Genomic DNA, 72,089 nt, shown 5'->3' on the forward strand with positions numbered 1-72,089 from the left:
AAGCGACCGGAGATTGATCATTCGCTACTAACCACATAATATTGATGAAATGCCTAATGTTATCAGAAGAGCTACAGCCCCGAATAAAAAAAATAACTTTACATAATTGGTTATTCAAAATGTTTACATCTAGCTGGATCAGGGAAATTGGACTGTAAATTTATACTCGCTTGGATCTTTGTCCTTTTTAAGAATCATACTGATCCGGGCTTGTCATGTTCGACATAAGCTTTCTATTCTTTAATGATTCCGTATAAAATTCTAACAAAAGTGAAGTCAATTCTGTAGCATAAGATCTAAAAAATCAGCTGGCCCCTGAGACTTGACTGTAGGCTAGGCCTTAATAACCTTGTCAAGCTCCTCCAAGGTATTCTCAGAATCAAGAGAATTTATTTGCTCAGTTGTCAGTTTAAGGAGTTCTAATGGTTCCACAAATGTTCTAATGTCTTCATCAGTAGACAAAGACGTGGAACTATAAAGATCGAGATAGAATTCTTTAAAAGCATCATTAATATCAATTGCTGAGGTAAATATTTCACCACCAGTAGATTTCACTGAGGGAATGGTAGAAAAATCTGCTTTATACTGTATATCTAGCCAAAAGCTTCCCTGCTTTTTCCCCCGACTCAAAGTATGACAGTCTTGCCCTGAACAACCAAAACTCCAATTGCCGCTACAAAATAGTATTATATCTGTATTTCAATTGGGTCAATTCTCTGAGGCCATCAGATGACATTCGGCGCTTCAGCTCTGCCTCTGCATTTTTAATATTCCCTTCCAACTCCACGAGTTCACGTGCTTTGAATGAGGCATGCTGTTTGATCCGACCCCTAAGAACAGCCTAAAGTGCCTCCAAAGCCACACCCACAGAGGATACTGAGGACCAGTTGGTCTCCATATAAACATTGATTTCAATCTTTAACATTTGTTGGAAATCAGGATTTTGCAGAAAGGATATATTAAAATGCCAACTATATGATTTATTTTTCTCTGAAGCCTGGCTGCTTGAGAGCGGACGAATGGCCACCGACCGCGAAGGGAGAAGGGGCTCCAAACTGACAGCCTGGAGCGGTCAGGGCAGCTGCCAGGTGCGGAAGAGACCCCTACCAGCTGCTGAAACGTGGCAGGGTATTAGACCGCCGCCCGCAATTGGGGAGGGGCTCCTGGCTGACCGCCTGGAGTGAGAGAACCACTGCCAAGGGAGGGGGAGACCCCTTCTGTTTCCCGAGTAAGCGGCGGGGCGATCAGTCTGGGGAGGTGCGGCTGTTGTCCGCTGGAGTTTGGAGGAGTGGCCGAGGACCAAGCTACGGCGTATTGGAGAACCGGCGAGTAAGTGTTTATTTTCTCTCCCACAGCCACTCCGTGTTGGCCTTTCCCTCTCTTTTTTTAAATGTTTTTGTGAATTTGGCATGATCGCCTTTTCTCCCCTTGTCCCCTCCCTCATCCAGGTAGACGGGGATGACCTGCCGGCAGACAGGGCCCCTCCCCAGGGAAAGGGTATACGTCATGCCCAGCCTGAGAGAATGAGGGAGGTATGTGACAGGGCGGAGGGTGGGGCCAGGTCGTGAGCCTACATACCCGGCTCCTAATCAGGCTAATCAAGCCTCAGAAAGGGATAAAGGCCAACTGGAGACTGCAGTGACACAGAGAGAGAGATTTACATGCAGCTGTCTGACACCTTTGTGTGTTTGACTTTTTGTTTAAGTTCTTCATTAAAATATTATTTATATTTTCATGCCGTACTCAGCATATATACTATATATATACACTACTCGGTATATATATATATATATATATATATATATATATATATATATATATATATATATATATAAATCTATTCTAGAATTAATCTTATGAACTGATGAAAAAAATGTATAGTCCCTACTAGATGGGTTAAAAAGTCGCCAGATATCTGCACGACCAAGATTCTTACACATCCTGTGAAGCATCCATGTTGATCTAGCGGGCTTACACACTTTTGTTTCACTAAGATCAAGGACTGAATCCATCAAAAGATTAAAGTCTCCTCTCAATATTATATCATGAGGGGTGCCAGCTGCTTGCAACATCCCTTCAAGATCTATAAAATAGCCCTGATCATCAGCATTAGGCCTGACTTTGCCAATGAATTGCTCCTTAAAAAATAATGACCCTTCCTAATTTATCTTTACTCTGTTTAAGAGAGGGGTGCCCACACTTTTTTGTGTGATGATCTACTTTTAAATGACCAACTCAATAAGATATACCAACTAAAAAAACTGTTTCATTTAAAATAAGTAAATGCTTGTTGGGACTACTGCATGTATCCCTACATGGAATTCATCTTCTAATTAATAAAAAAAATATAATAATGTTCAATGTTGATATCATTTAGTTTTAAAACTAAACCCAAAACACCTACAGCACAATAGATTACAATAGCCAGGTAATTTACCTTATTCTGATGATGAGTAAATATTGACCAGGCAAGGTTTTGTTTATTCAGTTTATTATTATTATTATTATTATTATTATACTTTATTGTCCCATTCCTGGGAAATTTGTCTTGGACCGCATGACACGGCCAGTGCACAACATCAATCACACACAACACAATGCATACAACAACATACAATGATAAGCAATAACACATTTCTATAAATTATATATATATAAAAAAAAAAAAAAAAAAATAAATAAAAACTAGCTGTTTTTCAACTAGGTTTGCGCATACGCGGGCAGTAGCATTTGCAATTTCGCCCTCTGTTCTTAGAAGTCCTTGGAAAGCATGTATGCGCAAACCTAGTTGTCATGGCAACTGAATTAACAAAACCTTGGCCTGGTCAATATGTACTCGTCAAGTGCAAGTCACACAGAAACTAAAAGAAGGAAAGACATTATATTTATTTGTATAAAAATTTTACGAAAGTACATTTAAATTGTGTGCAATCTAATAGCATTGCCTTTGCGATCGAAGTATTGGGCACCCCAGGTTTAAGACATCTGAATTGTAGATATTTATTTATCAGTATAATGACTCCCTACACTTACTCGAGCCAGTACTAAAGAAAACATGCACACCCCATATCTTACCAAATTGGAAAGATGCGTTTCTTGAAGAAACACTATATCATATTTCTTACGCTCAAGAAAATATATGGGGTGCCCCAACCCATTCACACACCATGTGGAGTGAGACAACCTACTCAAATTAACATTTGACATACTGATATAATAAAAATGTATAAATTGTGTGTCAATAACAAGATTATATAAACCACATGCCCCACTAGTGCAACAATCATGCCACGAACTTCCCCCCGAACAAAAACAGAAAAAAGAAAAACGTGAAAATATGTTATTATGTTATTCCTTTGGTTCATATTTTCGAAATATTCCTGTTTTTCCAAAATGGGTTCCAAGTCTGTTTTGAACGTGGGCAGATAAGCGGAAAATTCCCATTCTGATGACTCCAGATAACTGATCCATTTCTCAACATCTGCCACTCTTGTGATGAACTCAGAGAATAATCTTTCCATCACCGTAATCGATCAACGTAAGCGTCACAGAGATGTTCGACAGTTGACGCTGAATTTCTTCTCCCAACATGCCTTCCAAATCGAGTCCCTGGTCCGCAGGGCTGCCAGAGGCCTCAGCTTGAAATTGTTTCTTTTAATGTCTCCAGAGTCTGAGGATTTTGACTTCTTTGACATGTTTACCTCAAAGAGCAATACGTAACTGGGTGTATCGAATCTCACCAGATTATAATATGAAAATAATTAAAAAAACTAGCAAAGTGCACAGAGCTCGTCTTTACACATCTGCTTCTCACTTGGTGCCACGTATACTCCTCCAAGAACACATTTTAACTTTTCGTAAAAAATATCTGCCTCCATAATTTAGTGCACCCTTGTGTTAATGTATGCCAGAGTGGTTTGATTTTGTTGCTTGTTTACCCAAGAGCTATAGCAATAATGGGATGATGGTGAAAAATGACTTGTGTAATGAAGTGTACAAGCGGGGTTTGGAGTAGGTGTTCGAAACCATCATACAAATCCTCTGCTAGAGAAAACATACATTAGTGCAATTAATTAGTGGACTTTTGACTCCATATCTTATTGTTGCGGAGATACAGCCCTTGTAAAAGGTCCCCATCTGATAACTGGATGCGGTTTTCCTTTTATACAGAACCATTATATTACAGCACAATATTAATATAGTAAAACCCAATGTTTTCTCTTTATGCATCCATGGACTTTTTGGAAATAATTGACAATGGTTGTGACTAACAACATCCTTGTTAAAGACTATTCAACCAAAGCGGTTTTATTGAGACCACAAACACAGTAAACTCCTGAGACATGATGTTGACCTGTTTGATTTATTTCAAGATGCAACCTTCACCTGTATATTCCTATTCCCAATAGCTTAAGAAATCAGACATCTTATTTACAGAACATAGTGCATAAACTCATCAGGAACATTGAACTTTATTAAAAATAAAACACTTCACTGTTAAACAAAAACAACAAAGATGTCTTGGAAAACAAGATGTGCAGAGAACTCACTTGAAGATCTTAAAAACAATCTAAAATGTTCCTTACCCTGCTTAAGATCTTCAGAGTTAAGTGACCATTATTTGTTATTAGTGATAACCAGTCAAGGCTGTATTGTGCAAAAACGTGTTGGGGGAAATTTTTCCAGAGTAAACAAAGGTGTGACATCTAAAGGAATTCAGGCCTTGTGGAACAAAACTGCTCTGAATTCTATTTCAAAATCTTAAACTAAAGGGATAGGTCACTTAAAAAAAGCTAATTCTGTCATAATTTCCTCACCCTTATGTTGTTCCAAATCCATATGACCTTCTTCTGTGGAACACAAAAGGAACTAATAGGCAGAATGACAGACAACATTCACTTTCATTGTATAGCAAAAATAATCTATGCAATGAAAGTGAATAGTGGCAGAGACTGCCGCTTAGAAACTTGTGTTCCATTGAAGCAAGTAAGTCATACTGTACTGGTTTTAAACAACATGAGGTTAAACAAATGACAACATTTTCATTTTTGGGTGAACTATCCTTTTAAGATCAGGGATGACAATAAGTGGTAAAAACAAGGAGCAAACTAAAAAAACAAGAACAGGACGACTGCCCTTATTGTGATTCCTGGAGCATATTGACAAAACCATTTGTATCAGACAAAAATCTGGCCACTCATCTGTATGTATTACCCTCTTGATTTCATTAATTTGCATATGCAAACCTTTGAAAAGAGCCACTCACTCAAGTTTCTATAACGGTAATTACATTTTTAGTGGCCTCATTGCCATAAAGCAACAAAATAAGTCAAGAAAATGCAAGCAATTCAAATCTAAGGCATCATGTGATCTAAAAATATATAAATGCAACTCAGAGAAAGTCACAGAGAAATCTTTCCCTTACTTTCAGACAGAAAGAAAACAATAAAGCATATCTCGAAAACCCTGGATAAATTAGCATACAAAGTTAGATATAAGATTCACAACAAAGAGCTAAGAAACACAAGAATACTGAAGTCATGATTAAAATGTTTGTCCTCACAATCACATACACTCACAAGTCCATTTTCGTTTGTTTGTTTAGGCTCAGTTTTTAAACTGGGCCTGTTATTGAATGGGATGTTGATCAGTGGAAGCTGATTTCATATATTGCATTTTCTTGTGAGGGCATATACACACAGATCGTCCTGTTTGTCCATAAACACAGGATCAACATGCAAGGCATATATAAGATAGACAGCTCCATTTAAATCAATACAACACACATTATATTATAACACTTTCTAAGGCAAACAATAAAAAAAAAAAAAAAAGAGCAACGTTCTGCAGCACTTGTTTTATTGGGGTTTGTTTTTGCTTTAGAGTTCAAATCAAGAGTAGCACAAAGTGTAAGCTATAAAATAAAAATATATAATTAAAAAGATAAAATTAGCTTTTGTATTCATGTAACGTAAAAGCCATTTTGCTTACACATTCTAAAAGGACCAACACCTAACTGAGGAGACATTCCAAAGGGGCCATGGGTTGAAGACCTCATATGTTCCTTTTTTTCTTCCCATATTTATGATCAAATAACCCCCCAAGCCCTTTGTTTCCCCCTTTCGAAATAAACTTTTGCCATCACACACTCTGGCGCTGGCTCATTTGGCAAACAGCAGCCGTTTACAACTGACTTGTAGACCTAACACAATATAGAGCATATTGAACTGTGTATGTATCAACAGTCAATCTGTTTTACACCCATAGAGCTTTAACTGTGACCCTGCTACTGCATATCCTGCTGTGACCTCACAGACATGTAATGCAGCATGCATGTGAGCAATTTGAATGGTCTTAGAACCATCTCAGAATGGTTTGCAGGGGCAGAAATGACCCACAGTCAACAGAACCATGGAGTACAGTTCATATGGTAGCCATCTTCAAAGGTATCATGGGTGCATATGGGCATTGGTGGCCAGGGTGGGGTGCTGTAACAATTAAAATAAGGGTTTTTCATGGCCTAACTACAGCTAAACCCCAATATTTGGATCGGGGAGAAAGAGAGAAAGGGAACTGTGATTGTAAAGTCAATCTGGCTCCGTTACGTGATGGGAGGGTGGGTTTTAAAAGGGTTCATGAGGTGCCCTGTCTCTTTTGCTGCTGTGATCGAATCAGCTCCAGTTGCTTCTTGCACTGGTGGTAGTAGGTGGACAGACTCTTGTTCTCCTCTAGGAGCTTCTTGTGCTCCTGAGCGAGACGACACGCTTTCTGCTGATTCTTCTCGTCCTGGTCCAGTTCTGCGATCAGCTCATTCCTATAGAGAGGTACGCCACACATTAGAGATGAAAGGAAAGAGGGAGAGAAACCCTGAACAAACAATACAGCGTTCATGTTAGTGTAACGGTTGCCAGCAGGTATGTGATAGCTGTGCAGTGTGTAAACCTCCCTCTCCTGGTCTTAAGAGATGCACTAGCTACCGATGCTATAGGTCATGGCTTTTCTAGCCTCCTTGCTAGCGCATCCGACTGCCATGCAGTGGATTGCCAGTTCGAATCTCGCTTGGGGCAGGTTGAGTAGGACTGGGGACATTGTTGCCATGACCCGGATGGGAGTGAGGTTTAGGGGGGTGAGTGAAATGTAGTTAGCTGGTACGTGGTAGCTGTCCAGTGTGTAAACCTCACTCTCCTGGCCATAAGAGACACATTAGCGACCGATGCTAGAGGCCAAGGCTTTTATAGCCTCCTTGATAGAGCGTCTGGGTCCCATGCCGAGGACCGCCAGTTCGAATCCTGCTTGGGGTGGGTCAAACAGGGAGGGTGACATTAGGTGATGCCAAAACTATTAGCAATTTGGTACATAAATAATATTAATACACAAATATTAATGTGCACCCAATAAGTAAATGACACCAAAAATAATTTTGGCAGAAAAAGCACTTTCTGGCCAGTGAGTCTTGTTAACATACGTTATCACTTTCTGTCTTTACCACACATTTACAAACAGCAAAAAACCAACAGTTTTAACAAAGACATTGTTATTCTTTATGAGCATAAATTCTTAATGATGATAGCCTAATAAATCCATGTGTCAAAGTCAAGTTTAAGTTTTTTATTTTATTTTTTATTTTAATGTAATACAATTTAAGTAATTAATTTTATTTTACAGTTGGTAACTTGTGTTTATATATATTTATTTGATACTGGTGATAGATGAAAAATGTGAAAAGTCTAGCACTATTTACTAATTAGTATCTTTGTTCTATTGCTTTACAGGCCAAAACCTGTACCAATGTGAACTTAATTGAAAATTGCACTGTTTTGGCCATTGTTTTATTTGAATATGTTAATACTTGTAGTAATATTTAACTTCTTAAAGAAGCGTGTTCATTAGCAAATTAATTTTGTACAAATTTGCAATCAAAATGGGTATATAAATTGTGAACTTTCACTAGTATTGGTAGCAAATACTGAAATGATGGTATTGTGACAACCTGAATTCATGTTGCACATTCAATATTTGATGATTTGAATAGGATTCCCCAGACTTACTTCCTTTGTATCAGAAGAGCGATTTCTGTTTGCACTTTCAGGTACTCCTGTGCCATCTTACAGTGCTGCTCAAATACAGCCATAGATTCTTTGGAGTTTGGACATGGGGCTAGAGGCTGAAAGCAAAAAACATACAAATTAATTAATGGCTAATTAATCTGTAATTAAAAAGGGTTAGAGTTATTCCAGTTATACCAGTCATGTTCTGAACTAAACAAAAATCAAACGGTCTCATATCCAATTTACTCCCATGTATTTATAACTGAATTACACCATATAAACAGCATAAAAAAAAAAAAAGAAGACTTGCAAAACTGTAACCCAGACTTGATTCTATTAGAGGGCTGTTTTAATATCTTCAGAATCTTTTGAGAGAGGATATATATTACAGCACATTGGAAACAAAACAATGTACAACAGATATAGACAATATGTTTCCATGCTTCACAATATTGGCATCCAATCATGTTTGCCATTTTCTATTAAACACCTTGACCTGTAAGTGTGTACCTGTAACTGATGGTCCAGGGTCAGGTAGGCCATAGGGATGGAATTATCTGAGCCATTGGTATCTATGGGAAGAGAAGTTTCAGTAAACATTAGAGAATCATAAATCGAGGACAGCAGCTTGGGTAGAATCTGTATTAATTAGTAAATTATATTATTCAGATATGAAAAGCGAACCAGCCCCTCACGCAATCTAGTTAAGCAGCTTTTTAGCTTGTTGTGTATTGCTGAATGTAAACAATGGTAATCCGCAGAAAGAGGGAGAGTGACACAGACTGAGAACTTGAACTCTGATGTCATACTGAGCGTGTTCATAAATATCACAATCTACTCTATTCTGCATATTATATTATTTTATATTATATTATAATATAATTATGGAAAAGCTAAAGAACAATACTTTTTAATATACAATATTTACTATAATATATACAGTATAAAATTAATACGATTCCATTTACTTTTTACATATTTGTGTGTCTGTGTTACACCTGTAAGGTTATCACAGGACCTCTGCATTTGATTTGTGTCAATGTGAGTGTGAGCATGAGTGTATGTTTACACCTGTATGATGGTCAGGAGAAAAACTGTAGGCTCTACCTGTCTTGTCTGGCGTTATCATCCTCACACTGGGGCTGGATGATCTGCTACTGTTCCGGCTCTCCTGTGATTGGCCAAACAATACGTCAATTATAAACATTGGCACATCAGGGAAAGGCAAAATAAAGCAGGGTTCTCAATTTATGACCAATGAATTACCTGGATAAGAATAATTAGTATTTTCACATAAATTGTTGGGATGAATTTCCATTTGTATGGCAGGTATTCAGGTACCAGTCTTTGCAACTAATAGTATTAGGTGATTATAATAATTATAGGACAAATATCTCCAATAAGTCACAATAAATATTCACTAACACTGAATGAGAATTTTGTTTTAATACAATAAATAAAAAAAAGAGAATAAATAAATAAATGGAGATTATTTAAGAAAATAAACTAATTTACACCAAAAAGCTCATGAAAATAACACGTCAAATAACAAAGGTGTCAAGGTCTCAATCAGATAGTCTAAACCAGCAATGATCCAAAGACTAAACTTTGGGTGAACTCTGCTGTTCTCCAAGAGCAATTAGGGCAAGTGTGAGAAAAGCTATCTATGTGATCTTAGGAGTCAGGTGTGCAGAAGCACATAGAGCCATTTGTTCAAAACGACAGACAGATATGGAAAAACACCATCTCCTTTTAAAAAACAGATCTCACTTTCTTTCTGTTCTTTATCTGATAAGCTATTGTGTCCTTCTAGTGCACAACCAGATGTGAGAGCTCTGATTCATGTTTATGATGAAATCATGTCTACGATGGATATGCATGCAGCACAAGATAGAGCTTTCCTTTCCTAGCTGTCTATGGCACGATTGTGATTTCTGTTTGTTGCTCCTAAACTGTTCCCAGATCTTTATAGACTGTACAACTAAATATCTGAAAGTGAAGCATCTTACCTGACTAGAATCTGTCCCAATGGCATGAAGATCCTGCACTGATCTGCGTCTATAAGGCTCACAGGTTACTGCGAAAAAAAGAGGGTTGGGACAGACAGAGAAAAGTAAGAGGAATCTGATAAGTCTTTTTGGTAGTGTACATGCTCTAGCTCCATGGCTGGAGCAAGAGGGATGTGACACTCAGACAACTGCGCTTATTTAATCCCCAAATCACAACTATGACAGCAGCTCCTCTAATGTGGCCTTCACGTGACCAAACCCCCTCACAAGGCTATCTTAGGAAAATACACACACATCTAATGCCAAAAACGGCAGACCACACCAACAGGATCACGCAATGGCAGACCACACCTACAGAATCACACAGACCTGCATTGATTGGACAGCTGCTATCACAGCATGATGATTGTTTTTGGGATGTGTGGATTAATTGTGAGTGTCTGTTTAAGGTAACTTGAGAGGAGCTGAGCTCTCAAAGATTATTACTATTAAAAGGTTTTCTAACACAACTGAAGAAGGCCTCTAATAAACGCACTTACACAAACATAGTAAAAGACAAGCTACAAGCTCAGGTAAAGGACCTAGAACAGAATCAGCAGAGGCGAAATGTAACCAATAACGATACACTGTGACAATAGGACTTCTGTGGTATTTTACTTCAATATTTGTGCAGAATTTACTTAAATATCTGTACACATTATGCAAGTGAATATTTCATATGGGATAAATACATTGTAAGCTATTGCGAAAACAACCGTGGCATGCTATCAATTACTAAAATCATGCTCACAGCGCAGAGAATAAACATCTAAAATATAAAACTATCAGTGTTTTCAAAGTAGAACTATAATACTTCACACAAATTAGCATGAGAGGTTTGACAGAATCATTAAATTCAATCTATCATCTCATGTCATGAGTTCTTTAACTAAATACATAACCTTTTTGCCAAGGGCTGGACGATATTAAATATTCATGATATAATTGCAATGTTTTTGCTGACAATTTAAAAGCAAGCAATAATGTGAATATCGCAATGACTTTAATGTGCTTTTTATTTGTCCATTAAGTTTCATAAAGAGCATCAGCAGACTAATTTCACAATCATTCAGGGTGGCACAATTAATCAAAATAACATGTGCATGCGAGGGGCTAATGTTCGTGTTTTTAGAGCTTTTATAGCAGATCACATACATTGTGAAAGAACAGTACTTGCAGGGTTACACATTCACGCATTTCCAAACATTAGTACCGCTATTATACAAATCTACAAACACATACTTAAAATTATATTCTATTATAATAAACTTGACTGGGTCGCACAGTAATAATTTCTTATTATGCAATTTTCAACTGGATTCCAAACAATAGGTGAAGTAGTTTTTGCACACCATGGTCATTCACAAAAATGTTTTAGTAAAAATATTTGAAGGTATATTATGCTTTTTAATAAGGTACTATGTATCATTGTATTTGGAATATAAATCTAAAAGTGCATATAAGTGAAAATCAATTCATTTAATCCTCCATTGTGTTCATATTGTGAAAAACATGCCTTTATTATTTTTAAATCGATTTTTATTCAATTCCTTTAAAATATTGAATCTACTTGTCCACGATGGCTGTTTGGATAAAGTTTGTTTCCTCTGATTTAAAAAAACAAACAAACACCTTTGAGCCATTTCTGAGCAAATACATACTGTAATTATCGTATATACTGAATAATGTCAATAGGCTAAAAAATATTGAGATATAATATTTATATCTCAATATTTATAAAGAAAAAAGGCCATAATAATAATGAACATGCTGTTTATTTTTATGATTATTAATTCCATGTCAAAATGAATATGAGCATGACAACAAATTATTGATAGGATAAGAGCATACATGCAGGAGGGCTACATTTGACAACCCAATTATATTTTCTCATAGTTAATAACGTCATCATGCAACTCCTGCTTTGAACTATTTTCCCCCACTATTGTTCACTGTCCCCATTTCCTTCACATTTAATAGGAATGATGATAATAATAGCAATGAACCTCAATGTGAAGGAGATTTATCAAATACCATATCCGATTTATTAATGAACGAGTGTGTATAAAGGGAAGAATGAAAAGCAGAGCATTTGGCGATATCCTTTCTGCAGGCGAGACAAGGATGAGCTAAAGGTGAGTGAATGACCACTGAGACAGAGAGAGACACCGGCTGATCCTCTTTCACCTGCTACAAAGCCAAGCAGGAACACAGAGGCCAGTAAGACTGCATATCAATCCATATCCACATTTACCAGGTGGACCAAGGAAATATGCTGGATTCAACTTAAAAATGGGGTGCAGGACACTGTTCCTAATTGATATGAGAGCAGTGCAGCCTAATTTATGAAAGTGAACTGCACTTGATGACATATAATTTGTTAGACTGTCATACAATCATAATTTCCAGATGAGTAAAATATTTAATTATAATTTTGGTTGTAGTCACACAAATAGCAGAACTCCCATTCTTTAAATTTTTTGCCACGCATCTGCTACAAATATACACAATGTCCAATCAATGTATGTACATTTTTGATTATAAAGCCAAAGACGAACATCATCTTCCATTTTTGGTGCCTTCTTGTTACCTAGATAGTGGCAAACAACAGACCATATTCAAAGACTGTGAGGATGCGTTTCCACATTATTTAGCAGCGTAAATCTCAATTTTTTTTTTTCACATTATAATTATTTTTAATATTGAGTGTAAATTATGCTTCGTGTTATATTACCCTGGACTTAGTCATTTACTAATGATGTAAATCAGGCGTGGGGAACGTCAGGCCTCAGGGCAGTATAAGGCCCAAGAGATCATATTACCTGGCCCCCGAGGCCATTCAAGAAATAATTTGAAAACTGTAAACTGTAAAATAGAAGATATACAATTTTAATAATTATTAAAATAATAATCATCAGTGTTTAGGCCAATTGTCTTAACTTTCTTTCATGAAAACTGTTAAAAGAAATGCTGATCAGCACCTAGTGGCCAGAGGAAAACATAAGGATTCATGGCATTCAGTTCACTACAATCGAAAAACAGAAAGAACAGAGAGAGAGAGGGGGAGAGAGAGAGAGAGAGAGAGAGAGAAGAAACTGGAATTGGTGTTACTACAGTATGATTATCCTCTGTCAAATCTGACAAGCAAAACAATTTCAACTAGCTGTATCTGAGGTAGAAATAATCGAGAGTGAGAAAAAAAAAAAAAGTGAACTGGTCTAATAAGGTTTCAAAAATTTGATGGCATGAATACATTGAATCAAACACTGATCTGTCAAATTAAGTGAATGTGAAGGATGAAAATGAAAACTTGAAATGAAAATTTGTCATAATTTATGCACCCTCATGTGTTCCAAACCAGTATGACTTTCGTTGGTCACCTATATGACCTGAAAAATTATTTTCGGGTGAACTATGCCTTTAATAGACCATCAGCACAATTTGCATGTGCCAAACACATGCGTATGTGTTTAGATGAAGACCATACGTTTTAGTTCTTTAACCTTTTTCTACTCTTAGAATGCTGTTGTCAGTCAGGCTAAAGGGGGTTACATGACATCCTGGAGTAACAGCCAATGTGGGCTCATGCATTACAGCGACACCCTACTCTAATTAGGAGCTGTTTGCTGGGAGCACCTGGACTCCAGGTACCTGTGACGATGATCTTAGGAATGTCCAGAATGGTGCCGTGTGTACCATTTTACGATGGCCTCGCTTATATTGTGGACATGCTGCAAAAACACACATACAGCATGTAGCGACGAACACAGGCATGCAGACTAAGTATACACTGAGACAGAAAGAAAGTGTGGTAGACATTGAGACAGAGAGGCAGACATCAAGGCAGACTAGGGTTAGGTGAATCTCTCAATTCCTGCATTAGCATATACATGCAACACACATTCAAACAAACATGCATATCCAGCACATACAGTACATCCATGCAGTGGGAGGCAGGAAGCCTGTTGAAACTTGAGACTGATTTAGCAGTACTGCAGAAGGACAGATCATGGAGATGCCATACTTTCAGCTTATCTGAACAGAGTCCATTAGCTATTTGTGTATGATGTATGTTTGAGTGCACTGGCTGAAGTCAGTGGTAAACTACATATATTACTGTTTTGGTCTCTACTGGAAAACATTATTCAAATGTTAAACAATTCTTACATTTGTTGATGTATGAAATGAAAATGGTTACTAGTAGTTTATCAAAACTACTTTTGATAATTTTTCTCAATTTAAGTAATTTGTAATGGATTTCTGGGTAGGTATGATACATCACGTCAAGCGTTGAATAAGCAAGCGTTACCTGCAGGAACAAAGGGCGATCTGTGGTCCAGTTCTGAGAGATCGGCACTCATTCGTTTGCTATCAGAGGACGCCAGAATATGTGGTCTACCAGAAAGACTCTCAACACTGCCCCCTCTGGAGAGAGGGAGACCACGCCTTAGAGGGTCACCCTGAAACACACACAAAGATAAGGATCCACTGAGGTTTCTGAAAGGACACTATTTTTAGGGGTTATGTAAACTGTTGATGTGCTACCTTTGGTTTGTATGGAAATTTTATGGTGTCATTGCTGCCAGGTGAGTTGGAGTGCTCCATGTTGATGTCATTCTTGTTGCTGGTACATGTGTAGTCTACAAATGAGCCTGAATTAGAGTGCAATTTCAAACTTGGAAGTACAACTTCAGTATATTTCCAAACATAATTTCCATAACATTTCCATCCAAGCTGGATGATTACATAAATGGAATTCATTAACCAATACAATTACTTAAATTAATATATATATATATATTTTTTTCTTTTCTTTTTTTTTTCATGGGATGTATGCGCTATACTTAAGTGATTTTAAATCTGACTTTCAATTTCTTTTTATAATTTCCATTTAAAGCACTTTGAATTACCACAGTGTATGAAATGTGCTATATAAATAAATGTGCCATACTTTGCCTAATTTTCAATGTTTGAACAAGGATGTTAAAAATTACAAACTTAACCAAAACTTCCAAACTAATCCAAACGATAACCATCACACAATCTGGCAGTAACTCTGTAACTGCTGATCTCCTGTTATTTTCACGCACAACAGTCTCTAGTGTGTAAACAGAATGGAGAGAATAACAAAAAACATCCAGCAAGTGACAGTTCTGTGGGCAAAAACGATGACAGAGGTCAATGGAGAATAGCCAGACTGTTCAAAGCTGACATGAAAGTGACATTAACCCAAATAAACACGCATTACAACAGTGCTATACAGAAAAACATTTCTGAACATACAAGTCAAACATTGAGGCGGATGGGCTACAGCAACAGAAGAGCCCTCTGGGTACCACTACTGTCAGCTAAGAACAGGAAACTAAGGCTGCAGAGGGCACAGGCTCACCAAAACTGGACAGCAGACGATTGGCAAAACATTGCCTGGTCTGAAAAATCTGCATATCGGCTGAGGTACACAAATGGTAATCCCAATGCAGCCTCAGTTTTCTGTTCTTGGCTGACAGAAGCAGAAGCCAACGTGGTCTTCTACTGTTATAGCCGATCCGCCTCAAGTTTTGACATGTTGTGCATTCTGAGATGCTATTCTGCTCAATGCAATTGTACAGAGGTGTTATCTGAGTTACTGTAGCCCTTATGTAATCTCTAACCAGTCTGACCACTCTAAGTTGACCTCTGTCATCAACAAGTCATTTTTGTCCAAAGAACTGCCGCTCAATGGTTGTTTTTTTTCTTGTTTTTAGCACCATTTTCTGTACACTCTAGAGAATGTTGCACGTGAAAATCCCAGGAGATCAGCAGTTACATAAATACTCACACCAGTCTGTCTAGCAGCAACAATCATGCCACAGTCTAAATCACTGAGACAATTTCCCCCATTCTGATGGTTGATGTGAACATTAACTGAAGCTCGTGACCAATATCGGCATAATTTTATACATTATACTGCTAACACACAATTGGCTGATTAGATAATCGAATGAATAAGTAGTAATAAAGCGGCCCGTGAATGTATGTAGCACATACACTATAAGAATGATTTCATTCATCCAAATTCAACAACATTACCATAATAATGTCTTGCAGAATATAATTTAAAGCATCTGGAAACTTGGTTGATCCATTTATTGCCATTTTAATGCATTTCTTGAGATTTAATTTCTTCACCAAGATGATTGAACATTTGTCTAATGGTGGGAACATAACCTGGCATTTAAACCTCCTTGTGCACTGTGACATCAGACGATCTTCATTCACATCATCAGAAAAGTAACATCCATAAAGATTGTGATTCATTCATGATCCAGATGCTTTTGACTAATTCTAAAATTCAATGAAAACCTCAAGGTCTACTTTGTTATTCTTTACCTGTGCTGGTGGCAGAGTTACTCTGGCCTTCATCTGAATACTGATAGGGGTACTGAAGAGGCTCTTCTGATCCTGGGAAATACTGGAGGTGGGAGAGATCAGAATGAAGAGGCCAAAAAAGACATTAGAAATCTTGCTGACAACCAGGAACACAGTGTATTTGGGACGAGTTGCCAGACAGTGTTGCGTTACCTTCATTAGGTGGGTCATAATCTTCACTATCTCCTCCATTGGAGGGCGCTGTGATGGGTCTTTGGACCAACAACGAGTCATCAGACTCTCTAAGGGCTTTGGTAGGTTTTTAATAAGAGGTGGACGAGTGCCTGCAGAAAGACAGATGACCATCAATATTATCACAAAGTGCTATAATTAAAACACTATCAACCACGATGGTCTTCATTTATCTGGAACAGGGGTTTCCAAAACTTTTAATGCCAGGACCCATATATCTCAAGACCCCCCCCCGTGTTCTATTTTAGTTCTTGTCAAGGTTGGTATTGTCATTGACAATAATTATAATATGATGATTATTTATAGGGATGCACCGATCCGATACCTGGATCAGTATCGGCTCCGATACTGATGTTTTTAAATGGATCGGGTATCGGTCCGACGAGCCCGATCCAAATCCGATTCTGTGTGTTAGTCATGTTCGTTACGGTCAAGCTCAAAAAATGACATAAAAGACTCATGCATTTTATTCAAAGCCACCTGAAGATGTGCAAAAGCTCTGTGATTCACAAAAGGCTGTGTTTTAGAAGTAAATATATAAAATGCACACGCAGCTCCAGCGTGTTATTTAATGGCACTGCTCTGTTGACACATATGCATGCCTATTTATATCCTTCACGTGGTGCACAATATTTGAGCGCTACTCATGTACAACATCTCAGATGTAGATGCTCAATAGTTTGGTTCACTTATAATATACATTTAGAATGGCACCAGAGGTGCATTTTCCCAGAATTTGAATAAGTGAATAAAACTACTGTGAACTTTCCTACAAATAGACAAATATAGGACTTCCTGGAGAGTTCAGAATGTCAAAATAAAAGCGCAAGGGTTTAAAAGTTAAAGGTTTCACGCAGGCAGAGATATGAACTCAGAAGCAGGGTTTATTGCAGAGATGATTGAAACAGTGATGTAAGCATTGTGAGTAAATCCAGTTGAGCAGAGTGGCAAACAGCAGGTGAGTAATATCCAGACAAGGTATAAACACGATGAATGGATAACTCACAACATTCTTATGATACTTGCAGGCAATAATGAAGACACAGGAATGTTTGACATAGTAGAAAGTTCTGGAGTCTCAGAGATACTATCGATGAGAACAGACAAAGTGTGTGTGTGTGTGTGTGTGTGAAAGCAGGGTATATATTCAGTCCTTGATAAGTCACTATGATATGCGGGTGAGTGTAATCAGAACTCAGGGGAGAGTGAGCACTCTGATGACAGTGAGGAAGAAAGAGAGACAAATGCTGCAAGACTGAGATATATTACTATTATAATATATTATTATAATTAGTTTACAAATTATAATAATATTTAAGTTGAATGGGTTCCAAAAAATAACTGTGTGAATGAAAAGTGAGCTGATGTCTTACAACTTAATTGAACAAAAAAGAGATCTGAATCCAGATACAAGTTGAAAACATTTTACAAAAAAAATTAAAAAAGGCTTCTTTTCTACTGATGACTTATACTGGAATTAATGTTAATTTTGCTGCTACATTATCCAGTATACTGGTTAATAATAAAGCTTTTATTAATAAACTATCCATTTATATAAATAATATATAAAATAATGTGTAGTTAGAGGTTTGTGTTTCTTTACATATTAAAGAGTACACCCAATTATTTCCACACAATAATGTAAAGATATTCTAAACTGATTATGCAAAAAAAAAAAAAACTGTTATCGGATCGGGATCAGCCAATTCTGAGAATTCCGATATCAGAAGAGAAAAAGTGGTATCGGTGCATCAATAATTATTTGTAGCACAACCTCAGATGTAATACATATTCTGTACCATGTGACGACATTGTGCATTACCATTATATAGATGTTACTTGAAAATATGTACCAGGAGACATTTCTACTAGGGATGCACCGATGTATCAGCTGCTGACATTTATCGACCAGTTATTTACCAAATTAAAGCATCGGCACATGGTTTATTTGAAATGAATTAGCAACACAATTTTTGTAAAAACTCTGTTAATTTGAATGAACAATCCAAAAATAATAATAGCCACAATATTTAGAATCCCAAAGAATAAGTAATATTGAATTTTTATTCTTTCTTGTTCTCACGTTAATGTGGAAAAACAGTAATAAGCGGACGTGACAGTAAAAGCGGCACTTAGCTACAGGCTGCATGATGAGAGAAACCATCCAAAACACTTTGAAACAAGCAGACTTTTGACTTCTGAGAGATCTGTATAATATCAATTAATGCTGCATGATTGATCAAATTAAGAAATTTCAATATTGCCTTGCGTGATTACTAAACCTTAAAAGGCTGCATTCAGCACTGTGTGAGCAAGCAGCACCCTCTAGCAGTCTGGACGGTATTCTCCATTATACCAATATAATACAGAATTTAAAAGGGGTTTTGTTTCTTTGGTCAAATCTTTTTATTTTTCCATGAGGTGATTGACATTTCTGTGAAATTGCCCAACATATGCATAGTATTAATATATCACATACAAATGTGTGTAAAATGTTATGTTATTTTAAATAGCAAAAACAGAAATTGCAAAAAAGTTTCATAACCTACAACGAAGTACAACATAACCTTTTATTTCTTATCAATCATCATGTTATCATATTTAGTTATTTTTGTTACTTTTTAAATGTTTATAGATGACATAAACACATTTTTTTTTTCACCTTTCATTATTGGCTCTCTTTACAATTTTGGCCAATGTGTTCAACTGATCCAATCTGTGTTCAATAGAATTAATTTATTGTTAAAACTTTATTTATTTAGCTATAAGTAATGTTTTTACTGTACTAAATCATAAAATGATCATTTGTCATAAGAGAATTAGGACACATGCTAAGTTGAAATACTGGCTTCTCCACTAACAATGCTACAGACAGTATATTCTACTTTGAAGTGTCCATTCCGGGCCGGAATGTTTTGTTCTGTGTGACCCCGACCACTGCCCACTCACCAATAGTATTTCGACACCGCTGGGTTGTCAGATTTTAACAAGTTTGCAGGTAAACAGCACTGAGTGCTGCAGCAATGGAAGCCAGCAAACGAATTGGACCAGAGATAACATATTACACCCAACCTAAAAGGCCTCACCATCCGTCTAAAACCAACCATGACCAGAGCCGTAGTAAAACAAGGATAAATATGCCTTTGGAAGATTTAGACAGCCTAAAGCCCAGAACTCCTATAAAACAGATGCCGAGTTGGCTAATTTGCTTCTCAACATTCTGGCAACCAGCATGAACTTCAAGTCTGGGCCGGGGCAGACTACCCTCCAATATTTTGAATTTCGACTGCAGTACACATTTCAAACGCTTGTAGTCAATCTTACATATAGCACATTAAAAAAAAAAAGTGTACATCTTTAAAGCATAATCCTAAAGTAAAATGTAATCTGATGACAAAATAAGGAGAGTGGAAAATATCAGTATAGGCCTATAGCTTTTTGTTAAAATCTGACAAAAATTTCACATCAATCGGATATGAAACAGAATATTAAACAAAACTGGAAATTTCAAAAATCATTTTCAATATGATTGCTGAGCCAATAACTTCAAAAACGCTGGAGCTGCAAACATGTAGACAGTAATCTCAGCAGATTCTTGCCATGACTTTAAGAAGAAGGAACAAGTAACCATACACAAAACTCACCACCGTGTACAGCCCACATGATGCGGAAAGCCGGGCCACCAATTTCATCGAAGGGCTTCTGGCGAGTGATCACCTCCCAGAGAATAATACCCCAACTGAACACGTCACACTTCTCACTGTAGTTACTGCCTGCAACACAGACACACATTAAGAGACATTAAACAGTGAGAACAGAGAAGCTGAAAGAAAAAGCAACCTTATCCTTTAACAGACTTTGCAAGAAATACTATACGGAAATTATATTTTAATAAAAAAAATTGTTGTTTTCTGTTTTCTCTGTAGTGAATGGCACACAATAAGCAGATATAGCTTGTTAAATGTTTATCATATCGCAATGTGTCTGAATTGAAATATTTAACCTGAAAGGGTTAATATTTGCATCTGAAAGGCAAATCTTTCTTTTCTGCTTTCTTTTATCGATTTTGTAATAAATCGTTTGAAGCAGTACTGATACATCATGGTAAAGAAATGTGCATCAGAGGTTTGTGATTCTTGCATTGATATCCATATGTGTTAAAATAAAGCATATATAATGGTCATGTCCATAACACAAAATTATGCTTGTTTAAAGTAAAGAGATGACATTGACATGAGTTAACTTTGTAAAGAAAGTTTAAATGTATGTTTGAATAATATTTGTGAGATATAAGTATGACCTCTGAAATGTCATGGATGTTACAAAATGTATCACAGTAACCATAAGACAACACAGTAAAACAAAGAAAGTGCAAATATTTCTCAAACATTGTATATTTGAAAAAAATGCTTTTGGATGAGAAAGTGAAAATATTTTGATTCCTCTTTTGAAATCGTGAAATATGGCTGGTTGCAAAATGCTGTTTTCGTATTGATGCACATCTCATGTTTGGTGGATAAAAAATGAAATTTTCTTTCCATTCCATCTCTTTCATTCTGAGTAAAAGAGGTGTAAATTATAAAAGATAGACCTAAATGGACTGTTTAAAATGGGCTTTTGTCTTTTAGTAAACAAATTATTTTTCCACGGCATGGTTGATATTTGCATGGAATTGAGTAAATATATTAAATTAGGAGGTAATAATGGCACCACACGAAGAACGTAAGCTATTTCCCATAAGCGCATTTTCCGCCGTCCAGTGTGGGGGATGCCTTTATCTTGTCGGCCCTTTTGAACAGACCAGCTAATTACATCTATTGCTGCCCTAGAGAGCCTTAATTGCTGCTCTTATTATTCTTAAATTAGAGCGTCTCACGCTAGTATATCTTTACACTGCCTCACTCTGGTCTTCTGATAATACTGTTGTCAGTACAGAAAATGAGGAGTGCTGTGTCTCCTCTGCTGGCAGTGCAAGTGGCAAGTGCCATGAGAATTCTGCTCCTTCCCAAACCAGCAAAATAACAACCTACACCTAATTGATATTTCCTCCGACCCCCTGACAGCGGAGTGCCCCTGAACATGATTGTGAATTTAACTTACTTCAAATTTCACTTACTCTGGTTTAGGGAAATATTTTTATGAGCAATAGTGAAGATCGAAGTGGCCTAAGAGAAGCAAATTAATGAGAAAGGAGAATGTTAAGTTGTGTGAATGGTGGAGAGTGCCTCAGTTTTGACCCCAAAGTCATATGAGACAGATTCATCCATAAACCAATCAGGGTTTCCACATCTTTTGACCAATGAATTTCCATGACCATTCTAGTTTGTGATTACTCAATAAGATACAAAAAAATTAAGTCCTCAAAAAGAGCAATTTCTAGGCTGTGAAATATTTTAGAGTTGAGCAATAGAAAAATATTTTTTTCTGTATATATATATATATATATATACACATTAATTTTTATGGATATAATGATTTTGGGCTGCTTTAGAACTCCTTGCAATTTCTAGAGTTTTACCTTCGAACACCTCTGGGGCCATCCAGGCTGCACTTCCCTTGATATTAGTCATGTGTGTCTGAATGTCACATGCAGTCCCAAAGTCACAGATCTTCAGTACAGTACCTCCAGCAACCAGGAGCAGACTAGGAGAAAAATACATAATTGGATCAAGCAAAAAACAAACAAACAAACAAAAAGATATTCCCAAGAGGAAAACATGTAGTAAGCCTATAGACTGGACCTTTAGGCATCATGTGTGTTACTTGTGAAACAGCTGTGTCAGATTTCGCTCCCTGTTATACCTAATTTTGGGCATAATTGGCAAAAATCATTGTGACTATTAGAAAATAGACTTGTGTGCCTAGCCAGCTTTATGTTAACATAAGAACTTATCCAAGGCGATTTACAAATGAGGAACATCAACATAGCAAGCAATTTGTCATACAAAGGTCAGCAATATCACACTGCCAAGTTCTCAAGAGTAGCTAGATTAGTATAGAAAAAGCGCACAAAAAAAGAGACAGACAATGAAGGTTTTTTTTATAACTATAAAACTATAAAATATATAGTTTCAGTAGTATGTGCCATGAGTGTTGACTAGTTAAAGGAATATTCCAGGTTTAATCCAAGTTAAACTCAATCAACTACATTTGCAGCATAACATTGATTACCAAAAAAAAAAAAAAAAAAAAAAAAATGCAATTTGTCCATCCCTCCTTTTCATTAAAAAAAGAAAAACTTGAGGTTACTGTGAGACACTTACAATGGAAGTGAATGGGGCCAATTTTGGGAGGTTTAAAGGCAGAAATGAAAGGCTTATAATATTAGTAAAGCACTTGCATTATTTCTTTTGTTATAAATTATTATTCATTATTATATATCCCTTGTGTATTTGAGATGTAAAATTGCTTAAATTGTTGTTTTTACAGACGTTTTAGTGTTTATGGGGTTACGTCGTCATAGCAACAAAGTTGTAAAATTGGATATAACTTTACTCAGAAAAGGTTAGTAAGTGATTTTATCAAACTAAATATCATGTTAACACACATATTGTTTACATCTTGAGGCTATACATTTCAAACAGTGAGTATTTTAACGTTTACAGATTTGTCCCATTCTCTTCCATTATAAGTGCCTCACTGGAACCCAGATTTTTGCCTTTTTTAACGAAAGGAAGAATGAGTCTAATTAAATTTTGTGGTAATCAACATTGAGCCACAAATGCTGTCAATTGACCTTAACTTGTATTAAACATGTAATATTCCTTTAAGTGCTCACAAATGAGATGCATTTTCCGCCTTTTCCTGAGTGTTGAGATGGTATCAGCAGATTGGGTGGAGATTGGAAGCTCGTTTCACCACAGAGGAACAGAGAAAGTGAATGATCGTGAAATGGACGTTGTGCCTCATTGTGATGGGACCACCAGGCGCCGCTCATGACCACAGAGAGCGACTAGGGACATAGACCTGGAGTAGTAAGTTGAAGAGGGTGCAGTTCCATTGGCTGTCGTAAATGCCTGAGTCAAAGCCTTGAATTTGATGGATGCAGCTTCTGGTTGCCAACAGATCAAGAGGGGGATGAGGTTACGGAGCCCTCTTTGGTTAATTGTTGACCAGATGCACTGCTGCATTCTGGACCATCTGCAGCAGCTTAATCACACTAGTTATCAGGCTGGCCTCATAACTGGGTTCTAGTGCATGTAGTGTTGTGAATAGTGAATAGTGTGAGCCTCAACACGAGCCAAGTCTCTGCAATAACATTCTCAGCAAGCCACGTGATATGATGCGCATGCTGACTGTCTTAGAAGCAGAGGAAACTGAGATCCATCCTACGCTGCCCGGATTGAGGAGAGTAACTGCACCACCATGAGGAAGTAGAGAGCATTGTGAATTGGGCATGCCAAATTGGTGTAAAAAAAAAACCTTTTAAAATATCTAATAAACAGACATGAAATGGTCTGGGTAGTGTATGTGTACAATTGTGTGATTGACAGGCATTAGAATTCTGTTGAAATGTGCAGAGCTTGCTTTTTGAAGAATCTTGCAGGTGCAGATTCTGTGCAGGCCTACTTATGAGGTTTCATTTTGACTAGAGAGCAAATCAGTTCATTAGATTAACACCACATATTTAGATTTTGAGACTACATATTTTTAAAGCACGAGGAACACAAAATAATTTACTGTAGCAATATTTTGAGCAGAAATAAAAGGTATACTGATGGCAATGAACAACCTACCCACCAATTGTGCTTTAGTGTGTCTAGGCCTAGACACAGTCTAGGCACTTGTGATCAGTTCATAAGGGTTAGATACCAGCTTTGGTGAGCGGTGTAATATTTCAAATGTTAGTTAGAACCCAGTTCTTCCCAAGAACTTCACTGTAGGTGTCTGGGAGAGAAGCCAGCTGGTCATTTCCATGGTGTGCTGCCAGGGACCTTTACAAACAGAGCCTCATAAATAACCAGCCCTGGCCTGGACAACGCTGTATGCTCCCATGATGTAGTGAAAGACTCCAGAACGTAGACCCTCTAAGACCTAAACTGGACCTTGTTTATCATCGATGGCCATCCACAACAGTCCAGCTACTTTTTCATCATCAGCACTCAGAAAACAGCACAGGTAAAGTAAAAAAAAAGAGAAAAAAAGTCCATTCTATAGGTATAACAAACAACAAATCTTGCATTAACTCTTTACATTAGGCAAAAAAAAAAAGAGAATGTTGAGCCATGGTGAAAATGTTGTTCCACTTTAGTACTAAAGATCAAATTTGTATTTGAATTAGGTTTAATTTTAAGAAGGAAAAAAGCATTAGCGATGCCCACATTTTTGGACTCAGAAACACATCAAAGTGCAGTAGCACTCATTTGCACAGGGTCTTAAATGTTTTGGATCCCAACAACTTACATCTTCAATCCAAGCTTATTTATAGGAGTTACTTTTTTGACCACCAGTGATTTTCATGCTACATAAAAGCACCTACCCCAACTAAACCACACATTTTAATACAGCCTGAACCTGAATTGAAAAAATAAAAACCCCACACAGAAAAAACTGCCAAAACTCTGCTGTAGATGGACTGATGACAGTAGATATCTTTGATCAGTAAGAACTAATAGGACATATGACTAATTGAAGCAAAAACGTTTGTTAAAGTTACCAGAAAATGCTATTGGGATTAGGGAAGACACGAGGACTGTAGGGAATTCTCAGTGAATGAGAGCATGACGTGGGTGAGAAAAGGTGTGTATATGACCCTGTTTACATCTAGTATTAAGATGCGTCTTGGGTGATTAGATCACATGTGGACAGTACACCTGGTCGCTTGAATGCATCTCGAGTGACAACTTGTGTTTGAAAATTAGAGGGGAGGGTCTCTGATTTCATGATGGCATACATAAATCCCTCACATGCGTTTTGACTACCTTTGCATGTGGTTTTTGTGAACTGATCTCAAAATGTTTCGGACCCCGTTTACGCCTGTATTTACCACTGACTGCATGTGATTGGATCACCCATGACACATCTTAATACCAGGTGTAAACGGGTTCTGTGTATGTGTGCATGTGTGTGAGGAAGGCAGAAAAAGTAAAAAGGACAGTGCGATGACATGACAGAGAGAGAAATGATGGAGGTGCATACTTGGGAGGTTTGAGGTCCCTGTGAATGAGAGCCTTTGGTTTCATGCCATGGAGATAGGAGACCCCTTGAGAACACTGCAGGCACCAGCTCATGGCGTGAGATGCAGTGTAGTAAGGGAGGGGCTCTGCGCCGTGCAAAACTGTCAAATACAGAATACAGTAATAAACAATACCACACGTACATGCTAAATCACACACTTTCTCACTTGTGTCATGCTTGGGTGAACTTAAAAACCACAATTCAGGAATAGCTTGTGGGCTTGAACACTAAAAGCAACATCAGCATGTACTAGTTTTAAACCAAGAGTAAAAAAGTAAAAAAGTCACAAAAACACAAAATATTGCATATATATATATATATATATATATATATATATATATATATATATATATATATACACTCACCTAAAGGATTATTAGGAACACCTGTTCAATTTCTCATTAATGCAATTATCTAATCAACCAATCACATGGCAGTTGCTTCAATGCATTTAGGGGTGTGGTCCTGGTCAAGACAATCTCCTGAACTCCAAACTGAATGTCAGAATGGGAAAGAAAGGTGATTTAAGCAATTTTGAGCGTGGCATGGTTGTTGGTGCCAGACGGGCCGGTCTGAGTATTTCACAATCTGCTCAGTTACTGGGATTTTCACGCACAACCATTTCTAGGGTTTACAAAGAATGGTGTGAAAAGGGAAAGACATCCAGTATGCGGCAGTCCTGTGGGCTGAAAATGCCTTGTTGATGCTAGAGGTCAGAGGAGAATGGGCCGACTGATTCAAGCTGATAGAAGAGCAACTTTGCCTGAAATAACCACTCGCTACAACCGAGGTATGCAGCAAAGCATTTGTGAAGCCACAACATGCACAACCTTGAGGCGGATGGGCTACAACAGCAGAAGACCCCACCGGGTACCACTCATCTCCACTACAAATAGGAAAAAGAGGCTACAATTTGCAAGAGCTCACCAAAATTGGACAGTTGAAGACTGGAAAAATGTTGCCTGGTCTGATGAGTCTCGATTTCTGTTGAGACATTCAGATGGTAGAGTCAGAATTTGGCGTAAACAGAATGAGAACATGGATCCATCATGCCTTGTTACCACTGTGCAGGCTGGTGGTGGTGGTGTAATGGTGTGGGGATGTTTTCTTGGCACACTTTAGGCCCCTTAGTGCCAATTGGGCATCGTTTAAATGCCACGGCCTACCTGAGCATTGTTTCTGACCATGTCCATCCCTTTATGGCCACCATGTACCCATCCTCTGATGGCTACTTCCAGCAGGATAATGCACCATGTCACAAAGCTCGAATCATTTCAAATTGGTTTCTTGAACATGACAGTGAGTTCACTGTACTAAAATGGCCCCCACAGTCACCAGATCTCAACCCAATAGAGCATCTTTGCGATGTGGTGGAACGGGAGCTTCGTGCCCTGGATGTGCATCCCACAAATCTCCATCAACTGCAAGATGCTATCCTATCAATATGGGCTAACATTTCTAAAGAATGCTTTCAGCACCTTGTTGAATCAATGCCACGTAGAATTAAGGCAGTTCTATGGTGTTCCTAATAATCCTTTAGGTGAGTGTATATATATATATATATATATATATATATATATATATATAAACATTCTATGAGTGCAGGGTATGTCCTGCATTGAAATTTATCCAGCAGTCACAGGAGCTACATTTCGTGCCACCTCAGGAAATGTTATGATATTCATGGTGCTTCATAAGCACTAAATAATCTTCTCATGTGGTACGCAGTGTGCGCAGGGTGATTAAAGACTGGTATCGTGTGCTTGTCGTGCGATCCACTGATAATTTTATAGATTAAGAAGAAAGTCATGTGTAATATTTCCTGTTCTAATGATGTTTGATATTAGGAAACAAACTGGCCTGGCTTCAGATTACTAGAATCACAATGATTCCTAAATCAGTCTCATAAAAGAAAAGAAATATATTTTATTGAGAAGGAAACATATTTACTATAGAAGCACCAGTCCCAAATCAGTAAAGTGCTTTGCTTATGAATATTATAATGAGCCCTATAGAAATAAGGTGTTAAAATACAAAGTACAAAAAAACTCAAAAGTTCCTGCTCAGATATTCACTACAATCATGAAATGCAAAAACATATCTTAAATATGAATTGCAATTATGTAAAAAAAAAATCATAAAAGGAGAGAATGGCACACTGCTATAATGCTCCCATGTAGTTTAATAGAAAATAAATTATATAAAAAAAGTATCTTTTTTTTTCCTTTTTTTTTTTTAAAACTGTATCGTGATGAATGCGTACATCAGCCACCACAAAAGAGCATTTTTGACCCAGGTAAACCCTGGAGTGTACACATTATTTAAAGTTTTTTTTTTCATTGTCATTTTATGACTACATGTCTTGATAGTGGGGCAGTTAACGAAGGCATTTCAAACTCAATATTTGTAACCATGAAGCCAGTCTATTTCTACAAACACCTGAAAGATGTCACATTTATATGAACAAAGCTCTTTCTGCTGTTGATTTCATACTCCATTTCTACCTGTGCAAAACCCTCTCATTACCAAAAATTCAGTTTCCATTTTCAAATTCTCTATAAATGTTCTATTATAACAAGTGACCCAAAGAAACTTACAACTCACCATTATACAATGAACCGCCTTCTGCATATTCCATCACCAGACATACCTGCAGAAAGATTTCCAGTAAAAGATCATTAACCTTTCATATGGCTGGATCTTTGCAAACATTGTTATGGCCCAAGAGAAAAACACACAGTAAACAATGAATTTACATATCAATTTTCAAATAGATAAAAACTTGAATGAACAGATCTCCTCACTGAACCATGTTGAAACCCACATGAAGAAATGCAGCATGGTGCATTGACTTACGGGATTACTGCAGGAGCCGTACAGCTTCACAATGTTTGGATGATTCACACGAGACAGCTGTCGAAGCTGGAAAAGAAAAAATGTGTAACATTGTCTATGAAACTTTGAAACTGAAATTTCTTAGCCGTATGGCCGAAATTACGAGCACAACTACATGGAAAGCTTATTAACAGAGTTCACACATACTAGTAGTGTTGGGAACAGAGAACCAGTTCCATTGTTTAAAATATACCGGAATCGTATGATCTTCCTGACTTTCGGTTCCGTTAATGGTTCTCCAGCATGCAATTTTCCACCGATGTGGCTAGAACATTGTCCTCAAATACTCTGACAGTGTTTCCAGCAGCACATCTCAGTTACTGACTGGTTGTTCATATGATAATCATAATTAAAGATACTCAAATTTTGTTGTAATAAGTGGAATTTTCCAAAATAATAAATGTATTAATGAAATATGCCATCATATTTCGTGTTGGTTTAGATGTCTATTTAAAATAGATAAGGATCTATTATTGGATTGTATTCATGTCTCTAAACAGTCTGCAAACACACCTTTTACCAGAACTGAATTTATTTCTGATTTGTTATATCTGCTCTGAAATTATCTCATTATTTGGTAACAGACAGCAGAGGGTAGTTACTAAGTGCAATAAGAATTTCATTTCTAAATAATTCTTAAAAAAATACATAAACAAAAATTTTTACTAAAAGAATGACTGGAATACGTCCCTGGAACTGGTAAGGAACCAGAAACGTTAAGAGGAATTGGAATCAGAATCATAAAATTCCTTATGATTCCTAACCTTTCATGCTAGATAATGATGACTTCAGAGATTTCTAGAAAAAGTCACTCATCATGTGAACAAGCGAAAGAGAATATGCCAGTACCTCCACAATGAAGGCATTTCTCTCCGATTCACTTTCTATGGTTTTGATGGCCACATCTCTACCTCTCCACTTGGCCTTGCACACAACTCCAAACGCCCCTCTGCCCACCACCTAGAAAATACACCAGGAGACAACATCATACATAATGGAACTATACATTCACAACTATGCGGAAATACAAAAGTCGTTTAAAACACAAAGAGTAATTAAGTTTCTAGGACAACAACACAGAATATGTCAACAAATTTAGCACTATGCAACAGTACAAAAAACAACAACTCCACAAATACGTGTTTTACTAGAACACATTAATTATGAAAAACATGGAATGAAGAAATATATGGAAAATCAAAGATTAGGGTGCTGCGATACAACGTCAGGTGTCCCACTGGCAGCACAGCATAAAGTGAATGTTTGCAGGACTTTTCCACAGATCTGTCAACAACACGATTATTATCTTCATCATCTGTTTATGTCACTTACCTCTTCAACCTCAATATCATCATACTCTATCTCCTCAAATGGGTACATAGGCGGTGTTTCCAGCATATCGGCGGAGGGCATAGACATCGCTAGCATTAATACACAAATAACTGTCTATACTCTTAGAACACCACAGTCGAACGGTTCACAAACGAACGGTTTCTATAATATAATTGGTAAATGAAGCACTTCCTCCCTCGTCACAGACTGCATTACACAGCGGTGTATGTAAAATAAACCACTTTAAACACTTGGATTAGCGGCTAACGAGCTAACCTGTCAATGTAAACCGCTAGCCAGGCGGCTAATGCGCGTCAAACCCACTCAGTGTAATAGACATGCCAAACGGCGGTAATGACTGTCAGTTCAACCGGGGAGTAAGTCACAGAGTCTCTATCAAGTGCACTTAAGAGTACTCCATCGACATAGAACCGCCGGTTGTGTGTGTTAGCGATAGGACGCCTGATGGCTCGCGGAGGTGCGGTCGACGGATCTCCCCTTCGCGCAGCGCTCACTCCACACCGTCTCTGACGCTCCGCACATCGGCCTTTCTGGATCCCCGAAAATACAACAATAAAACCTGTTTTACGTGTCCCAATTACCAGGACAAAACATCCAACCCATCGGATGTGGGGCAAGAACTTTCAAACTCTTGTGCCCATTGGATAGTTTGTTTTTCCCTTTTTTCTCTCCCGTAGGTTGTTTAAGCTCTAGGAAGTGTGGGCGCTCTAGTGTTGTGCCCCCTCTGGACCATGCCAACTGAAATGACTCCAAGACTGAAGTGAAGCAAGGCCTGCCAGGAGCTGTTTCATCTGATAGAAGAGGATTTTTAGTTCTGAATGGAATATTTATCTGATGGTGTTTTTCTGATGAGGGAAAGAAACGGATGAATTTCATAATCCTGAGTAAGTTGCAACTTAATTGATTTCACCAAGTGGCCTTCATTAATATAGAGTACACACTTGCACACTGCATCGAATTATCAATCGCTGTTGAACTATTTCAAACTTTGTGTCCATAGCCATTAAAATTTCCCCACAGATAGACCTTTACAGTTTCCTGTATCTATTTGTTGCTGATTCAATAGAAATCTGTCTAAAAGATGTGTGATTCTATAAAGATCTGTTTTATACATGTCTGTTTCTACAGTGCTGTGCCATCACCTGGGATGACATACAACTGATCAACAAAGGGAGTTTGCTGAGCAACCTGATCACATGCTCTTGGTGATCTAAAAATAAACCCACAATTTCAACCATCATTTTGTGACAGCTGAAAATGATCCCTATTTATCACTGGAAAAACACTGTTGGAAAAACATAAACAATGTTCGTTCATATGCAAACAAGGTTGCTGAGATGAAGCAACCTTTCCGACTGTGCACTCTCCTCTCCAGGAAACAGGTGACATAATTTCCATTGTGGGCTCCATGGACTGCAACGTTATTGTACTGTATCTAATACGTATATGAAGATGTCACATATTTCACTCCTGTAATTATTCCCTAGGGTAGGTTTATTATTTAAAGTCAAATTTCTATATAGGCACATACCGTAAAAGGAATAGTTCACCCCAAAATGAAAATTCTCTCATCATTTACTCACCCTCAGACTTATTTTCTTTTCCAGAACACAAATTAATATCTTTAGAAGAATATTGCTACTCTGCAGGTCCATACAATGCAAGAGAATGATGGTCAGAAATTTGAAGCTCCAAAAAGCACATAAAGGCAGCATAAAATTAATCCATATGACTCCAGTGTTTAAATCCAGAGGTTGCACTAGAAAAGTCTTTATCTGTCACTCTGAGTTACTGAGTTGGACTGAGTTATAAAATTTTCATCATGGTCTATTTTTTTTCCGTCATACTTGTTTTAATTTTATAAGTAGTTAACTACATTCAGCGATGTAGCATTCATTATAATAGCACATACATGACAAATGATATGCTTATTATATTTTTTGACTCCCCAAGCGCAAGTCTAGTGAAACCAGGGAGTTCTAGGGTGAAAGTTCTTCCTGTAAATCAACCATGCTTAAACAAGATTTTGAAACATGCTGGTTATGTGTGTCTTAAAAAAGGAAATAAACATCTGAATGGAAAATGTAAAAATGCGCTTGCATACATACATGCACAAGATCACAGAACTTTTTCAATGTGCTTGATATCACATTACTGTGTCACAGATGAGAAGCTCACACATATCTGAAGCTCTAATACAGGCACATTTCTAAAATAACGTAATAATTCTACTATAAACATGTGCGCTTAGATTAAATGCAAGTAATTGGCAGAAATGATGCACTGCATTTTTCGTGGTTTCATTTTGTTATTAAACATTTTTGGCACGTTATTATAATAACACACTAATCACTGTTACACACTAATGTAATGACTGATGTATGAAAGTGAGATTTACAGCAAAAAAATTATTTAAACATTAATCTGTTTCTCACCTAATCTTACTTTGTGTTCATAAGAAGAAAGAGAGATATACTCGTCTTGGATGGCATGAGGGTTTTGGTGATTTTATTTTTTGGTGATCTATCTCTTTAAAGTTTTAGCTACAAAAAAGCAATTGAACATTTCTATTGGTATTGCGGTGGAAATAAAAGATACTGTTAATTGAACACACATTGATCTTTTGTGACAGTTGTTGGGCATGTTGTCACACTAAATGGGGTAAGTTGTCACAGTGGGAGCCTGCCTAAAGATTGTAGGCTATTCAGGTAAATATAAATAGGTAACTGATTCATGAATCAGCCAAAATGTAAAAAGTAACATGCCAAAAATATCAATAAGACATTGTTTTGACTATCAGAAATGAAAAAAATATGGATAAAAGCATCTGCCAAATACATATATATATAATTTAAATGCATTAAAAATGTATACAAATTACAAACAAAAGCATGTGAGAACTTGCCGCCACCTGACCTTTGGTGAAAAATGAAACACAATTGCGTTCAAACTCTCAGTTACAATGTAAATTCAGTAGCGGCATATGCATTAGGTAACCCTTATCTAACCCTGTGCTCCCCTAAATATTCTCCTCTGGAATACTAAGCCAAATAAATAAACAAACAAAAGCTAATGAATGTAATAATTTCACTTAAACATAATGCAATTATGATGATTTAGTGATAGTAATTAAGCTTAGCGGATATATTGAATTGTGGGCACATAGGTACCATTTATATCCCAATGCAATAATGAGGTATAATGATGAAGCCAAGTGGCTCATTAGAATGCTGTACCACGTTCGTCTGAGACACAAGTACAGGGGTAGGCATATGATGTGGGATCTGCAGTATGAACAGATGATTCTGTATTTGCTTACCTTGTGTTGCTAGGTTGTCTTCATCCAGGATGCCTTTAGACGCACAGCATTACCCTCACCTGCTTGCTATTTTGTAAGGCGGTGGAACAGGCATCATTCGAACAAGTACATTTGTCAGAATTCATCTGTGCACATTGTCATTAACCTAACGACAACTGGAGGCTAATTTGAGTTATATATATATATACTGTAGTATTTAACTTTATTGGTCAGTCCTGTCATTTTTTTTATTATACATTTTTGAAGGACCAACAGAAGTGTCTTGTTTTGTGCACATTTAAAACAAAAGTGTTCACCAAACAAAAATCTTCATTTACTTTGTTTGCCCACCACATGGTGGCACTCGTGCTCTATAATGATCACATCACCAAAAGGCCACGCTCCATTATTTTCACTATGATGAAGTGTTGAACCAGGCATTGCTCTCATACAAATAGAATACATTCATTAATTTCCCTGATCCAGTATCAGCACTCTGTTGAAGTGGAAATAATCCTTTGCCTCTAATAAGTTGATTGATTACATAATATTTCTGCAGCTGAAAAACATTTGTCTTTCGTTTATGGCTTTTTAGATGCCGTAAGCTCTTAAGCTTGGCATTATGAATATCCATGTCCCAAATAAGACAAACATTGTTTAATTGGAGTAGGGAGAGTGTGTGCATGTCGGGCAGGGGGGTGCAAAGAAAGGCTGTTCTTTGTAAATATTCATGCAGATAATTTTGTGTAAGTAGAACAATTCCCTGTGCTGCAGCAGACAAGCAAAACAGGGAGATTGTCAGGGGACTAGTGCAGTCATTTTGTTAAAGAATTTTAACTCTATCTAAATGCCCTGTTCATTTGCTCTAGACACTTTAAGTGACACTTAAAATAAATCAGCTGAAGAAAAAAGCCCAACAAGCTGATTAGTCCTAGTCTACTGCAACTGCTGTAACAGTGAGCACCCATAAGAGCAAGACCTGTGAGGAATCGTGTTGCTGTATCGTATGTTATGCAGTATAAGGCTAGAGCAAAACATATATAGTGGATCTGTGCATTCTCTGTGTTGAGCTTGACTTGAACAGGGCCATTCAACAGAACTGTCTAGCAATACAAACAAACTAAAAACACTGTTTTTTGTGGATCGTTTTATACGATATCACAGAAATCTAATTTTATTTTTTTAAATTTACGTGTTTCAATTTCATATTGAAATTCCATCAAATTGAATTGAGAAATTTTTAATTGAATAAAAACTAAATTTTTGAGTTTTATTCATTTATTTCTGTTAAACATTACACATATAAATTTGATAGAATTTTGTTATGAAATTGAAATATGTCAATCTTAAAAATAATCTCAGTTTTGATCAGTTTTGAGTGCATCATGGTATATTTTTATAACGATGTGTAAACATATGCAGTGGCCCCAAAAAGTATTTGGAAACTTACATTTTTGATTTTCATTGCATTATACTGTATATCAGAATACACAATATCAAAATATCAACGCAAGTGTGATCTGCAACAAATGATGCTCGACTTTTTCTCAGAACTATGTTTTCAAAATATATTTCACATTACTTTTTTTTTCGAATAATTTTTGCTAGTTAAGAGTTGCTCGCTGTGGCTCAGTTGGTAGAGCGGGTCGGCTACTAATCGTAGGGTTGGTGGTTTGAATCCCGGTCCACATGACTCCACATGCCGAAGTGTCCTTGGGCAAGACACTGAACCCTAAGTTTCTCCCAATGGCAGGCTAGCACCTTGCATGGGTGTATGAATGTGTGTATGAATGGGTGAATGAGTCACAGTGTAAAGTGCTTTGAATACCGTAAAGGTTGAAAAGGTGCTATATAAGTGCAGACCATTTACTGAAATAAGTGTCATGATATATCTTGCCGGTCTCTGTGACAGCTGTAGACTTTGTAAACAGCAACCAAAAATGTGACCGTGGACATCGACACTTTTCACCTGTCAATCATTTTGCTCATTCTCATAGTGTTCTATTTGAAGGGGATCACCGAGGCTATGATTCATAATTTGTGCAAGTTGAGAGCGCTATTGTGCCACTGTTGAATTTGACAGCCACAGGAACAAACAATGCTACTCTTTTGCTCAGATTTGATCTCAAAATGATCTTTCGAGTGTGGGGTTTTGGAATAAGAGGGCATGACTAATTCAACGGCTCAGTCACGTGAAAGCTTCAGAACAATAAAATCGCTTACAGCAACTTTAATTACAGTATGAACATGCTCAAAAACTTTTGATGACACTTTTGTCTTAATTTCGATCAATATATCCAATATGTCCTTATCATTTGAAACCTTAAAGAAAAACTATTAACTGGGGTGCCATTTTCCCTCATCTCGTTTCAAACCCTGATGGGGTTATTTCTTCCGTGGTACACAAAAGTTTTTTTAATTAAAATCACAGTTTGGTTTAGGCTAAGAGTTTAGACTTTATGGTTAGTTTGAGGTTTAGGGTAAAGAATGCTCATTCCAGACCCCAGTTTTTCTTTGTCTTCCATGGTTTACAACAATTATTTTTATTATTAAAATCATCGTTTGGGTAAGGATTGGGTTTAAACTTAGGACAAATTGTAATAACCTTGTTCGTTGTTTTTTTTTTTTTTCTCTATGGGAGTACAATTCTTATGTATATGTATGTGCCAACACGTATGATTTCTTACAATTTCACCATCTCATACTAAAGTAATTATTTTGACATGTCATGAGAGCAGGTAATTTTTTCACCCAACGTTTGTTGCAGTCAATGGTGTATTAAGAACAAAACATTTTCTCTCAGGAAATAAAAGTGATTCTGGATAGGTTAAATTGATGAAAGTATAATTACATTTCTTCAAAAACAACCTCAAATCTAAAAATAACCCTTTAATGGAGAATTTCCAATGAAAGCCAAAGGCAAAACATTCACATCCAAAAACCAAGGTAGAGTATGCTGTTATGAGCCCTGTAACTTTATCTCATAATGATGCAATGGAATAGTGAAAAAATAAACAAAATAGTAATAATAATGATCTCAGAGCATGAATACAGTCTAACACTCCAGAGGAATGGTATTTGTCTGATAATGAGCTCAAGGGGCCTGAGCTTTACCATTACCAGCAGTGGTAGAGAAAGAGGCCTGCTGCATGTCTGTGACTCATGGTGATCTGTTCTTCATGACATACTGTGCTTATTTTTCCTCTTTGTTTCACTCCATTTGTAATGCAGTGCCTATGTCTTATTTCAAAGAGAATCAATCATTTTAAATAGTGATTTATGCCATGTGGATAGAGTGTCCAGAGCAGTAGATTAGCTCTTTAAAACAATCTCCAGGGATTCAGCCCAGTAAACACTCACTTTTTCTGGACCCAGAGGTCAGCCATATTATTTTTTCAGGGTCACAACATTTCTGAATAAATGACTTGTTGTGATTGTAGTATAAGGTCCACAGTAGCTTTGAATAAAGATATGTGTGGCTGAGGCACTTATCTAACCTCTCTGAATCTCTGCACCTCAGAATGTCACATATGCTCTTAAATCTAGAAATACTAATTAGATGGCTTTCATACAAAAATATATGATAGCATTTTAGTGCCACATAAAAATAAAATAAAACTCTAGACTAAGAGATTAAAATCCTAACATTACAAGAATAAAACTGTAAAATTAGGAGATTAAAGATGTAATGTTATGTAAATAAAGTATATATATATATATATATATATATATATATATATATATATATATATATATATATACAGTGAGGAAAATAAGTATTTGAATACCCTGCTATTTTGCAAGTTCTCCCACTTAGAAATCATGGAGGGGTCTGAAATTGTCATCGTGAGGTGCATGTCCACTGTGAGAAACATAATCTAAAAAAAAATCCAGAAATCACAATGTATGATTTTTTAAACTATTTATTTGTATGATACAGCTGCAAATAAGTATTTGAACACCTGAGAAAATCAGTGTTAATATTTGGTACAGTAGCCTTTGTTTGCAATTACAGAGGTCAAACGTTTCCTGTAGTTTTTCACCAGGTTTGCACACACTGCAGGAGGGATTTTGGCCCACTCCTCCACACAGATCTTCTCTAGATCAGTCAGGTTTCTGGGCTGTCGCTGAGAAACACGGAGTTTGAGCTCCCTCCAAAGATTCTCTATTGGGTTTAGGTCTGGAGACTGGCTAGGCCACGCCAGAACCTTGATATGCTTCTTACAGAGCCACTCCTTGGTTATCCTGGCTGTGTGCTTCGGGTCATTGTCATGTTGGAAGACCCAGCCTCGACCCATCTTCAATGCTCTAACTGAGGGAAGGAGGTTGTCCCCAAAATCTCGCAATACATGGCCCCGGTCATCCTCTCCTTAATACAGTGCAGTCGCCCTGTCCCATGTGCAGAAAAACACCCCCAAAGCATGATGCTACCACCCCCATGCTTCACAGTAGGGATGGTGTTCTTGGGATGGTACTCATCATTCTTCTTCCTCCAAACACGGTTAGTGGAATTATGACCAAAAAGTTCTATTTTGGTCTCATCTGACCACATGACTTTCTCCCATGACTCCTCTGGATCATCCAAATGGTCATTGGCAAACTTAAGACGGGCCTTGACATGTGCTGGTTTAAGCAGGGGAACCTTCCGTGCCATGCATGATTTCAAACCATGACGTCTTAGTGTATTACCAACAGTAACCTTGGAAACGGTGGTCCCAGCTCTTTTCAGGTCATTGACCAGCTGCTCCCGTGTAGTTCTGGGCTGATTTCTCACCTTTCTTAGGATCATTGAGACCCCACGAGGTGAGATCTTGCATGGAGCCCCAGTCCGAGGGAGAATGACAGTCATGTTTAGCTTCTTCCATTTTCTAATGATTGCTCCAACAGTGGACCTTTTTTCACCAAGCTGCTTGGCAATTTCCTCGTAGCCCTTTCCAGCCTTCTGGAGGTGTACAATTTTGTCTCTAGTGTCTTTGGACAGCTCTTTGGTCTTGGCCATGTTAGTAGTTGGATTCTTACTGATTGTATGGGGTGGACAGGTGTCTTTATGCAGCTAACAACCTCAAACAGGTGCATCTAATTTAGGATAATAAATGGAGTGGAGGTGGACATTTTAAAGGCAGACTAACAGGTCTTTGAGGGTCAGAATTCTAGCTGATAGACAGGTGTTCAAATACTTATTTGCAGCTGTATCATACAAATAAATAGTTAAAAAATCATACATTGTGATTTTTGGAGTTTTCTTTTAGATTATGTCTCTCACAGTGGACATGCACCTACGATGACAATTTCAGACCCCTCCATGATTTTCAAGTGGGAGAACTTGCAAAATAGCAGGGTGTTCAAATACTTATTTTCCTCACTGTATATATATATATATATATATATATATATATATATATATATATATAGAATACATAGAAGGGAGGTTGAACAGCTGACTGTCTGGTGCAGTCAAAACAACCTGGAGATGAACATCAGAGGTTGTATTTCCTTCACCAGTTGAGGAAGGTCAACCTGCCACAGGTGCTGCTTATACAGTTGTACTTTTCCAGAGTGAGGAAAAATGCTGGCAAATTACTTTGGACCCCACTTGCCTTCTGGCCAACGCTTCAGAGCTCTGAGCACCAGAACCGTCAGGCACAGGAACAGTTTTTTCCCCACAGGCTATCCATCTCATGAACAGTTGAAATTGCCCCATTGAGCAATAATTATGAGCAATTCACAGTTTAGTTTTTTTTATATTTATCCAACACACCCAACCTCTTCTGCCATTACATTCCCTTGCACTGTATATAACAGATTTGTATTTGCACTATGTATGTACACTCACCTAAAGGATTATTAGGAACACCTGTTCAATTTCTCATTAATGCAATTATCTAATCAACCAATCACATGGCAGTTGCTTCAATGCATTTAGGGGTGTGGTCCTGGTCAAGACAATCTCCTGAACTCCAAACTGAATGTCAGAATGGGAAAGAAAGGTGATTTAAGCAATTTTGAGCGTGGCATGGTTGTTGGTGCCAGACGGGCCGGTCTGAGTATTTCACAATCTGCTCAGTTACTGGGATTTTCACGCATTCTAGGATTTACAAAGAATGGTGTGAAAAGGGAAAAACATCCAGTATGCGGCAGTCCTGTGGGCGAAAATGCCTTGTTGATGCTAGAGGTCAGAGGAGAATGGGCCGACTGATTCAAGCTGATAGAAGAGCAACTTTGCCTGAAATAACCACTCGTTACAACCGAGGTATGCAGCAAAGCATTTGTGAAGCCACAACATGCACAACCTTGAGGCGGATGGGCTACAACAGCAGAAGACCCCACCGGGTACCACTCATCTCCACTACAAATAGGGAAAAGAGGCTACAATTTGCAAGAGCTCACCAAAATTGGACAGTTGAAGACTGGAAAAATGTTGCCTGGTCTGATGAGTCTCGATTTCTGTTGAGACATTCAGATGGTAGAGTCAGAATTTGGCGTAAACAGAATGAGAACGTGGATCCATCATGCCTTGTTACCACTGTGCAGGCTGGTGGTGGTGGTGTAATGGTGTGGGGGATGTTTTCTTGGCACACTTTAGGCCCCTTAGTGCCAATTGGGCATCGTTTAAATGCCACAGCCTACCTGAGCATTGTTTCTGACCATGTCCATCCCTTTATGGCCACCATGTACCCATCCTCTGATGGCTACTTCCAGCAGGATAATGCACCATGTCACAAAGCTCGAATCATTTCAATTTGGTTTCTTGAACATGACAATGAGTTCACTGTACTAAAATGGCCCCCACAGTCACCAGATCTCAACTCAATAGAGCATCTTTGGGATGTGGTGGAACGGAGCTTCGTGCCCTGGATGTGCATCCCACAAATCTCCATCAACTGCAAGATGCTATCCTATCAATATGGGCCAACATTTCTAAAGAATGCTTTCAGCACCTTGTTGAATCAATGCCACGTAGAATTAAGGCAGTTCTGAAGGCGAAAGGGGGTCAAACACAGTATTAGTATGGTGTTCCTAATAATCCTTAGGTGCGTGTATGTGTGTATGTATGTGTGTATGTATGTGTGTATGTTTATGTGTATGAGTGTGTATGAGTGTGTGTGTGTGTGAATATAAATGTTAGTTCCAGTCCTTCAATCTGATTGGACGAGAGACGTTCCATGAGCACTGATGGTCTGACACCATCAGCACTCCGACACTTCACTGTGTGTATCACTCCAGTTGTGTTCATGCCATTCTAAACTTAAGTGTAAGAGCAGTGCAGATCTGTTAAGAGCTACTGTTTGTCTTTTGTTTATTACATTACATATGTTAGCCAGCTGGTGGTGGCAAAGATAATGTTTGTGTGCAATATGAGCCAGTTAGGTGATGTGAAGTGAATCCGTGTCGGCTAGTGTCTATAAAACAGCTCTTCAGATCGCATCTCTAAACTACACTACTAAGCTAAACAAACTTTTACACGATATTCAAATTTTTGGAGATGCACCTGTATATATAACTTCAATATTACAAGAAAAGGCATGACAATCACAATAGGAATAGGAGCCAAAGCAGCTGTTTCATCAGTGCAAGAAGTGGGTGTGGAGGATTTAGTCAAATCATAATTTAGGATGGGATTAACCAACAAAAAATTCCTTAGTCTTTTGATGCATCTTCACTGATTTATCATTAGTTTTCAGACCCTGCAGCAGTTATGGGAAAGTAAGTTTATTGGGGGACAGATCCAGACAGAATTTTAGGTAATTGTCTCTTTTGTCCAATCTGAAATGGCAACAAGTTGTCGACTTGTAGTTTCAATGTTTACGTTATCTTCATAAATATGCTTCACTTTGCTGTTCTCCACAACATCATATTGATGTTTCTTTCCTTTCAACTGTATTCTCATAATTTTACGATTTATAACTTTAACCTCAAAATATTGCTACTTTAATATCATAATATAACAATTTTATTCTCGAAACTTTACCATCATTGGCGTAAAAAGGCCTATTATGAAATTATCTTCAAAACATTCCAACTTTATTCTTGTCATGTTATGACTTAAGTCTAGTAATGCTACAACTTTAATCTCATAATGCTATGACTTTATTCTCATAATTACGACATTATTCTCAAAATATGACAACTTCAATTTTGTATTGTAACAGATCTGAAACTTTATAACATTATACTGAGAAATGTCTATAATGAGATTAGTCTTAAAACACTGCGACTTTATTCTCGAAATGTTGCGACTTTATTCTCTAAAGTTGTTTCTAGAAATTTTATCGTGCCACGAAAATCTCATCATACAAATGGAACCCACCAAAAACAGTGTGAAAATATAAAAATAATATCTTTGAACAGATTATCAGTCCATTTCAGGCTGCATGTATGTCTGTGTGAAATTTATCCATGTGAAGAAATGGAAGACAAGAATCCAGGCACTAATATGCCACTTTCTGTCTTTCTTCCATGACATTCTATCTTCCTCATTATGCTGTCTGTCAGATTCTGGCACATCGAATTGAAAGTGGCCTGAAAGGCAGCCTTCTACCAGGGCCTCTGATTTTGTGGTCACTGGCACATTATTCAGACATAGGTCCATTTCTGTGATGAGTAGAGAGCATAATTCATAATGAGGGTAAGAGCACTCACAGAAGCTGCAATAAAAAAGAAGTGTTGAGAAAAGGAAAGAGTCGTGTCTAGCTCCTCTGGAAAAGAGAGAGTCTAATGGTTTCACAGCAGAACCCCCTGCTATGAGGGACAAGAGAGAGACAGAGAGAGAAGAAGAGTGCTCTCATACTCCATAGGCTGTCTGTTACACCAGACAGACGGGGAGAAAGGACATTCTTGTTATTTGTGATTATTCCTACTGCTATCTCCTCTCCTGCTTTCTGTAGAGGAATAGTAATAAAAAAGGCAGATGTCTGAAAGAGCATTTTAACAAGGAGTTTCTGTGGAGCAGGATGTGGTTGAAGGCATCAACACAGAGCTTAATTCTGGTCAATGCCACTGGGTCACGTGTGCAGGAAACTGGGGGATTTGGTGGGATTATGGACCCCCTGTTAGCACTGGGTCCATACAGCCGACCACTGTATTTAACAAGAATATCAAGACTCTTCCTCATCAGAGCCCTTGGTGTTTAGGTGTGACCAATGGGAATCAGACTGCCTGGTGTTTGTAGGTTCAATGAAGGTAGCTACTTTGAAGTTTTTTTTCCAAGATTATCAGCTGGCACATGATATATACAGTATATCTGTGGCAGGGCAGAGGGAGGGGCCGGGTTGTGATTATACACACCCGGTCCCTTATCAGGCTAATTAAGCCTCCGAGAGGGATAAAGGCTGATGGCAGACGGTGGTGCGACGAGATAGAGATAGTTTACAGACATGTCCGTCATGTGTTTGTCTTTTGGTTTAAGGTATACATTAAAATATTATTTATATTGCCAAGCCGGTTCTAACTCCGGTCCGTCTTGGGAGAAGCGGCTGTCGTCCGCCTGAGAGGGTGGTGAAGTAATCGAGGACCATGCGACGGTGTATCGGAGAACTGGCGAGTAGGTTTTTTTTTTTCTCCATCTCTCTCTCCTCCCTCTCTCTCACTGCCGCTCTGCGTTGGCCTTTTCCCTCTCGTTTAAATTTTAGTGTTTTTTTGGGGGGGTACTACACTGTTACAGGAAGTACCCCCCATTTTAATGGGGGCTCCCCAGCCTGAGAGAACGAGGGAGGAATGTGGCAGGGCGGAGGGCGGGGCCGGGTTGTGATTATACACACCCGGTCACTTATCAGCCTCCGAGAGGGATAAAGGCCGATGGTAGACGGTGGTGCGACAAGAGAGAGATAGTTTATGGACATGTCCGTCATGTGTTTGTCTTTTGGTTTAAGGTATTCATTAAAATGTTATTTATATTGCCAAGCCGGTTCTCGCCTCCTCCTTCCCATTGAACTCCTTTACAATATCATTCTCTGTTTTACTACTTCTAGTCTCACATTTTTTATTGAGAACATAAATGCCAATGTAGCCAGTGATAACATCTAATTTGGTGCTACTGTCAAACTTGAATTTGATTGGGATTCTACAGTGACTAGGTGTGGACTTTCCTCTATGTGCACCAGAAATCTCAACCCCACCATTCTGTTCCTCAGTTTCCTCATTCAAATTATACACTCACCTAAAGGATTATTAGGAACACCTGTTCAATTTCTCATTAATGCAATTATCTAATCAACCAATCACATGGCAGTTGCTTCAATGCATTTAGGGGTGTGGTCCTGGTCAAGACAATCTCCTGAACTCCAAACTGAATGTCACAATGGGAAAGAAAGGTGATTTAAGCAATTTTGAGCGTGGCATGGTTGTTGGGGCCAGACGGGCCGGTCTGAGTATTTCCTCCGTTACTGGGATTTTCACGCACAACCATTTCTAGGGTTTACAAAGAATGGTGTGAAAAGGGAAAAACATCCAGTATGCGGCAGTCCTGTGGGCAAAAATGCCTTGATGCTAGAGGTCAGAAGAGAATGGGCCGACTGATTCAAGCTGATAGAAGAGCAACTTTGCCTGAAATAACCACTCGTTACAACCGAGGTATGCAGCAAAGCATTTGTGAAGCCACAACATGCACAACCTTGAGGCGGATGGGCTACAACAGCAGAAGACCCCACCTGGTACCACTCATCTCCACTACAAATAAGAAAAAGAGGCTACAATTTGCAAGAGCTCACCAAAATTGGACAGTTGAAGACTAGAAAAATGTTGCCTGGTCTGATGAGTCTCGATTTCTGTTGAGACATTCAGATGGTAGAGTCAGAATTTGGCGTAAACAGAATGAGAACATGGATCCATCATGCCTTGTTACCACTGTGCAGGCTGGTGGTGGCGGTGGTGTAATGGTGTGGGGTATGTTTTCTTGGCACACTTTAGGCCCCTTAGTGCCAATTGGGCATCGTTTAAATGCCACGGCCTACCTGAGCATTGTTTCTGACCATGTCCATCCCTTTATGGCCACCATGTACCCATCCTCTGATGGCTAATTCCAGCAGGATAATGCACCATGTCACAAAGCTTGAATCATTTCAAATTGGTTTCTTGAACATGACAATGAGTTCACTGTACTAAAATGGCCCCCACAGTCACCAGATCTCAACCCAATAGAGCATCTTTGGGATGTGGTGGAACGGGAGCTTCGTGCCCTGGATGTGCATCCCACAAATCTCCATCAACTGCAAGATGCTATCCTATCAATATGGGCCAACATTTCTAAAGAATGCTTTCAGCACCTTGTTGAATCAATGCCACGTAGAATTAAGGCAGTTCTGAAGGCGAAAGGGGGTCAAACACAGTATTAGTATGGTGTTCCTAATAATCCTTTAGGTGAGTGTATGTCTTTCCTCATAACTGCTATATATGCTTTACATGTTATGTTGCAAAACCTAGTGCAAAACTCCCTACAGATGCAACATTTTAAGACATTAAAGGTGTGCTTCCAACGCAAAGGCTCAAAAGATACATTGTTTTGTCTAAGCAGCATTGCATTTTAACTGTTGTGACTAGCTTAGTGTTTAAATAAATATGAGTAACATTTACTATTTTAAGTATCTATTAAAGTAGGTCAGTTATTAACATTTTTAACATTTTATACAATAATTGTGTTTATCGTAGAGGATTCCAAAAAAGTCATTTATGTGGTTCATTGATGGTTAGGATGCAGCCTTATTAGCCAGATGCCTATGTAGAAACTGAGGCCGATGCAATGCGCATCTCGATGCATAGCCAACGATACGATACATTAAAGATACATATGAAGCAGCTACCGATGCGATACGATTCACCCCTATTACGATGCAGTGCGATCCGACTCGATTCAACACAATGCGATTCAATGCAATACGATGCAATGGGAAAAAATATGATGCTATGCAATTCAATATGGTAGGATACAGAGAGTTCGCTTTTATTTCTTTGGTTCAGATAGACAGTAAATCATAAATTAACTTAAGTGCCTTCTGACTTCTAACGCATGGACCTTTCACAAAAAAGATTCAATAAAACCAGACGTTATTTTCCTGTTCTGTTTCCAGTTACACATTTAACAGTTCACACATTTAACAGCGACACCATTTAAGGATGCTCAGGGATAAACAATGAAGAAATGTTCCGTAACTTGCCAGCAGACAAATGTGCTTTCATGTCGGCGCTTTAAGTGTGTTGTTAAATTAGTCGTACTGCCTGTATAATTTATAGCAGCATGACATATTTTACAAACTGCATGGTTTTATAAAAATGTCCATCTCTCTTATAAAACCCAAAGTGTTTCCAAACATTGGATTTGTAATTATTTGGTGGAAGATGCAGCTATGCCTCTGCCATGTTAATCTATATTCTATGTCAGGGCTGTCCACACTTTTTTGCGTGATTATCTACTTTTAAATGACCAACTCAATAAGATATACCAACAAAAAAAAAAACACAGTTTCATTAAAAAAAAATGCTTGTTGGGACTACTGCATGTTTCCCTACATGGATTTCATCTTCTAATTAATAAAATATATAATAATGTTCAATGTTGATATAATTCAGTTTTAACACTAAATCCAACACACTACAGCACAATAGATTACAATAGCCAGGGCATTTACCTTATTCTGATGATTTGCACTGAATGGAATCAGACAGTTTTGCATAATCCGGGCAGTAGCTAATCTCCAACACTGCTAGCTTCGCAATTTCGCGCTCTGTTTTCAGAAGCCCTGGGAAGGCGCAAACCTAGTTGTCATGGCAACTGAATAAACAAAAATCTTGCCTGGTCAAAATTTACTTCTGCAAGTCAGACAGAAACTAAAAGAAGGAAATACATTATATTTATTTTTATAAAAATTTAATGAAAACACATTACAATTTTGTGCGATCTACCAGAATTGCCTTTACGATCGACACATGTGACTGTCAGGACACGCCTCTGTCTCTGTAGTGTTGTTATACGTCATGTTCACGTAGCAGCAGTGGTGATGAGAGAACGTGCTGGAGAAACCGTTTAGAGAGGAGAAATCAATCTACATATAATATATGTTCACAAATTATTGGCCACTTTCCAAATAATAAAAGTATAGCGCATCTACTAATAGTTATATATAAATAAATAGTTTTTTACCGATGCAAATATGTTAGAAACGATGCATCGCGATACAAATGCCAACTTGTATCCGATGCACACTATTTTAAATGGTTAACTTTTATGCCGATGCACCAATGCGAATCGGTGAATCTTAACATCCCTACTATGTAGACAATGAGGCAGCTCGAAAAGATTGAATGTCTACTAAAATCGGTCTATCTATGCTATCCAAACTGCTCCCCAGTTGCTGAAGCTGGAACTACAGCCCTGCACATGTGCAAAAGTACTGAGATCAAAACCGCATTCCCTCACTTCTTTGTGTGGAGGTGAAATGAAAGGCACAGAACATCTGATTTTCAGGAACATTTGAGTAGTAATAACATGCCACCTAACCATAATAGTACAGAGACTGAATTAGCGTTACTTCAATTATAGGATAGCACTTCAAATTGAATTTATTTGAACATGTTAGATTTGCAGAGTAATTAAAGATATCTTAAAAGGCTTTCTTCTGTAGTTACAATAACAATACTGATACTATATATCTGAAATTAACATTTCCATAGTTAAAGCCAATTTACAGAGTAATTAAATTATTAAAATTGAGCATTTATATTAGTTGTAATTTCATTGTCTATATTGGAATGGCCATTTGCACTAGTAACAATGAAATTAATGATATCAAAAATGATAATCTTTACTTGTAAGAAGTACATAGCTGATATGTGTATTTGGAATTTAAACTAGTAAAAAAATATTATAGATTTCTATAATTGCGGTTTGAATTGGAGCGAATGACAGGTCATTGTGAAATTTTACAGGTATAAATGCAGTTACAGATATCAAGAATGATGATTCTATTTCCTTTTGTTCCAGACAACCAGAGGCAGTTCTGAAAGCGCTAGTGGAAAACTCTTGCACTTGCGCTTTGACTGAGAATCGAATTAGAGATGACGTATATGACATGAGGTGTCTTCAGCTATAAAAACCCCTGAACCCCTCAGCTCGATCTCTCCTTCATTCTCCCTTGATGGAATCGATTGTGGTGATATTTTGTGCAGTTAGTTTTGAAGAGTGCTTCAGCTGACATCCGCAAACTGGTTTGTCATGTGTTTACGGACTGGATTATGAGTGGTTTTCTCCGTGAAGCACTGCTAGCAATCGGGAAGTGCGTTTTTTCTCCAGGATTCACTGCTTGCGAACGGGAAGAACTGTTTACGAGCGTTTTTTCTTGAAAACACCAGCGAGACAGCCTCACACTTCTGAAGGGTTTCAAACTTCTGGCTGCCTGTAAGTTTGTATACCTTTGTGAACACATACACTCTGAAGTCCTGGTTGCCTAGGCTTAATGAGTACAGGATCATCGTATGATTCTAGCTGGATGATTTATTCTTATTGGATTGCTTGAAGTCACTATGGATACACCTAGATGTACTACTTGCCCTAATGAGATGGATATCATGGATGGACATAATCAGTGCCCTGTTTGTCTTGGTGTGGACCATTTTAAAGAGGCCATGTCTGACCATGTCTGACCCATGCTCTTGTGCTCTTGCTGTGCGTCAAGTGCGACTGGCAGGTCCAATGCAGAGGATTTGCTGCTTTCTTCAAGCATCCATATGGTTGATCGTGAGCATAAGGAAACACTTCAGCATGACAAAAGAAATAAAAAAACTAAATCTTATGATTTAGCATGCAAAGTGGAACAGCTGTCTTCTGCTGTAGAACTTTTACTGCCGCTCCTGTCTAGATCTCAGCCTACAACAGAGGCACAGCACAAAGTGGAGCCTGAATCGTACTTGGCATCATCACCAGATATGCATGCAGAACAGGAGTTAGATGCTGTACTCAGTCAGTGAGTACACTGACTGTAAGAGTCAGTGGCTGCCTCTGATTCGCTTTTTGGCGGGCCCTCCGGTTGCAACCTCAGTGATTGATAAAAGTTTGGCTGCAGCCCAATCACACAACTCTTCAATGGTAATGTCCTTGGAGGGAACGTTAAAAACGATGCTCGCTCCTATTAATCTCGACCCCCTACAACCAGCAGTGGGCTCTGAGATTGTTTTTCTGCATCGTGTTTAAAGAGCCTCCTTTATGATGCCTCATCATTTACAGAGCTCATCATAGGCCACAGGTCCTGATCAACTGGCCCACACATGATGGCTGTGATGCAGGCCTGATCTGCTGGGTAGAGGACAAGGTAGCCCTGTTAACAATGACAGGAGGGTCTGAAATCATGGCCTTGTAGGCCATTGAGGAGAAACTAACCGATCAGACCTGGCTGTGATGCAGGACCCAGAGGCAGCATTGCGTCTCTTGATGAGGCACTCCGTGAGAATATGCGCTGCCCCAATGTCGAGTGCAGATGCTCAAATGTACAGCTATACAGCATGGCTTGAGCATGTTTCTAATTCTTTAGCGCACAAGCTTGTTGTGTTGCACTACTCCCGGAGTACAAGATCATCTGACCCTTTTGTCATGGATCTGACTGAATAGATTCCGGCAGCACAGGAAGCTCTGGATCGGCATGTTTCATTTTCAGAGAGTCATTCCTATCATATAGGGACAGCTTCAGGCCCCAGGGCACCTACAGTGACCCCTGTTGCTCGATATCAGAATGTTGGTAGAAAACCTACATTTAAGCCTCCTCATCAGTTTTGCCATCAGATCCCCTAACCTTCACCTCCTCCTGCCAGACACGGTGGCACCTTACTACGGGAGCATCAGTCTCACATGTGACACCAAGACCCCAGTGTCTACCCCTTATGTCTGCAGACAAGTGGAGACAGGAGCGCTGAGTGGAGAGTCAGCTGGCTCATTGGGGATCAATAACAACAAACCAGCATCACCACAGCAATCAATCGATCAATCTCATCAGTTGCTGGACCATATTACGGCTTTTGGGTTCACTGTGAATTGGGAAAAATGCAGGCTTGCTCCAAATCAGTCGGCCCATTTTGTAGGTCTGATACTCAACCCTCACACAATGCTTGCCTCCCCCACACCAGACAGGGTACGTTCAATTCTGACAGGGGTGAAGTGTCTTCGGGTGGGCCACACTCAACAGCTGAGATTGCTATGGCTTAGACCATTCCAATGCTGGCTCATTCAGAAGCAGCTGTGTCCAGTGTGGGACAAATATGCAAGGATCAAAATCACACAGCACTGCATTCAGGCCCTGGCTCCAGGAAGCAGTTCCTATTCAAAGGAGTTCCACTGGGTCCTCCCCCTGCATGGTGGGAGATAATAAGGATAGATGGGGTGGAGTCTGGCACCGGAGAGGAGTGAATGGCACTTGGAGCAGGGCTTTGTGCACAGCACATATTAAACATTCAGGAATTTACTGCGGTGTTTCTCACTCGACTCTTATTTTCAGATGGTGCTCAGGGACACACATGTCTTGGTGTGCACAGACAATGTAGCAATGATTTTCTACATTAATCATTAGTTTATAGAGTGCACTTAGTGTAGCTCACAATCTGCTGAAATGGGCTCAAGCAAACCTTCTTTCCATTCGAGCGGCACTCCTGCCCGGCCGACTCAACCATGCCATGGCTGCTCTCTCAAGCGGCAGGGTGTTACAGGTAGCCCTTTTCCACCAAAATGTTGATGTTTGTGTGCCAAGCCTCTGCTCCACTGGTTCATGGCCAGGGCATTTTTTCCACTGACTTCAGAACCAAACAGTGAAGTAATACATTATGTGACTAATTTACCTGGCCATAAACAAGCATGGCATGTCACAACAGTGTTTGTGTACAGCTTTTACTCTTGTTTTATGAAGACATTTAAATATATGGAGTATTGCAATGCAACGCTATTACATTGCTTAACAAGAGTGTCAGAGATGACATCTATGCTAAAGATGACAGGTAAAGTAATTGCATTATGTTGTATGAACTTATGGCTTAACTTCTTAAATTCTGTAAACTGTAAGAGTAGAATCATTATTAACATTGGAGTAGCAGATGGCTATATTTGAAGTGTTGCCATAGCATGTAATATTATGTTTACATCTTGATTGAGAATTCCTAAGTTTACTTAACAGATATCTGCTATCTTCAGAAGTTAGTGAGTAGCTGGTCAAAAATCCCATTACTGAACAAAACTATGCGCAAAATAAGAGGACAACAGTGTAAGGAAAGCTAACAATGTCGGCAAATATAATAACTTCCTGAGATCAGCAGCAGAGGACACAGGCGATTCTGTGTTTATCTTGAGTGTGACTGGCTGAGTTGAATGTCCTGTTTAGATAGCAGGCTGGTTGGCATCGAAGTCCAAAACATTGTTGCTCCATCCACTGTCACTTTTGTTTAGGTCCTTCTTATGGTCCCTGCACTCTCATAAGTGTTTTTCAATTTGTTTATGATTTGGTCAGTTGTCTGATTGAAGCCGGTATGCATCATTTCATGCTGGATCTTCTCGTAAATTTTGTTTTCCCTTTGCGCCCTCTATAGTTAATCTCAGATATCTCTAAAGACCATATTGCAAGTAGAGAGCTCATTTCATCTGCATTACCTGAAGGCATTTTATGTCTGATAATGTTGTGGGTTTTTTATTGTTATTATAGAGTGAAGAAGTATTCTTTGCAGCAGACAGTAGCTACTGTTGTTGTTTGGGAAAAATTTGGTGACGAAACATTTTCCCACCCTACTCCCCCTGATGTAATTGGTTCCTGAGTGGAGACCAGCAAGCTTTTGTGGCCAGTGCCGAACCATGCTTTCAGCCCCAGAACAGCCTTTTCTGCAGTAGAAACATGTGAAACAGTTCAAGAATTCGCATCAGCAAAGAACCCGAACTGTGTCAGTGGAAGAGGCTAAGGGAGATTGGAGTCTACACCCGGAGGTGGTGCAGATGATATGGCGGCCTTCAGTATTTGATGTGTTCGCCGACAGTCAGACAAATCACTACCTTTGTTGGTTCTCTCTGACGGACAAGCCAGGATCAATGGGCCTGGATGCACAGGCTCACAATTTTCCAGTCATAATGTTATTTATGCTTTCCCTCCTTTAGCACTGATTTGGAGAACCCTGTGTCGTGTACACAACTGTGGCCACCGTCTGCGGTTAGTTTATCCTCAATGGCCTACAAGGCCATGATTTCAGACCCTCCTGTCATTGTTAACAGGGCTACCTTGTCCTCTACCCAGCAGATCAGATCTGCTGACTCAGTTGGAGGGGAGAGTTTGGCATTCTCTACCAGACTGGTTGATGTTGTGGATGTGGCCACTGGTTTCACCAGGCCTCTCTTGTTGTGTTCACAGGGGGCCAGGGACACTGTTTTGAATGCTTGTGCAGCATCTACACGAAAACTGTGCGCTGGTATGCTGCTGATCCATTTCACTGTTCTGTAGGATGTATTATAGATTTTTTGCTAGATCTTTTGGAGCTTGGGCTTTCTGCATCTACACTCAGGGTGTATGTAGTAGCTTTGGCAGATCACTGTTCTGAGGTGAGCGGTGTCTCACTTGATTCTGACTGGTAAGTTGTGGCCTTTTTGAAAGGGGATAATTGTCTGTGTCCTCCACTGGGTGTGCGAAGCCCAACATGAGAATTGAGTGTGGTGCTCAATTCCTTATGTTAAGCACCATTTGAGCCTATAATGAGCTCTGATATTTAATATATTTATAGACCACATTCCTCTTGGCCATTACAACAACAAAGCGTGTGAGTGAGCTACAGGCATTATCAATGAGGGCTCCCTGTTTGAGCTAGGGGCTGGATTTCAGTAATGTTTCATTTTGGCCCAATCCAGCATATTTACCCAAGAAATTGCCTCCACAATTTATGAATCAACCCATTGTGTTTGCTGCTCTGCTACCAGAACAAGATGACACATATGTCCATTTAGATCTTTGAGGGTTTACATTGACAGGACAGCAGCCAGGCGCAAGATCGACCAATTGCTTGTTTGCTTTAGTGATGCACACAAATGGACTGCACTCTCCAAGCAGAGACTAGCACACTGGGTGACACAGGTAATTTCTCATGCATATGAGTCTTCAGGGCCCCTCATCTATTCGCTGTCACTCTCTGCATACTCTTGCAACATCTTGGGCAGCACTCAGAGATGTATCACTTTCTGAAGTTTGTGCAGCAGCAACATGGGCTTCAGCCTGCACATTTTCTTGTTTTTACAGATTGAATGTGACTCCCCTGCCAGCAGTGTGTGCTGAGGTGCTCTCTATCTTCACTAATGCATCGCAAGGGGATTCCTCATGACTGCGTAGGTATTTGTCTTCCACTAGTGCTTTCAGTACGGCCTCTGACTGTCTGGAACGAAAGGAAATAGAACGCTGGTTAAGAATGTAACTGTGGTTCTATGATTAAGTGGAAGACCGCCAAAGTCTCTGGTCAGTTGGAATTCATGAGAATGATCTAGAGATCAAGTTGATGTGTCCAGGGGTTTTATAGCTGAAGACACGTCATGTGTCACAGGGTGACAACTCTCTAATTTGATCCTTGGTTAAAGCACAAGCACAAGATTGTTCCACTAGTGCTTACAGAACTGCTTCTGGCGGTCTTCCACTCAGTTACATTCGTAACCAAAGTTTTTACTAGATGAAATTCCATTTTTTATATCAAGAATGAGCATACCCACGAGTAATGTCATCAGTTTTTATTTTTACAAATATAAAAAAATATGTTTTAACTAGATACAATTGAATAAAAGATATGTTTATATCCTGCACATGATGAAATGTTACGATACAGAGCTATTCTCAGAGCATGAACATTGGGTCAGACTTTAGGTAGAAAAAACATTCAGAGCTAACACACCAAATTCCTTTGTGATCATGTTGGTTTTGGAACAGTGCTACAATGTTCCTTCCCTGTCTTTCATATGTTTTGTCCACCATTTTGTGCAAAAGTTTAGTTTCCATTAAGAACTGCCCTGTTGAACCGATGGACTGCTTACCGCCTCCTTTGTCCTTTCTGAAAAACATTTCATTTCTCAGGGCAGTTTGAAGATATTTGGATTGTTTGTGAGCTGTGGAGTCTCACACTCAAAAAGGGGAATTGACTATTATTCAGTGTTTACCTGCATGGTTTCTGCCAAGGGAGAGATGGCAGCTGTTTTTTCTTCACCTCAACACATAATTATTAACTGTGACAGCTGACATCTGAGCAGCCAGTCAAAGAAAGTGCCTGTAATGAGCGGCCTGCTTGCTTGAGAGACACATGCCATCATATCTCAAATAAAGTTATTCTCCTCCTGTCTCTTTCTCTCTCTCTCTCTCTCTCTCTCTCTCTCTCTCTCTCTCTCTCTCTCTCTCTCATACACATACACATACACATACACACACACACACATTTTCTGTTCAAGGTTTTGATGGCAGAGGCTAACAATTGGGATGTCCTCTGTTTTTTTATTTGTTTGTATTTAAACAAGGTTATTGGTGTGGTGAACAATTGTACCACATTCCAGGAGCCGATTTATGGTAGAGCCCCTCCCTAACTATCAAGGCAAAGAGTGGTTCCATTTTGATTGGATTGTGGCATGACCAACACAAACAAATGCCAAGCACAGCCATTAGATAATGCTGCTCGGACAACTACCAGATACTTCAGAAAGTAAGGCCCAGGTCCTTCCATCACATTGGAAAATACTTCTCATTGGTTCATGAGTGGTTTCTTAGCAAAAGTTGAAACAAAGAAGCCTCAAAGACATATCTTTACACAAAAACTTTAATGCTAACATGGACACCAACTGCAACACTCCTTGTTTGTATACCTAACTGTTTATGTAAATTGCAGTTGTTCAATTAGCACAATAAATACTATGGTGGTATAAATTAATGCATGCATAATATTTTATCTTTCAATATCTTGTTTGATTTCTAGATCTTCAGAAAAATGGCAAGAGTATTTTTGAAGATGTTTGGAAAAGGAAAAATACATAGATGGAACTTTAAAAACATTGTTTTAACTATATATTTTAAAATATGCAAATGTTCCACACAGAGAAGGAAGTTTGGGAGCAATAACAGAATAATAATCAACATTCTGAATCTCTGGCCTGAGTGGTTGGTGATGTAACAGAATACAAACCATCCAACGTGCTAAGTCTCTGCTTCACATATACGTATAAAGAGAGAGAGAGGATAACAGATCACATCTGGTGAGCAAACCTTCTCTTCAAGTTTCATGTATCTGCGTGTTCCAGATGATGAATCTTGCACCAACATAAGGGCTGTATATCTGCGTATCTGTGTTCCACATTGCAAGCGCCCTCTTGGTGCTTCCAGGAGATCAGCGTTTCTCAGCTCCTTCATGTCCAAGGCTGTTGAAATGGAGTCCAGCTCCTTCCCCACTGTAACATGTCCCTGAGACCCAGTGGAAGACATCGCCATCACCGAACACATCAACTGATCAAGGAGAACATAAATCTCTTTCCAGAGATCTTGCCATTAGTGTATACTATCAGTTGAGGATTATCTAATGTTCCTTAGATTGCATAAACTGTGTATCAGATGTCTAGTAAATAAACTTTGAGTTATTTGTTTAAATAGAAATAAGGTTTCCCCCTAATTAATTAACAGAAATAGCAATTTATCTTTCCTAAAGATAACTGTCATACATTGCCATTGCTACATCCGATTCAACCATTTATATCTTTCCATCCTATGGACTTTATTTACCTATTTGTTTATTTGATCTTTTAGCATATTAGTACCATTGTGTAGTTTTTGTTAGTTATTCTTGTTAATCTTTTCGAAAATAAAACTTATTTTATTACAACTGTGTGTTTTTTGTGTTGATGATACAGAAGAGCTTGAGCTCTAAAAGGCTAGGCTGCTCTTGAATCCTTCAGAATATTCAGATGGCCAACTCCTTCCAATTTACATATTTTTAATTTATTGAATGGTCCATTTTTATACTGTTAAAGTGAAACTCTTTAGCTGGTGCCCCTAGATCTGATAATCAGATAATAATAATCACACACACATACACTTTAAGTGAATTGTGATCAAAATCACCACACTCTTTGTTGTCTTGTGTGAGGCCCAGTTTATTTCAATTGGTGCCAGGGTGATTCTCACTAAATTGGGTTTCACATAAATTAAAATATAATGTATGCTCAGCTTGAGTATAGAAGTCAGTGACCATGTTTTACACCAGATGTTTGGCACCCTCAAAGGAGGCAGGCATGACACGGGATGTTTGTAGATGCAGGTGCACAGCACACAGCCATATGTTAGGACACAAAAATCTGTGGAATAGACATAAACTCATCATCTGATGATGAAAGTACTCCTGACATTGAGGCAGTTTGTGTCCTGCACTGATATTTGCAGTTTATTTTTTCTCCAAGAAAACGTTGTCAAATATATGAAAACTGTGGTGCAGAAGAGGTTAGCATCATATTTTGCTGGCTCTGCACTTTACTCAGTATTTCTGTCTTGTTTTCCGTGTTAAATATCTAAACATCCTTGAAACAAGATGCATTTACTTGAGAAGCAAAATAGCTTATAGATAATAGATTATTTTCTTGTTTTCAAAAATCATACAAAATTGTATAGTTTATGCTTAAAGCAACACAAATGTTTTTGCCAGAGTGTAAGGAGTTTATTTTTCTGCCATCTGGTGAAAAAAAATATACGACATGAAAAAAACACTTAAATCCATTGATTAGACAGGCCTAATCTCTGTAATCCAATTTTGAAACAAACTCGAGATGTATTTCACAAGTTATGAATTTATACGTGTATTTAGACATCATCAAAGACTTTTATTAGTCAAAGTTTAGCTATTTTTCAAAGTGTCAGTTTTTGCAATAATGCTACATTATGCTTATTATGTCATATTATTTATTTTTAGACATCAAAATGCATAACTCAATTGAGCAAATGAACAAAAATGTCAATAACTCTAATAGCAATAAACAGATCTAAACAACAATTAACAGTGATAATACAATTTGTGTACAAAAAAAGAATAAGCAATAGGAAACTCATCATAGTACAGAGACTGCACTTATCAAAGTTACAAATGACTTGCTCTTAGCATCTGATCATGGTTGCATTTAATTTCTAGTGCTTTGAGATCTTAGTGCTGCATTCGACACAATAGATCACAACATTCTCTTGAATAGGCTAGATTAGAATTACAGTATGTTGGTATTTGTGGAGTTGCATTTGCGGGGTTTAGGTCCTATTTAGCAGACCACTACCACTTTGTCTATGTAAATGAGGAATTGTCATATCAAGCAAAAGTAAAATATGGAGTGCCACAGGGATCAGTTTTAGGACCTATACTTTTCTCCTTGTATATGCTTCCCCTGGGAGATATTATCAGGAATCATGGAATAAGTTTCCACTGTTATGCTGACAATACCTAACTTTATATTTCTTCAAAACCTGATGAGATTTCACAATTCTCCAAATTAGCAGCATGTATCTATGAAATAAAATATTGGATGGCCAGAAATGTACTTCTACTCAATGCCGACAAAACAAAGGTACTAATTATTGGACCAAAAACCTCTAAAAATAAGATGCTAAAATGTAATTTGACTTTCGATGGATGTGCTGTTACATCATCTTCAACAGCGAATAACTTTAGTTGTTATATTTGATACCAATCTGTCCATGGAAAATCTAATTACCAATGTTTGTAGAACAGCAATCTTCCACCTAAGAAATATTACTATATTACGGCACATGCTCTCTGTTGCTGATGCCGAAAAACGAATTAATGTGTTCATGACCTCAAGACTAGATTATTGTAATGTATTACTGGGAGGATGTCCAGCAAGATCAATAAATAATCTTCAATTGGTTCAAATTGCAGCAGCCAGAATGCTGACAAGAACCAAGAAAGATGATCATATTTTAATTTAAAACCCATTTTATTATTGTTACATTGGCTACCTGTTAATAATGTTACATTTTAAAACAAAGCTTTGAATGATCTAGCTCCACAGTATTTAAGTGACCTTCTACCACACTATATTCATCACGTTCATTACGATTGCAAAATTCTGGTCTGTTAAAAGTTCCTAGAATATCAAAATCCATTAAAAGGAGGTTGATCCTTTTCATATTTGGCTCCTAAACTATGGAATAGTCTCCCCAACACAGTTCAAGATGCAGACACACTCACTCAGTTTAAGTCTAGACTAAAGACTCATCTATTTAGCCAGGCATACACCTAATTTATCATTTAGTTGTTGAACTGCGATGCACCTAACTGATCTCTGCCTGCATCACCTTATTCTAATGATGGAGTACACTCTTGAAATGGAATACATCGACTATTATTTAATTGCCAACAAAACCCTTAATCAGTCAATTAACAAGGACAACATTTATGTGAGCTTCTACAGTCTTCTACAGTTAATCCAGGATGGACTTCAAAGACATTAGTCATTAATCTTACAGTTCTTACAAAATATTAGTTTTAAACACTGACCCTTAACACTTAGTTTAATACTTAGTACTATACATAAGTAATATTTACATTATATTCATGATGTTAGCCAGAGGGGAACTGCCCCCTAGAGTGAGTCTGGTTTCTCCCAAGGATATTTTTCTCCGTTAACCAACATCTTACGTAGTTTTGTGTTCCTTGCCAGAGTCGCCTTCGTCTTGCTCACTGGGATTATAAATTTATAATTTATTTACTTATTTTTAAACACAATTCACAATCATATTTTATCAAACTACACAATGATGACTCTAATAATTTATAGATATTACAGTTTTATCTTCTGTTAATGCCTGATCTTCTGTAAAGATGCTTTGAAACGATGTGTGTTGTGAAAGATGCTATACAAATAAAAATGACTTGACGACCTGAAACTTGCAATTTGTTGCAAACATCAACATTAAAATAATTGATGTGAACAGCAATAAAGTGGGGTCAGACCTTGATCTTTTGATCTGTATGTGCTGCATTGTGGCTGATTGATTTTATAATTATTTTTTTCGACAAAAATAAAAACAATTCTCTGTATGATATTGTTAAAAATTAATTTCTTTTTGTGAGTGTGTGTGTGTTCTGTGTTGTGGTAGAGTCTCACCCACCCCATCATTTCTGTGTGGGTGTGTTTGATTGATTGATTTTATTTGACAAATAAAAAAAAAATGCTCTGTGTTATAGTCTCACCCATTCATTTCCTATGGGGGCTTAAATTTAACCCAGAATAGTGCGAGTCCTTTTTTTTTTTTTGGCAAACCACTCTTTTTTTGTGTGTTCAGATGGCAAGTGGAGGAAAAGTTACAAAGCCTTGTACAGATCTGATGAAGGAAACTATTTTTAATTATAATTTGCTTCTAAAATAAATGTGTTTTAGTTTGAAGTATGTTAGAGTGAATACATTCAAAATGAGAAAAAAGCCCCTCTTTGTTAAAAGTTGAAATACAGTCAATAGTTGCTACCCACATGAATGTTAAAAATGACTCATGTAGAACCTTGTAATAGACTTTCAACTCCATTGAGCATAAACGCTTGAGAGGTCTCCTCAGAAACAAGTTTGTAGTGACATGGAAAATTAATAAAGGAAATTGAGATTCATTTATACCTGCCAGCGCCTGCTTACACATCACCAAAACTGCCAAGCAAAGGTCAAAGAAAGGGAAAGCTGATGTGTGGGGGGCTCGAGCCAAGTTCAGAATTGCTTATTTTTCTTCTTAACCCAGATGCATCATTTGCTGTGTGGCTAGTGTACTGTGAATTACACCCCCCCACCACTACTTGCAACAAGCCATAAATCAGCTGGTTTAAAAGAAGCTGTCAGATCTGCAGTATGTGGAGTCTGTAACAAAGTCAATATATTATTTGTGGAATTATCTCCATTTCAAACATGGAGAAACATGACTGTGATTACTGAGCAAAGAGCAATCGTTTGAACTACTATGATCTATACGATGCTCTTTTTGCTTTAGAAAAATGAATGGAAGCTATTAAGTAGAGACCCACCTTGTTTGGAAATCATAATATACTAAATAGCTGCAGTTTAAGGTCTCTTGATGCGTCTTGATCACACTGCTATCGGTCGGTTATGCTCATTCTGTTTACACTTAGCCACATAAATGTGTCTCCTCAAAAGGATATATCCTGATCTTATCCTGTGGCTATATAGAGAATTCACTTCTGTAGTGATGCTGCTGGTCCACACAAATTTGTTGCACTTGATGTAGCTCATAAAAACTAAAAGCAGGAGTTTAAATTGACTTTAACGATTGTGATACAAAAACCAACATTCATGTGTAGATTGCGGGCCTCCCAAAATTCCATTTTGGAGGAGTAAAGTTTACGAATGTTGCCTAAACAACCACCTCCTGAGGTCTTGAATGCATTCTGGCATTTATACTTGGTTTTTCATGATCCGGATAGCTAACAATATGTAAAAATGTACAAAGTGACCACACCTACATAAATACAGACAGCAGTATTTTGTCATGGCCCTTTCTTGGTATTTCTCTAATTTACTTGTTTTATGCTGGCATAATTCTCAGGTTTAAAATGCCAATATGTAGCACAAACAGCCATGAGGCACAATTGCTAAAGTCTCTAAATCTCTCTCGCCCTTTCTTCTCTTTACCCTCATTTCTTCTTTGCCAATTTAATTAGCTTGAATTTTCCATTACACACAGGTTCAATCACATCAGTGAACCTGGTAGGCAACTAATTGATTTTGAGAGGGCTGCTAGCACACTGCTGATTCTCCAGAAGATCCCCAAGATTGTCTGGAGACTATGGATAGAATAATTTGGTCAAAAAGCTGTTTTTGTATTAGATTAGGCCAATGTATCTCATTTAGAACAAGTAGAGTTGCGGCATGAACCTCTGCAGGGTACTCTGTGTGTTGGCATTGACACATCAACCTGACAGAAAAGGCGATATTGAGGCAATATGGCTGCTTCATCAATATTAGATCTCACCCTGCTGCTAATGCAAAATAAATGTCAATTAACACAGATGGATGTGTGAAGTGCTCTATCCTGAATGCATCTTCAGGATACACACTTTGGAGCTTCACTTTAATTTGAACCCATTTTTGTCATCTGTTAAAGTACAACCTAGAGAGGATAAAGTAATTTTTATTTTATTTTAATGTGCTGCTATGTTTGCTGTGTTTGATGCAGTTAATGCATCTTATGTGTTGTAATAGGCCTGTGTCATTTCACTGCAATCTGACTTAAGGTGTGGTCAAGTCAAGTCAAATCATTTTATTTGTATACTGTAGCACTTTTCACAATATACATAATTTCAAATTAGCTTTATAGAAGGTCTTAATGCCTTAATGTCTCAATGCCCCAAATGAGTAGTTTGATGGAAATAATTTCTTAATGTCTTCGAACGTTGCGTCACGACTTGCGGTGGTCACACTAGACCCATGGCACATCATTCATTTCCATTAATATGCATGCAAACCTGAGATACTGGAAATATCATAATATGAAATTCTGTGTTCCATTGTCTACCAGAGTTTTAGTTTGGTGAACTCTGACTTAAAATAAATAAATCTGACATATGGAGGATCTTATGATGTCACAGACATTGTCCCTCAAAGCTACATAGTTGGTAGTGTTGCGGGTCCAAAGCATGGGACTATGGCATTCTGAAAATTGTCAATTGAACTTAGTTTTATTTTTATTTTGCAGTTGGGGCATATTTAAGGGGCATTTGAAGTCAAACATGTTATTGCGTTTTTGATTCAGTGCAATGAATTGAACAGAATGCAGGTGTCTTCAAGGGCTTTTAAATGAATACTGTGTTTAAAAAAACGGCGGGAGAACCGCTGCCAGGGGCGGGGGAGTCCCCTTTTGTTCCCCGAGAACGCGGTGGGGTGTTCTGTCCACCAGGGGCTGGAGGACTGCCTCCGATCCGCCCGGAGAGGCGCGGCTGTCGTCCGTTAGAGGGTGGAGGAGTGGCCGAGAAACAAGCTACGGCGTATCGGAGAACTGGCGAGTAAGTGTTTTTTTTTTTTTAATCTGTCTCTCCTCTCTCTCTCACTGCTGCTCCGCATTGGTCTTTTCCCTCTCATTTAAATTTTACAGTGTTTTTTGGGGGGTACTACACTGTTACAGGAAGTATCCCCCCATTTTTATTATTTCTGTTTCCCTCCCCTTGTCCCCTCTCTCATCTAGGTAGATGGGGATGACCTGCCGGCAGATGGGGCGAAAGGCACGCCCCTCCCCAGGGAAAGAGGGGGGGGGGGGTGTACGTCATGCCGGGGGCTCCCCAGCCTGAGAGAACAAGGGAGGAATGTGGCATTGTGGAGAGCGGCGCCGGGTCGTGATTCCAAACTTTCAAAATTTGGGAACCACATCACAATCAAGTCAATCACACCTCAGCACAAACAAATAGAGAAACTCTCTTGCATTGTAGTTATTAAATACAATGTATTAAATGCAAAGAATTAAATAAATGAGTAGTTTTAGGATCATTGCTGGTTTGAACGCAACCAAGGTATAAATGTCTTAGTGCCATGGCATGACACAGTATGTCAATTATTTTAGTAGACTAGCATTATCAAACAGAATTGCAAACAAGTATCCTGATCACTGGCAATTGTTGATGCACTGAAAATGCATATGTGATAAATGAAGATAGGAGGTCCATTGTTTTTAACACCATGTTTGAAATAAACCAAAACCTTTGTTGTAGCCCATTAAAGATATCTGGGCAAAAGTTGGCCAAGTGTGGTGCCATTATTTCTTTTAGCTGACAGCCAAGATAAATGGTTCACACCTCTGGACATTCCAAACATATTTTTGTTATATATAAATGTTAAAAACATGTATTCCCTCAGAAGAGTGATAGGTGATAATGGCCTATGGGGTTGATACTGGTATCCCCTGGCAATACTATGCATTAAAGTCTGGTATGAATTTGCAGTGGTTTGCACCTTTAGCTGCTAGACTGTTAAGGGGAGGCCCGCAAACAGCTGTTGCATCTTTCCTGGATTTCAAAATACTCATTAATATCTGCCTGTATGTTTCTTCACAGGAAATGAGAAATACAAATAGCTTGTTTTAAATGTGAACATTTTCATTCCTGTCTCAGTCTGGGAAAGTTTACCTTATGAAACATGTTCTGTGTAATATGTGCAATTTTCTTTAAAGAAAGCGTCTGTTTATTTTTTTATACATACAGTAGCTACCAAGGTTGGAGCACAGTAAATAAAAGAAACGTCTGTTAAATCTTTAATGCTTAGTCAGTTTTAGTTTTATTTAAATTAAAGAGTCAGCACATCCAAGCTAAGGTCTAGTCAACAGACATGAAAGACAGAAACTGACAGTAACAGTTCATCTCATGTTTAACAATTGCATTTCAGACTCCCTGACTTTTATATGAATTTTCTTCTTGGCCTACATACTGTACATATATAGACACTTCATACTCAACATGGGAACTGCCTTGTAATTAATGCTTTTGCTATTTCAACTACACCCATTACAGGACATACTCATGATGAATACAACACCAAGTTTTTATGATTTTTTTTCCAATTAACATTTTTATTGATTCATAGACATCTCAAGAAAGAAAAACCACAACATATATAAAATGAATCACGTTTAACATTAACCCCCTCTATTACCCCTTACCCCTATTCTTTGAAATATTGTCTGCCTAGAACAGTCAAGAATCTGAGTGTATCGAATCTCAAGGGTTTATGATATTAAAAGTATTAAAACTAGCAAAGTACGCAGAGCAGCATCTTTTTCTTTCTTGCCTTTCTCACCTCAGTTCGGATGATTCCATCACAGACTCGACAATCTTCATATTTATTGAGCGTGTTTAACTGCAGCATGTTTTTATACTTTTAAATATATTACCTTGGTCACAGTATACTATCATATCAATATTTTAAATCCCCTAACCCAACTATTACTATTACTAACCCTAACAGCTTAAAAACAACAGAAAATGTTGTCACAATAATTTTATTTACATTATGAAATCAAGCATACAGCAATAAAATATCCTTAGACAAACATTTAAAGTGGCATGGGGAATACTTTTTCTGTGTCTGTACACAAAGTGAGGTCCATAAAAAATTATTTGATGAAATCAAATAATTAATAATGCGCTTAAATCAAGGTTTGACGTTATCGATGGATGCAACAGCATCAAACCTCATTAGTTCTCATTGTGGTGCTGCCATGAGACATGACTTTATGACGTTTGGTCAAGAGACGTGATGAGAATCAATGAGTTTTGATGTTACCAATGTAGCCACCTATCTGATTTAAGCCTTTTTTCCATTTGATTTGAGAGTGAGGAATTACTTATTTTTCATGATGTTCATTGCACAAATAAATCATATCACTTCAGAAGACTTGGAATATAGTGCATAAGTCATATCAATTACTTTTACTGTTGTTTTATTGGGTTTTTTGTTAGCTTGACAGACCATTCACTGTTCACTTGCAATGTGGCAAATACCCATAAAGACTTTAAAAATTCACCTTTTGTGTTGCACAGACAGAAGTTTGTCATACAGGCTTCGAGAGACATTAGGATAAGTACATAATGACAATTTTCATTGTTGAGTGAATTATCCCTTTAAGTATCATTATTCAGAGGATCATAAAATACTATGAATACAATTATCTAGCCTGTCAGATTACTGCTCAACATGTCATCACTATTCTATTAGTTGAAAGTGACAAAAGGAAAAGGATGCACAAGGTCTGACTCCTGACATGCTGAACAATGCTTGAAAATTAAACGCTGCCATACCAACCAAAGACAGATCAGAGCAGCATGGGGAAAAACCTGAGAGGCTTATACAGACTCCATTTACAGACATCTCTTATCACATTTCTGTTAGCCTATACAAAATTCTTGAGCTTTAAATATTGGAGTCGAGCCAGATGGAGGAAATGCCATGTTGTAGTTTCTATCTTTCAGAAGTGGTAACACTCTCCAGTTTGAAGCAGCCCACATCTTTTAATTAATTTGGCTCAGAGGGGGATGGCACATGCTGTCAGGGGTCCCAAACCCGTGGGAAGCAGAGGAGCTAGTGGTGGCAGAAGATGTTGCACTACATACACTTTTTAATTAAACGACACTGGCTGAAGCCAGCAACTGTGCTGTGCAGTTGAAAGGCAATGCATCATTAACACCAAGCTCATTTGCTCGCTACAGCTGACTAGAATGGGCACGAGAAGCAATTAGGCAATTTCTAACACCTATTAAGAATTAATTGGCAGTTGATTTCCATGGGTGGAATGTTAAGTGGAAGAGGGGCTTCACCAGAGGGGTAGAAGAGTTGTTCAAAACCTTATTGATATTGATTATTAAAGTGGGTGATTGAACGGTAATTGCTAGAACCTGTTGACACAGAATTAAATATGATCACGCTTTTGGGCTTATATCTGTGACAGATCAGGACAGCACATCGCAAGTAAAATAAAAAAATTTAAATAACATTTTTGTTTTCATTTTGTTTGCAGGCATTGTAAAATGATAGCTGCAATTTGGGGAAAGTAGGTGCCAAAATGCGAAAAAGAGAAAAACAAACACAGGCAAAGCCAATCATAAAATGCATTGATCTTGATATAAAATTCAACTTCATTGAAGTCCTTTGCAATTATGTTGCTTCAAGATACACATTTTAACTTAAATATGTTCCTAAGATTCCATTCATTTACATTAATTAATGCATTAGTTAACATGAACAAACAATTATTTTTACAGCATTCATTAATCTTTGTTTACATTTTACATTTACATTTATGCATTTGGCAGACGTTTTTATCCAAAGCGACTTACAGTGCACTTATTACAGGGACAGTTCCCCCGGAGCACTTGGATTAAGTGTCTTGCTCAAGGACACAATAGTGGTGGCTGTGGGGATCGAACCAGCGACCTTCTGATTACCAGTGATGTGCTTTAGTCCACTCCACTTGTTTATGTTATTTAAAATACAATTGTTAATTGTTAGTTCATGTTAGTTCATAGTGCATTTACTAATGTAAACAAGTACAAGTTTTGATTTAAAAAATGTATTTGTATATGTTGAAATTAAAACTTAGATGAACAAATGCTTAAAAAGTATTGTTTGTTGTTCGTTCATGTTAACTAATGTTGTTAACTAATGTTAACAAATGTAACCTTATTGTAAAGAAAGAAATTAAATGCATTGCCAGAGCTGGCTGTATTGTGTAAAGGTAAAAAAGATGTTTGTTTACAGCTATTTGACCCCAAAGTCTCTCAGAGTCATGTAGTTTAGAAAGACCACCTAACATTTGACTGCACCAGAACTGAAGATATACAAAGCTACCAAGAGGAAATCTCTGTGATTGAGCTTGGAGCATGTAGTTCCTGTGCACACTGTCCTCTTTTTGAGTTCAAACATGTTCTGAAGCAACTGTTGCATACCTGTGTGAGGTAAAGTCTTTAATTATTGACTGCTGAAAATAAACCTGCGTCTCAAGGTGTGGTAGTCAGCGTCTTTACTCACTGAGCTACCCAGGCCCCCTAAAGCTTGTATTTTAACAGTCTCTCCTCAGCAGTTCCCTGTCACCTTTAATTTTCAATTTCTAATAATAAAAGGCAAATATCACAAATCATGATGGTCTGTCTGTGACAATCCAAGCAGGCAATCCAGGCCATTGAAACTGTCAGGAGATTGCAGCTCGCACTGGATCCGCACAAGCGCGTGAGTGCAACTTCAAAGTAATTTGTGCAGATCTTCCAACACTCCCGATTTTACAGGGTTTCTCCAGTTTTTCAATCCCTTCTCAATCAAATCAAATCAAAATCAAATCACTTTATTGTCACACTACCATGTACACAAGTGCAACAGTAGGTGAAATTCTTGTGTGCAGTTCCGAGCAACATAGCAGTCATGACAGTGACGAGACATATACCACTTACAGTAAACAATACACACAATATAGAATACAATAAGTAAGGAGTATATGAAATATATATATATATATATATATATATATATATATATATATATATATATGAAGTAGTATATTGAGGAGAATATGTTGACAGTCCAGTGTGAGATTATAGATTAATAAAGTGCAGTGCTAATTATTGATCCTGATAGATCAAGTGTTCTCCCATTGTACTCCCGATTTACAATGTCTCCTGATAAACATTATTTCCGCATCCACACTTTTCTCAAGAGGATGTATTAGACCTACAGGAAGAGTTGCCACCCATCCCATAAAATACGGGTTCGTCCCATATTTAAATATAAAATGATGCATCCTGTATAGAATCAATACAGGACTTGATTTGTCCCATAAGCTGGTCAGATGGCGTCACAGCAAATCTATCCAGATCGTTAATTTAATATTGATATTCACCTTATTCATCCTTACCCATTTTTCATGCTCCGCACTTCCGAATTTTGTCACCTGTTTGTTTTGAAGCTACTGAGAAGTGTCCATCAAAATGGATTACATGTGGGAGCACAGATAGTATTTGAGTTGATCGGGTGAGTCTACAGCACCCCTTTACTAAATCCACCCCACGTGTGTCTACAGCACCCCTTTACTAAAATACTTGTGAGGTGTTTTTACTGCCAATCTAAATGTTCAATTTTAACACATCTGTAGAGGTAAATTGGACCAGGCAAATCACATTCAGACAGCTATGACTCACAGCACTTTTTCATAATACAAGCGTTTAATTGTTATACATGTAATTCTGCTTAATTGTTACTTTTTAACTGGTTAATAATTTGTGTTAAAATGTTGTGATATGTCGCAAATGCTTCTTTCAGGTATTGGAAGGCCTCCAAGGCAGGCTGGTTCCAGGACAGGGACTTGGACTTCAGAAGAGAGGTTAAAGGAGCAGACATAAAACTGTAATTGCGTATGAAGTGTTGACAGAAGTTTGCAAAACCTAGGAGTCTTTGAAGAACTGACTAGTTTCAGGTACAGTTGGTATTCTCTAAGCTTCTCCAGTACGGAGACCACATGCTGACGATGGTCAGCCTCATTCCGGAAGTAGATGAGGATGTCGTCGATATAGTCAAATACGAATCATTGGAGAAACTCCCGCAACACCTCATTCATAAAGTTCTGGAACACAGAGTGGGCATTTACCAAGCCATTGGGCATGACCCGGTATTCATAGTGGCCAGTTGTGGTCACAAAGGCAGGCTTCCACTCGTCCCCCTTCTGGATACGAATGAGGTTGTAGGCGCTATGTTCTAGAGTTCTAGAGCTGCCGGGACAAGGGGAAGGGCACGGACGTCAATACAGGGCCGCAAGCCTCCATCCTTCTTGGCCATGACGAAAAAGTTGGAAGTGGCAGGTGAAGTGAAGGTGGATGTAACCTTGCTTCAGAGCCTCATCAATGTAATCCTCCATGGCCTTTTGCTCAGACAGATTTGCTAAATCTGTCCCCTGGGCAATTGTGCTCCTGGCATAAGGTCAATGGCACAGTCCCATGGTTGATGAGGAGGTAAGTTAGCTGCTCGTTGTGGACTGAAACATCTTTGAATGCATGATATTCCTGAGGCATCTCTACTTCAAACTCACTCTCAGGAATCTCTACCGAGGTGGTAAACACAGACACAGCTTCGCGGGGACATGTAGGGCGGGGAAGTTGTAAACATACATGGAAACATTCCCTACCCAAAGCCAACATTTCTTCTGTAGACCATGAGAGCTGCAGTGAGTGTAGTTGTAACCAGAGACGCCCCAAGATGATTTCAGCTGCAGAGCCCTCCAGAATCATAAATGAGATGTCCTCGAAGTGTGTGCAACCCACTCAAAGCATAACTGACTGGGTCAGATGAGTGATGATTCCCTTTCCCAGAGGTTTTCCAATCACTGAGTGGATGAAGATCGGGGAGGAGCATTTGTTTGACGGGAATTGGAGCCGGCGGCAGAGTTGTTCAGAGACAAAGCTGCCAGGCAACCCAGAGTCAATGATGGCCTTGACCGTGAGAGAGACATCTGGGCTAATCACTGAAACCATAGTAGACAATGGAGCATGTATCATTGGCATGAAATAAGTCTGACTCACCGTAAATCATAAGGGGTGAACAGGACATTCAGCAATCACATGCCCACCAGCTCCACAATACAAACACAGCCATTCTTGTAATCCCATTGATGCTCGAGTGGGGACAGAATGAATCTATTTGCACGGGTTCTTCCACTGATTCTGGAGGGCATGGGTAACGGTGTGCAGGCGGGGATCACAGGGCACTCTGTTCACTGATGCAGGTCTTCATTCACTGGGATACACGTACAGAGAGTTGGATAAAGCTTTCAAGGCTGATGGAGTCATTGTGCGCCGCTAGCTGCTGCTGCAGAGAAGGTTCTGGCCCCTCTCGGTAGGTCATTATAAGGGTTGGTTCATTCGTGGCCGTAAGCGTGTGAAACTGCAGGGCATAATCTGTGATCGATCTCTTTCCTTGTTTAAGGCGATAAAGTTGCTCACTTACTGATTAATCACCCACAGGTAATCAAAAAACCTCCATAAAGTGTTTGAAGAAAGCGTCCAATGACTGAGTGACTGGGCTGTCCTGATGCCACAAGGTGTTTGCCCACTGCAGTGCATGTCTGGTAAGTAGCGAGAGATCGGTAGATCTTAGCTCTATCCATCGAAAACCTCTGAGGCTGCATCTCGAGCATCAGCGAACACTGCAACAGAAATCCGCTGCAATCCTCCGCCGCACCTGAATAAGGAGATGGATTGACCATGGGACTGACCTGTAGAGAATCCGGAGATGGAGATGTGGCGTTCGAGGCTCCAGATGGTGAGATGACTCAACGGAGCTCATTCACCAGCTCCTCTATGATTGTGCTCATTGGTGGTAGTGGAACATTTGAACACCCCCAGTCCATTTTGGTTGGTCTGTTATTTCTTCACAGAGAAACTCACCGAGGCAGAGAGATGGACTCATTCGCAGGGATTATTAAACAGGGAAAATGGATCATAGATTTAACAAACAGGTGAGGCAATCCAGAAACAGATGTGATATGAACAGCAGGTGAGTAAAGTCCAAACAGGGAAATATTGCGATGTGCAGATGAAAGGTAAATTCACAACAGTCTTTTGACCTTTGCAGGAATCGTAAACAACATAGGAAAGTCCAATCGCTTGGGAATAAACAGGATGAATCAACACAAAATTCAGATGAGGGGAACAAATAACTAGATAAGTAATTGACCAGATAAAAATAGACAAACTTGGGAGTCCATAGTCTTAGGGAGAAAATAGATGAGAACAGACAATGACTGTGTGTGAGAGCGGGTATACATGCTGTCCTTGACTGGATGCTGATGATGTGCAAGTGCGTGTGATCAAAACTCAAGGGAGAGTGAGTGCTGTTTTGGCAGTGAGGGAGAGAGAGAGCCTGGTGGATCCGTGACACCCGTCCCGGTTTAACGCTCAAAAAATCTCCTTAACTATAACGCCATGGGTGAATGACATGAGAAGATGGTCAGAGATGTCTTACAGGGATATTTTTAATGAGCTTGCGTTGTCTCTTGGAGTTTCATGAGCACAGAGTCACATCAGTATGTCCACGGTTTGAAGGTTGGATCTTAGGTATGTATGAATGACGCTGTTACGAATGAGGCAGCGAGGAGAGAGGATCTAAATGCAGGCTTCTTTATTTATTAAACAAACACAAAACACAAAGGAAAAACCCTCGATGGGGAAACAAAAATAAACTAAGAACTCAGGCAGGGAAACACAGATCAGGCTTGACAACATTCAACGAACGACAAGGAGTGAACAAAAAGCAGGGCTTAAATAACCAGGGAGTGATGACTGAATTAGACACAGGTGAGAACAATGAACAAAATGGCAGTGGTGATGGCAGGTGGATTCTGGGAAGTGTAGTACATTTAACAATGACAAGTGAAACCCAGGGCAGACAACAAGGGAATCGTGACAGACGCACTCTTGTTTTAAAACCTCCCCGGTCTGCTTCCAGTTGTTATGACATCCCCTGAACCAGGGGTGCCCAATACGTCGATCGCGATCTACCAGTCGATCACAAAGGCAATGCTGGTAGATCGCACAACATTTAAATGTACTTTTGTTAAATTTTAATAAAAATTAATTTAATGTCTTTCCTACTTTTAGTTTCTGTCTGACTTTCACTTGACGACTAAATATTAACCAGGCGAGAAATTTGTTTATTCAGTTGCCATGACAACTAGGTTTGTGCATACACGCCTTCCAAGGGCTTCTGAGAACAGAGCGCGAAATTGCGATGCTAGCAGTGTTTGAGACCTGCTACCGGCAGCTTCTGCCCGGATTATGCTAAACTGGCTGATTCCATTCAGTGCAAATCATCAGAATAAGGTAAATGCCCTGGCTATTGTAATCTATTGTGCTGTAGGTGTTTTGGGTTTAGTTTTAAACTGAATGATATCAACATTGAACATTATTATATATTTTTTTATTAAATAGAAGATTAATTCCATTTAGGGACACACGCAGTAGTCCCAACAAGCATTTTCTTTTTATAAATGAAACTGTGTTTTTTTAGTTGGTAGATCTTATATAGTTGGTCATTTAAAAGTAGATCATCACACAAAAAAGTGTGGGCACCCTTGCCCTGAACATTTTAAAATACCCATGATAGCTTTTGACAACTCTAGAACCTGTAAATCCACTTTGCTAGCTAATTACACTTCAACACCATAGATATCTAAATAGTACAGCTAGAACGGAAGATGGCTGCGCGCTAGTTTCTCTGGCGCATAAGGTGAATAAGTTGGAAATGTTTTCATATGGTGGGTAAGGGGTAATCTGAAAATTCCACACATTGTGCTTAAACTTGCTAATACTGTGGACAGTATGCTAAGGAACTGTAATCTGAAAAGTCCACACTTTGTACTAAAACTGTGGATTTTTTTATTGAAATACAGAAGGTTCCATAAATGTCCAATAAGATGTACAAAATTACACAGATCCAACAATATATGAATACTATCACTGAGTCATAAAGACAAGAAGGTAAAGGACAAAAATAAATAATTAAAATAAAATAAATTAATTAAAAAAATAGAAATACATATTAACCAACACAGATGCATACATAAATAAGATAAAGAAGATAAATAATCGAAGGAATACAAATATTTGTATTTTTTTTAAGTCATGGGTCACGAAAGTTCTCAACATATAAGAAAATAAACACATGTACACTTTTTTGTATTAATAACTCAAAAATAATTTATTACTAAAACTGTGAAGGATGTGGTAAGGGACCCTCTGAATATATGGTCACTTTCTTGGCATTATTCATCTTCAATGTATTACTGACTGGTACTGTCTCTCCTTATATGCATTATATTATGCAGTCTGCGTAGTGCACCTGCTCACTATGGGGGCACCATCTTACCCTATGGAGGGCACCAGAAACTGCCGTTCCTCACACATAAGAACGACAATCCCCCAAAATAATATAAAAAATAAATGTCTTATTTACTATGCACTGTATGTACAATTGGTTTGATTCAGTATTTTTTTTTTGAAAATGCGATTGCTAACATGGACATACCATTCAAGATTTAAGGAATTCTGTGTGTACTGTTATTTCCTTCTTCCTAATATATTAACAATTTAATCATGTGCAAATAAATGACAAAAATTTGATGACTAAACATAAATCAGAAG

The 72,089-nt window shown here is 38.3% G+C and overlaps 1 protein-coding gene across 2 annotated transcripts; it reads right to left on the reverse strand.

Moving 5' to 3' along the window:
• Positions 1 to 4,353: 4,353 nt before the first annotated feature.
• LOC127623755 (mitogen-activated protein kinase kinase kinase 7-like) lies at positions 4,354 to 30,858 on the reverse strand. 2 transcript variants are annotated; one of them, XM_052098239.1, is made up of 16 exons: positions 30,101 to 30,858; positions 29,618 to 29,728; positions 28,730 to 28,795; positions 28,478 to 28,523; positions 25,835 to 25,973; positions 22,215 to 22,339; positions 20,341 to 20,469; positions 16,658 to 16,788; positions 16,466 to 16,547; positions 14,642 to 14,736; positions 14,406 to 14,556; positions 10,058 to 10,125; positions 9,156 to 9,219; positions 8,559 to 8,620; positions 8,049 to 8,164; positions 4,354 to 6,814 (listed from the first exon to the last, which is right to left on the reverse strand). In XM_052098239.1, exons 1-16 carry the CDS (start codon positions 30,194 to 30,196, stop codon positions 6,634 to 6,636), a joined length of 1,662 nt encoding a protein of 553 aa, XP_051954199.1. In that variant the 5' UTR covers positions 30,197 to 30,858; the 3' UTR covers positions 4,354 to 6,633. The 2 variants fall into 2 exon arrangements, with proteins under 2 accessions (XP_051954199.1, XP_051954198.1); XM_052098238.1 differs by having other exon boundaries at positions 14,642 to 14,748.
• Between the last annotated feature and the right edge of the window lie 41,231 nt (positions 30,859 to 72,089).

This window comes from Xyrauchen texanus, chromosome 30, assembly GCF_025860055.1.
Source record: "Xyrauchen texanus isolate HMW12.3.18 chromosome 30, RBS_HiC_50CHRs, whole genome shotgun sequence".
Lineage (NCBI taxonomy): Eukaryota > Metazoa > Chordata > Actinopteri > Cypriniformes > Catostomidae > Xyrauchen > Xyrauchen texanus.

What these genes read in the sequence shown, in the direction of transcription:
- LOC127623755 (XM_052098238.1), bottom strand. Translation starts at nt 30,196, where the DNA reads ATGCTAGCGATGTCTATGCCCTCCGCCGATATGCTGGAAACACCGCCT. An exon ending in ATGATATTGAGGTTGAAGAG is followed by an intron (nt 29,729 to 30,100) that starts GTAAGTGACATA and finishes TGTATTTTCTAG; the next exon opens with GTGGTGGGCAGAGGGGCGTT. An exon ending in AGGGACCTCAAACCTCCCAA is followed by an intron (nt 22,340 to 25,834) that starts GTATGCACCTCC and finishes TTTTTCTCCTAG; the next exon opens with TCTGCTCCTGGTTGCTGGAG.